Source organism: Bufo gargarizans, chromosome 3 (genome assembly GCF_014858855.1).
Source record: "Bufo gargarizans isolate SCDJY-AF-19 chromosome 3, ASM1485885v1, whole genome shotgun sequence".
Taxonomy (NCBI): Eukaryota; Metazoa; Chordata; class Amphibia; order Anura; family Bufonidae; genus Bufo; species Bufo gargarizans.
In genome coordinates, this window is record NC_058082.1 from 285,690,032 (window position 1) to 285,762,120 (window position 72,089).

At 42.3% G+C, this 72,089-nt stretch overlaps 1 protein-coding gene across 1 annotated transcript; it reads right to left on the minus strand.

Annotated features, from left to right (window-relative positions):
• Positions 1-1,560: 1,560 nt before the first annotated feature.
• Positions 1,561-33,831, minus strand: UNC45B (unc-45 myosin chaperone B). Its single transcript, XM_044287094.1, has 20 exons — positions 33,717-33,831; positions 31,539-31,700; positions 30,967-31,003; positions 29,828-30,003; positions 27,109-27,198; positions 25,957-26,124; positions 23,809-23,974; positions 20,877-21,047; positions 19,186-19,357; positions 18,732-19,032; positions 17,958-18,052; positions 17,046-17,187; positions 16,820-16,960; positions 8,743-8,870; positions 7,536-7,602; positions 7,311-7,424; positions 5,720-5,835; positions 3,518-3,635; positions 2,917-3,075; positions 1,561-2,767 (listed from the first exon to the last, which is right to left on the minus strand). The coding sequence occupies exons 1-20, from the start codon at positions 33,726-33,728 to the stop codon at positions 2,507-2,509; spliced, it is 2,796 nt and encodes a 931-aa protein (XP_044143029.1). The 5' UTR covers positions 33,729-33,831; the 3' UTR covers positions 1,561-2,506.
• Between the last annotated feature and the right edge of the window lie 38,258 nt (positions 33,832-72,089).

Genomic DNA, 72,089 nt, shown 5'->3' on the forward strand with positions numbered 1-72,089 from the left:
GTGTGTGAAACAGGGCAAGGGGTTGTCGCTGAGAGTGACATATACTGTAGTGTCACTGAGCATGGATTCAATGAGGGTCCTATAGAGACCACTGTCCAACACGACAACCCCACCCCCTTTGTCAGATTGTTTTATTACAATATCCACCCTCAATTTCACATCTTGGAGTGCCTTTTTTTCTTTTTTAGTAACATTGTTACAACCCCCAGGATTCTGATTGATCTGATCATGCAGCAAAACCAAATCACGTTCCACCAATTCTTGGTATCAATCCAGTGCTTGGGATCTGGATTGAATCGGATAAAAATCATGATTCTTTGTATGAAAGTACACTGACCTATTATTCAATTCCAGATCACCCAGGACTGTATTTGACTCCTGAAGTTCACATGCATGCATCATTTCATGAAAACTCATATGTCTTATGTTTTGGGGACTTACACCATCACAAATAGAGGGATCACTTGTGGACGCAACAGGGTGATCAGCGTCCCCCGTCTTCACAGCACGGACATCATCACCACCCACCTGAAAATGACGGCGGAGAGTGAGGGCGCGGGCCAGCCTGTTGACATCCAGAAGCGTCCTATACAAATCAAATTGGCTGGGCTGGAATTGTCTCTGGTAGCCCGAAACGCGTAGACAAGACTGCTATTTTTGTAACTGATGGAGGAGATTTTACCGCAAGAAAAAAAAAATGATATTCCTTTATCAAAGTGGAGCTGGATTTCTTCAAACCCCTTTTTGCATACAGCTGCCCGTCACCTGACTCGGGTTATCCGTGCTCACAGCTGAAGGAGGGGCAGGTGAAAGCTGCTGAACTTTCCTTTTCTTTATATAAAGTGACAAATAGTATGTAAGTAATTTGATACAAATACAAACTTTACAAAATCTGTTTTTATTAAAGATTATGCTACAAAGTAGTTTTGTTTGCCAAAATTAATACATCTTAAAAGGTAAACTATCAACACCAATTCATCAAAACCAATGGTAATACCGAAGCAGAACAACCAAACATACAACAGAATAAAAGTTCCCCAATCAATGATAGATTAACTATAGTCCACAGAAAAGACGTATACATAGTTTATGAGCCATCTTGTAAGTGTCTACCACAATTTACTATTATTTTCAGTACATCTGTACCTCTATCTTTACCTGTTATTGTAAGATATATTTTTTTATATTGCAGACACCTAAACAGTTGGATTGCAGTTAGCCTAAAGGCTATATTACACAACAGATTATCTGTCAGATGGCCATTTACACACACAGACCTTTTGTTATACACACACCAATTATTAGTCTGATTGGACAGATATTGGTCAGATAATCTGTTGGTGTAATACAGCCCTTAGTGTCAGGGGCGTAACTATAGGGGAAGCAGGGCAAGCGGCTTCTTTGGGGCCCTGACCCAGAAGGGGGCCCATACAGGAAGCGGAGCACTAAAAGATTTTGTCAGGGCCCCCTCAACAGTATTATACAATGAAATTATATACAGTGGCAGTACAGACAGTGTAGAAAACGGATGGAACAGCTGCTGGGCCTGGTCTGAGAGAGTGATCTTTAGTAGCCAGAGGAATGGGGGCGGCATGAAAGGAAGGGGTTGCGAAAAAATTACTGGGGGAGGGGGCCCCATTCAAAAATTTGCTGTGGGGCCCAGTCATTTCTAGCTACGCCACTGCTTAGTGTTACACTTCCAACCATACTCATAGAAGGTGTTGGAAAGTTGAGGTTCATGGTACTGTTTGGCGGTTTGGTCACACTGGAGAGCTACAGTATGTTAGCTGTACCTGGGTTTGCTGAAGCTAGTCATAGGAGTTGTTTTTCTCGAACAAAACAGTTGTTCAAATCCATTTGGCTCCTTAACCCTGCAGAGAGCCGATTTTGTTAGATAAAGAAGTTTATTTTGTGCATATGTTAGTAATGTAAGCACAATGTCAGCCTGCATGAGAACCCAAAGGCACCCCAAATCTTGCTATCTAGGACCTCTCAAGTAGCACTTCAGGAAAATGGAAGATTAGTGTTAGCTGCAGTCACACCAACTTCAGGTTGTAGTTGCATTTAGGCTGTAACTGTTTCATATCTTCTTATGTTCTTACTTTGTACAGTATTTATTGCATTGTGGTAAATTTGAAGGAATTGTATAAAATGGAGCATGATATAGATTTTAAATAACGCAACATTCCCTCAAATCCATGCAGATGTGTATGGTATATTGTCCTGTACTTTGTTATAGATTGGTGCAGAGCACAAATAATATGCAGTAAATAAACCAGGTTGACTTACAGGAAACTGCTCTTTTTTTTTCTAAAACCTACTTTAAAAAGCCAAATTTGTTTACGGAAATAAAAAATATGTATCTACATTATAAAAGGAGAAGTGCCCAATTTTATTATATAAGCACACATTTACTTTGCATCATTTTAGTACTCGTCGTTACTCCCCAACATACAAAGGGAATGCACCTTTGACACATGGGATTTTTTTCCTAAAACATCTATATTCATGACATGGGCTTGATTAGCTCATAATCTAAACATTTAACCAGGGCTTCTCTAGCCACATCTATGATATGTTGTTTGCTGGGATTGCTCTCCTGTTTTCCAATTACTGTTAAGATCTCCAACGTCTCGGACTCCACCAGTTTCTTTGCCAGCTCTTTATCTGCAGTGATGAGGTTGTAGGCAATTACAACTCCTCGATGCTGAACCTGCAAGTCTTCATTTAGACAAAGTCTCTGCAGGATCTCCATCCACTGTGTTGTCTAGGGACAAATAAGTACACTTGTCTGAATATCAGCCAGAATGTTAACCTCTCCATCAAAAATACAAAGTATGAAATACCCACTCAAAAAGTCATACAAAAAAAAACCTAATATTCTGTGGCTGGCAATAGAAATATCATAGTACTTACTACTTCCGTCATTTTCTGGCACAGCTTCTTCTGGGCACCAGTCAGAACAGCGAGAGCTCCAGCTGCTGCTCTTTGGAGTTTCACCTCATCTTCCTCTCCACAAAGCAAAATCACCAATTTCAAACGATCGTTTCCATCAACCATAAACCTCTCCTGAACCTAATAGAATATAGCAGATTCATCCGAATGTATTCTAGATAATGTATCATTATACAGTCATAGAAAGAATGTGTAGCTAATATATTTAAAGATTTCACAATGGGAAATATATCATACATTAGTGGTGTAGAACTTCAACTCAAACTGTAAGCTCTATGATGTAAAAGAGTAACTGCTGGGGGGGGTTTTGTATTAGAAATTAATCTTGCTAAGAGGCAGCAGAAATAGAATGATCACATTCAGGGCTGTCATTCTAAAATATCCGGACCCCATAAATCATAAGGCCAGGGTCCCCTGAACTCAGCCCCACATCTTGTATACCATAATATGCATTTGGTGGGTGGCAGTCAACAGGGCAGTTTGGGAAGCATTTTTAGACAGGGTAGTCTTGGCCTATGACTATAGTACCCTCTGAATGGTCCTCATGATCACATTCACTTACCTCTTTATTCACCACTAGGTTGCACATACATTCTGTGGCAGCTTGTCGGAGCTGTTCATGGTTCTCGAACATGTAATTCTCAATATCAGCGAGAGCTTTCTCCTTAATAATTTTTTGTCTGTGTAATAAAAATGCCAATGATATACTGTATGTTTGATATGAATATGGTAGCAATGAGATTTCTGGGCAGACAGTATAGCTTACTTCATAATCTCTGCTATATACTGTAACAATTATCGAATAAGTTGTGTGTGTACCTGGTCCTAGACTGGCACAAGGCCACGTTCTAACATTTAGAAATGCTCATCGAAAAAAGTGATTTAAAGGGGTTGTTCAGAATTTTTTTATATTGATGACCTATGATCAATTTCAAATAGTCAGGGGTCTGATATCCGACTGTTCAGCTGTTCCAGAATATCTCCAATGTAATTGGAATTAGGCAATGGAATTACAAAAGGTCCATCTACTATCTGGTTGCCAGTCCTGGTTACTGCACCACTGTTCTCATTCACCTCATACTCCTGCTGATCTGATATTGATGGTCTATCTATCCTGGAGATATCTCATCAATATAAGGGTCCATTCACACGTCCGCAAAATGGGTCCGCATCCATTCCACAATTTTGCGTAACGGGTGCGGACCCATTAATTTTCAATGGAGCTGCAAAAGATGTGGACAGCACACCGTGTGCTGTCCGCATCCGCACTTCCATTTCGCGGCCCCACAAAAAAATAGAACATGTCCTATTCTTGTCCGCAGCCATGAACAAGAAAAGGCATTTCTATTATAGTGCTGGCCATGTGCGGTCCGAACAAAGCGGAACGCACATGGCCGGTGTCCATGTTTTGCGGATCCGCAATTTCTGGACCACAAAACAGTTGCGGATTTGGGAATGTACCATAAAAACCATGGAGAACCCCTTTAAGCAATATTTTCTTATACAAATAGGAAGTCATCTATGTCTAGTTTTCACATTCCTATAATCCTTTTTTTTAACTATAAAATGCAATAGATTAGACACTATATGGTGCCTGGAAGACCATCAACCAAAGGTTTCTACCGGAGGAACCAGTGGGCAGGTTGTATTTTTCACCTGCCGCTGACCTCAGAACAGTAATTTTTATGTTGATACTCGCCCCCTGTAACCTCACAGTTTGCCAGCAATCCAGCCATGAAATGCATTGAGAGGACTCTTGAGTGTACACATAATGGAGAGGACTTAAAGAAGTTGTCTCATCTGGGACATTGGTGGTTTATAGCTACGATATGCTATCAATGTCAAATTGGCATGGGTCCCAACTATAGGACCTGCACCTATCTCCCGAACAGGCCCCTGAAAATGAAAGAGAGTGCACCGGGCATGTGCAGCATGGTCTCCATTCAGTTCTGTGGGAGTTCTGAAAATAGCCAAGTTTAGCTATTTTTGGCAGTCCCAGAGAAATGAATAGAGGGTGGCTGCAGATGCATGACTACTCTCCACTCACTTCGGGGGTCCAATTCTGGAGATAGGTGCAGGAACCAAATGTTGCACCCACACCTATCTGACATTGGTGGCCAGGGCCGGTGCAAGGATTTTTGCCAACACAAGCGAAGCTACATTTTGGCGCCCCCCTCCCCATGCTTATCCTCTGTGTGGTCCTGGTATCTTCTCTCTGCTTCAGACAATGGCTGGTTTAAGGACCATATTTTTCGCCCTCTAGGACACACCTAGGTTTTAGAGGAGGATAGTAAGGATAAAATATTTTCCATTACACCTCAGGTCAGACCAGCAATCAGACCCCCAATGTTAATCAGACCTCAGATCAGAACCCCATGTCAGACATCATCCCCCAGCCATCAGCCCCCAATGTCAGCCATCAGACCCCCATGTCACATTTCTCCCCCTCCATGTCACATTTTTCCGCCCTCCCCAGGGTGCGCCCTAAGGCGGCCGCTTGGTCTGCCTTATGGTAGCACCGGCCCTGTTGGTGGCATATCCTATCTACATAGCAGCAATCCTCTCAGTGCATTCCAGGGCTGGTTTATGGATGCACCGTGGTGGGTTGGGGGTGAGTATCAATTTAGAAATCACTGATTCGGGGGCAGCAGCAACTGATCTATTCATGTATTATTGTAGAAAGTGACAGATTCCCTTTCACCATGGCTCCCCCCTTTGACATGCTGCCCCAGATTCCAAGGTTATGTATATTGAGAATACAAACCTTAATTTGTCGCTTTTTCCAGAGAGGTTGGTCAGGCCAAGAAGTGCTTCAAAGTTCTGCATTCCATCTTTTTCTGTGTTCAGGAGACTGACCAGAGGACGGACTACTTCATATACCTGAAATAATATCACCACAAGTTTACATCAATCAAGATTCTTAATCAAGATCCCTGCTAGTGAACAGAAACATTCTCACCTCTACCAAACCTAACACTAAGGCTACTTTAACACTAGCGTTTTTCTTTTCCGGCATAGAGTTCCGTCCTAGGTCCTAGAACTGATCAGTTTTATCCCCATGCATTCTGAATGGCGAGTAATCCGTTCAGGATGCATCAGGATGTCTTCAGTTCAGTCTTTTTGACTGATCAGGCAAAAGATAAAACCGCAGCATGCTAATGTTTTCTCTCCGGCCCAAAAAACTGAAGACTTGCCTGAATGCCGGATCCATCCTTACTTTCTGCGCATGCGCAGACCAATAAAAAGGTGAAAAAAATAAATGCCGGATCTGTTTTGCCGGATGACACGGCATTTCAATGCATTTTTCTGACTGATCAGGCATTTTTAAAACTGATTAGGATCCTGATCAGTCTAACAAATGCCATCAGTTGGCATACATTTTGCCGGATCCGGCAGGCAGTTCCGGCGATGGAACTGCTTGCCGAATCTCTCTGCCGCAAGTGTGAAAGTAGCCTTATTGTTGGTTGTTCCAATATTTCAGTTCAGACAGACACATAGAAGCATTAATCTCTCCCTGTCCTAATAGTTTGCTACAATGTATTAATGATGAGCATTAGATCTTGAAAGTACGTAAGTGGTTGCAAGGCATGCAGACTATTTTCTTTGGTGTCAACTACTCCACTTATTAATGATTCAAAAATGTAAATTCTGTTTTACTGCAAACTTGTATAACCCTATTAAATAATTCTGGAGCATCTTTCTTATAACTCTCCAGTGTGCCGTTTGTTCCTTTAGTATTCCTAAGAATTTATGTACAAATTGACAACTGGGTTAACATTCTCCTTGTGAGAAGGGGTATGTCCCTCTACAGTTTGCCACTATCAGTATTGGTTGGACAATGTCAGACTAGATAGGGAGGGGTCCGCAACTGGTAACACCTAGTTGTCCATTTATTCATACATTTCTAGGAGGAATTAGGGTAAATCCACATGGATAAATGTTGCTGCTGCAAAATCCACCATGCGTATCTTGCAGATTTTGCTGCGGATTTGCCATGGATGTTAACCTATACATTTCCAAGAGGGAACTCTGCAGTGCAACTCCACAGAAATAATTGATATCCTGTGACTTTAAAATCTGCTCCACAAGTCAATCGCTGTGGGGATTTATTTTCTGCAGCATAAAGATGAGATTTGTTAAAATCTTATCAAATTTGCTGCTTTGGTAATATGCTGCAGATTTCCTGCCTGTAAATCCATTACAAAAATCCCCAGCATACCCGCTACATTAGAACAGGAGAATGGAATAATCCAGATGCTTTAGAATTATTTGATGTGGAATGCAAGTGTCTATTTTCGATATGTCAGGAGAGCCAAGCGGTCCTTAAACTAGACAGAGGTTTCTGTTTTACATACCCGCTCTCCAGGGAATGCAATGTCAGGGTTTGATACAGCTGCTATCTTAGCCAGGCCATGGGCTGCCTTCGTTTTACCTAGTTCTGTACCTTCCAGGGCTAGAGGAATCATGGCCTAGCCAAACAAAATGCAAACATTATACAGTAGATCAAAGAGCAACATGGAAATTCTACTATACAACAGAGTGCACTGTAAATGGCAATAGGAATGCATTACTGTATTTACCTTGCCTCCTCCTTGTGCAACAATGATTCCTCTGTCTTTGGGATCTTCACACAAAGCTAAGAAAACCCTAAAACACCAACATTCAAATGATCATGAATAATTTTTAATAAGAACTTTGCAGCTGTTCTTATGGTTTGTCAACAGCCTGAGCATTTGGATACGATGTGAAACACGCCGACATGTATTTATTTATTTTATGCACTTATATAGCAGTACTATGTTCCGCAGTGCTTTACAGACATTAGCATCCAACTGTCCCCAATGGGGCTCACAATCTAAGGTCCCTATCAGTATGTCTGAGTACCCGGAGGAAACCCGCGCAAACATAGGGGGAACATACAAACTCCATGCAGATGTCCTTGGTCGGATTCAAACCTAGGACCCCAGCGCTGCTAGGCACCAGTGCCAACCACTGAGCCACCGTGCTGGCCGTATAAAATGTTCTTATTGATACATAGATGACAGCCTGCAGCCACTATATTTCAGTCAAGGTTATAAACAAGGTCTTCACAGTAAAGAGCTCACAGAAGAGCATGCCAGATCTAAGATTACTGGACTCCTGTGAAAAATCCAATGACAATAATACCTGAAATTTCAAGTTGGATTAGAGCTATGCTTTATCAGAGGTTCTGCTGATTTTGTAACTAATACCGCTAATAATTGCAATCCTTAACTCAGTTGCATTGAGTTGGCTGAGTACACTTTTCACCTGTTACAATCCCTCCAAAGATATGGCCATTTATATACACTGCTAAACTGTGTTATGACCAAGTACATTTCATAAGGAATCACAGAACACAAAATGAAATGTTCATTTGCCATAATGTGTGTAAAGGTGGCCGTACACTTTAAAAAGCTGTTGGCCAAACAGTCATTGGCTAACAGCTATTTGTAATGAGCTCCTCATATACATGCTTGGTTCAGCAGAGCATACATGTGTTCCGAATGGGGCGAGGGGAGTAAGCTGCTGCCAGACACCTCTGGCGGTGGTTTATCTCCCTTGAGAACAAAAGGACTGGGTATTGAACTTCAACATGCCCAATCCTTTTTTAGCCCAAAAATCATCCGTCGAAGGAACGTCAGGAACCCCTCTACACATTATTAGATGGTCTGGTTGAAATGGTTGGTTTCGGCCAACATTAAAGTGTATGGCCACCTATACACTTGGATACACCTGACCAAAGTTTTGCACTGCATTGGATATTACCTAGTTAGTTGTTCCTTGGTTTGGTCTGTAAGTATGGCATTGTCTGCTTTCAGCATGCAGGATAAGGCGGAGATGACATCAGCCTTAAGAAGTCTCTTCACTCGTTTTGTCACAAAGTCTTTCTTATCCTAGAGCAAAAAAAGGACAAGTAATTAAATACTGTGGCAGAAGACACCACCTTGTTCATCTAGGGAATGTTCACACGTGGCAGATACACTGTGGATTTGATGCTGAGGACTTGCGTGTGGAAATTCTAGTGTATTACATCAACAGCAAAGTGGATAAGATATTACAAAATTTCATCTACACACTGCAGAAAAAAAACCTTTTAGTAAAAACTGACCTGTGGTGTGGATTTTAAATCTACAGCATGTGGGGGCGTGGCTAGGCTGCCAAAGGAGATGGCCGCTTGAGTGAAGAGCTCCTGCACCTCAGCGACTGTAACCTTGCACGCCCGTCTTAATCCAGCATACAGCAGCATCTACCGACTCCCTCAGATGCACTACTCCCCTGCCGACACTATGGGGAAGACTAGAAAGCACTTGCAGAAAATGCAGGACGGAAACTTAGAGAGCTACTTTGACTGGGGAAGATTCAAAGATGGCGCCAATGGAACAGATAAGTCAGCACTGGGATCCCCTATCAGCGCGATGTCACTGGCGCTTACAGCCCGCTCTCCCTCGCCACCGGACGTATCTGGCAGCGCTAACCTGCTGCATGTGTCGCCTCCGTCGCTCCCGCCGACTCCAGAAGAGGCCAGAGCTCCAGGGCAATCACAGCATGGGATCCAAGATGGCGCCCGTCCTATGGCGCAGCGGGAACAGCCGCTCGGTCTCCAGCATACTCAGCCGCATATCGGACGTACCGGAGGCCATCCACAGCTGAGTGAGTACACCTCTCACAATGTTTCATCCCTGGATCCTTTCCAAATGCTTCCCACCTCAGATAAGCCTGTTACTGAGGACTCTCTTAAAACCATGTTATTAGCCCTGAAATCCTCCCTGCAGACAGACATAGCCGGACTGATTAACCCTCTCTCGGCCAGGCTGCAGACCACAGAGGACAAGGTGCAGCATGTGGAAGTGAAAATGGCTGAATTTGTAGCATCACAAAATGCTATAATTGATGCCCATAATGCTATGGCTGATGAGCTGGAAGCTGTCAAGTTAAAAATGGCGGACCTGGAAGACGGATCCCGACGGAATAATGTAAAATTCAGGGGTATTCCTGAAGATGTTGCCCCCAGGAACTGCAAACTTACCTGAAAGGGCTAATAAGGGCATTATTGCCACAGATCCCAATCCCTGATATGATCATTGACAGGGCCCATAGACTTCTTAAACCCCCACACCTTGGTCCTGACATTCCACGTGATACTTTGGCGCGTATCCATTTCTTTCATACTAAAGAAGCACTCATGATGGCAGCACGGAATAAGCCTTCGTTACCTGCTCCGTATCAGAAGATCAAACTCTACACGGACCTTTCTATGGTCACCCTTCGCCGTGCAGAGCACTACAGCCTATCACTAGTGCCCTCAGGGATAATGACTTCCCCTACAAATGGGGTTACCCCCTAAAAATCCTCATCCATAGGAACGGACAGACGCATGCCATCAAGACCCTGGAAGAAGGGAAGCAACTACTCCATCTCTGGCAGATCCCATTGTCCTCCAGTAATATGGACGCTGACATTGCTAACGTAGTTCCTGCTACCCCACATACGTCAGAGGGCTGATGCCCTGAGTGTCTCCCCTATACCAGACATCCAGGAATCGGGAATTACCGGTGTGGCGATACACTGTTCTGTCTATTATGCTGAGACTCTCTCCGTATTACCCTACCTGGGCGTTGGAACAGTACTTTCCATGTTTGGGTGCAGGTCCTCTGTCACCGTTAATTATTTTGATTTATTTCAATTCTAGCATTGAACTTTCGCCCTTTCTCTGCCTAGACGGTTATTTCCGTCCTGTTCAATACCTACTAAGTCTCAGGCGGTTACCTCCGTCTCATTTGTTTGATTGTTGTTCTTCCCTCCCTCCCACTCTCCTCCCCCCTCTTCCCTCTATATAACCTTTAGTGCCTGAAACTCTGCCTTATTGATTTTGAACGCAAAACATTGTACAGACGTGGACAAAATTGTTGGTACCCTTTGGTCAATGAAAGAAAAAGTCACAATGGTCACAGAAATAACTTTAATCTGACAAAAGTAATAATAAATTAAAATTCTATAAATGTTAACCAATGAAAGTCAGACATTGTTTTTCAACCATGCTTCAACAGAATTATGTAAAAAAATAAACTCATGAAACAGGCATGGACAAAAATGATGGTACCCCTAGAAAACACAGAACATAATGTGACCAAAGGGACATGTTAATTCAAGGTGTGTCCACTAATTAGCATCACAGGTGTCTACAACCTTGTAATCAGCCATTGGGCCTATATATATGGCTCCAGGTAATCACTGTGTTGTTTGGTGATATGGTGTGTACCACACTCGACATGGACCAGAGGAAGCAAAGGAAAGAGCTGTCTCAAGAGATCAGAAAGAAAATTATAGACAAGCATGTTAAAGGTAAAGGCTATAAGACCATCTCCAAGCAACTAGATGTTCCTGTGAGTACAGTTGCACATATTATTCATAAGTTTAAGATCCATGGGACTGTAGCCAACCTCCCTGGACGTGGCCGCAGGAGGAAAATTGATGACAAATCTAAGAGACGGATAATCCGAATGGTAACAAAAGAGCCTAGAAAGACTTCTAAAGAGATTCAAGGTGAACTTCATGCTCAAGGAACATCAGTGTCAGATCGCACCATCCGTCGTTGTTTGAGCCAAAGTGGACTACATGGGAGACGACCAAGGAGGACACCATTGTTGAAAACGAATCATAAAAAAGCAAGACTGGAATATGCCAAACTACATGTTGACAAGCCACAAAGCTTCTGGGAGAATGTCCTGTGGACAGATGAGACAAAAATCGAAGTTTTTGCCAAGGCACATCAGCTGTATGTTCACAGACGAAAAAATGAAGCATATCAAGAAAAGAACACTGTCCCTACTGTGAAACATGGAGGAGGCTCTGTTATGTTCTGGGGCTGCTTTGCTGCGTCTGGCACAGGGTGTCTTGAATCTGTGCAGGGTACAATGAAATCTCAAGACTATCAAGGAATTCTAGAGAGAAATGTACTAGCCAGTGTCAGAAAGCTTAGTCTCAGTCGCAGGTCATGGGTCTTGCAACAGGACAATGACCCAAAACACACCGCTAAAAACACCCAAGAATGGCTAAGAGGAAAAAATTGGACTATTCTAAAGTGGCCTTCTATGAGCCCTGACCTCAATCCTATTGAGCATCTTTGGAAGGAGCTGAAACATGCAGTCTGGAAAAGGCACCCTTCAAACCGGACACAACTGGAGCAGTTTGCTCATGAGGAGTGGGCCAAAATACCTGCTGAGAGGTGCAGATGTCTCATTGACAGTTACAGGAAGCGTTTGATTGCAGTGATTGCCTCAAAAGGTTGCGCAACAAAATATTAAGTTAGGGGTACCATCATTTTTGTCCATGCCTGTTTCATGAGTTTATTTTTTTACATAATTCTGTTGAAGCATGGTTGAAAAACAATGTCTGACTTTCATTGGTTAACATTTATAGAATTTTAATTTATTATTACTTTTGTCAGATTAAAGTTATTTCTGTGACCATTGTGACTTTTTCTTTCATTGACCAAAGGGTACCAACAATTTTGTCCACGTCTGTATTCCCCCACTCAACCTAGAGGTTGAATTAGCAGTTCCCTTTGACATCATGGGTCTCAAGATCATGTCCCTTAATGTTAAAGGCCTTAACTGTCCTCAGAAAAGGTCTTATATGTGGAAAGAAGCTTTGACAGCTAACATTGATGTTTTGTGTATACAGGAAACTCATTTACTGCAAGCAGACGCTGATAGAATACACCACCGCCTGTTTCCTACGGTCCTGCATTCGCATTGTGACAAGAAAAAGAGAGGTACCCTGATCGCAGTCAAAAACACTGTTGCCTATACTCTGATTAAGTCTAGAACTGACCCACAAGGTCGTTATGTTATTCTAGTTTGCTCCATCAACAGCATTACATACACAATAGTTAATCTATATGCCCCTAATTCTCATCAGTTGGCTTTTTTACATAAACTTATGCGCAATGTGAATAAGCTCAAACAGGGGAAGGTAATCCTTTGCAGAGATTTTAACACCGTCTTACACCCCACTATTGACTCCACTTCTCCTACCAGACGACCAGATGCAGGGGTTGCCTCCTTCTTACACTCTGAGGGCCTTACGGACGTGTGGAGAGCACAGCATAGCCTCGAAAAAGATTTTACCTTTTTCTCCCCAATACATATGTCCTACTCGCGAATAGACATGTTTGTGGTAGATCACACTGCTCTACTTCAAACAATTTCCACTTACATAGGCCTTATTAAGTGGTCAGATCACGCCCCGATTACCATCACCCTTGAGGAGCAGTTTCAATCGACTAGACCCCCTATTTGGAGAAATAACACATTTCTCTTCAACAACCCAAAATATGTATTAGAGCTTTCTACACAATTGAATGAGTATTTTCAGTTTAACAATGGCTCAGTTTCGAACAAGTTTATCTTGTGGCAGGCCCACAAAGCGTACATGCGAGGCTCTTTGATTAAACTGAATTCTACTGTGAGAAAGCTCAGAGAACGAGACATTACCCAAACCCTAGAACACATTGCTAAATTAGAGGCCATAAATAAGCCCGCTCCTACCTCTCAATGTTCCACTGAGCTTCGGGACGCACGTAATAAGCTTAGTAGCCTACTCTTCCAAAATTACCATAAATCTCTCCTACGGCTCCGCTCCAAATACTACTCTCAGAGCAATAAAGCGGGTAGACTTTTGGCGCAACAACTAAAAACCCAACAGGCGAAGTCCAAAATATCACACTTGCTCCACCCCATAAATAAAGCAAAACTGACAGATCCCCGCGAGATTGCCAACCAATTTAAATTATATTACCAATCTCTTTCTAACCTTAAAGATAGCACTCCTCTTCCCGACAATAACTCTACCTTGGTGGAGAATTTTCTCACACAGGCAACTCTCCCTACTCTCACTCAAACACAATTGCAGTCCCTCAATGCACCATTCTCACTTGCAGAAATTAATAAGGTTGTTATGTCTCTCCAGCTGGGTAAATCCCCGGGTCCCGATGGACTCTCTAATGAGTACTATCGCCACTTTCAGCATATTCTTGCTCCCTACATGCACAAGATGTTTAAATTGGTGCAAGATGGACACTCTTTCCCCTCGGACATGTTAGAAGCCCTAATAGTCACTATCCCAAAACCTGGCAAAGTGCCTGATGTACCCCAGAATTTCCGCCCTATTTCACTGCTTAACTCCGACATAAAAATCTTTGCCAAGATGATCGCCAATAGATTAGCTCCTCTTCTCCCACTCCCTGATCCACCCTCACCAAACTGGGTTTGTGTCTGGTCGACAAGCATCTGACAACACTAGACGGATTGTAGACTTATTCAATTACGCTGAGATGCATAACCTCCCAATGCTGGCGATCACATTAGATGCGGAAAAAGCATTTGACCGCTTGCACTGGGATTACACATTCTCTACACTCCGTCAAATGGTATTCTCAGGGCAAATATTACAGACTATTCACAGCTTATATTCTTCTCCATCCGCGAAGGTCTGGGTTAATGGAGTGGTGTCAGATTCATTTAGAATTACTAACGGATCCAGACAGGGCTGCCCCCTATCACCTCTATTGTTTGTGTTGGCACTGGAACCCTTGGCGCAATCTGTTAGGAATTCACCTTTAATAGCTGGAATGAAAATAGGTAACAGGTCCCACAAAATCACGCTTTATGCGGATGATATTCTCACGTTAACTGACCCCAGTAACTCATTAGACGCTGCCCTTTCAATGATTGCACATTATGGGTCCCTTTCATATTATAAAATCAACAATGCCAAATCTCAAGCTCTCCCTATTAATATGCCACTAGCGGAGGTAGCCTCTTTAAAATCCTCCCATGACTTAGACTGGCAAACATCGGAGCTCCCGTATTTGGGGGTTAAGATTACCTCTCCTTGCTCTCTACGGTACAATAGGAACTACCTTCCCCTCCTAGATACCATGTTGAGCGATCTTAACAGCTTCTCTATGAAAGCATTATCCTGGGTGGGTAGAGTGACATCATTTCAAATGATGACCCTTCCTAAGTTTATATATATATTTAGAGCCTTCCCAATCCCGATCCCTATGACATTTTTCAAAAAAGCGCAGATGACCTTGGGTAAATACATATGGGGCCCAACCAAACCCAGAGTAGCGAGGGCATTACTTTCTAAGAAAAAGCACGCTGGCGGACTAGGCCTTCCTGATATTAGGGACTACTTTCGAGCAGTAGCACTTTCCTTTGCCCGGGAATGATGGACCCCCGATGACACGAAAGCCTGGATTCAGATTGAATCATCTACTATAAAACACGCTTCTTTGAAGGATTACTTGATTCATCAACTGTGGGACCCATCCCAGCCGCGCAGGGACCTGCTCACGATACAGCATGTTTGTAACCTGTGGTCCACGATTCATACTGTTCAGAAGGACACGACATCTACCCTCCTAACACACGCCACTATGAGAACACTGGAATTAACCATTCCTGACATTAATTTGACAAATTGGCGGGAAAAAGGGATTACTTCTATATCTCAAATTTAGTCAGACGGCTGTCTTCTCCCCTTTGATTCTCTTCACCGTTTGTTCGCATTGCCGCATACAGAATTCTATAACTTTCTTAGGATCAGACACTTTATTGCACAGATTACGCAGAATCCACCCTCAATAAATTCCGACATACTGAGATTATTCCAGTTCCCGCTCCTCTTTAAAAAACATACTACGCGATATGTGTACGATGTTTTAGGAGACAAAGCCACTTTTACCAAAACCTTACCTATCCAAAAATGGGAAACAGAATTGGGGAAGTCATTTCCAGACGAAGATTGGGCACAAGCTATCAGATTTCTGGTTTCTAATTTCAAATGCGTTACCCACTACGAAGCGGGGTTGAAGACCCTCCTACACTGGTACTTCACCCCACAGAGACTGAATACAATCTACCCTGCATCCTCCCCCAATTGCTGGAGAGAATGCGGAGCTAGAGGTTCTTTACTCCATATCCTATGGGCATGCCCCGTAATCACCCCTTACTGGCACAGTGTTTTTGACCTGATCTCTGGGATACTAGCCCGGGCTGTGGATCCTTGCCCTGAACTGGCTCTCTTGTTCTTGGGTATACACAGCATCCCCCCCAAGATTGTAGGAACTTAGTAGGTCATGTCCTACTTAGCGCTAAACTGATTATTACACGTTATTGGAAGCAATCCATTTCACCGACTATAGCAGAGGTTATACAGGAGATTAACAAGTCATGTAGATATGAGAGTTTAATGCCTCCCACTGTTATCCCCCTTAAATCCAGGCTACTCACTTGGGATCCATGGCTCCATAACTCCAACTATTCCCCCTGAATTACTGAGACGTTCCTGCACTGAGAGTGAAGTTGGTAGGGAACGCCTAGTGGAAACAGGTCTCTCAAATTTGGGTGTACTGCGATAGGGATCATCCCAAACCCCTTCTTTCCTCCCTGTGTTTTCCTCCCCCCCCCCCTTACCCCTCAATGTTATGGTCTATTTGTTACAGACCTTACCAAATATGCAATTTATACTTGTATACTATTGTCTTATAAGCAAGCCTATTGCGTAGGCACGTATTGTTATACTTTGAAATATTGCGAATTATGGCTTAACTTGCCAACTCACAGAAAATGCCAATAAATAACGATTTCTTCTAAATCTACAGCATGCAATTTTATGCTGTGGATTTCTACTAGGGACTTCACTCTTTGCAATGCATTTTTGTGCAGAATAATGTCAGATATTCTGCTGCAGAAAATATCCCCTTATTGTCCTAGGATCATGAACTATTCAAATGCTCTTGTCACCTACCATATGACATTAGCCCACTACTTGCCTTTGGGTGTTGTTCTGGAACATGCTGCTTGGAGAACTTAGCCAGCTGGACAAGTTCTGGAACGACTTCCTTCACATCATAGCTGTTTGTGCAGTTGACCAGAGTTGTGGCCACAGAGTAGAGAATGGTTTTATCACTTGTCTGTACATAATTGAAATTACACTGTTAGTACTTCCAGATATAAATGTAGGCTAGCACAAATAAATGTTTATCTGGCCTTACACACCTTACACAGCTCAAACATGGCTTGCAGAGCTTGCTCATCTTCAACAAAGTCATCTTTTACATCAGCATCTAATGTCAGATATGCCAGGCCTTCCACTGCCCACTTCCTAGTCTGTAGGTCAATGGCTGGGTTACACAACCACCTATGATGAACAACCAACAGAATCTCAGATATAAAAAAAAGGCCACCCAAACAGAATAAAAGACAATGGGATGTCCAAAGTTAGAATAGCTAATATTATGATGCATGTACAGGAAAAAATATACAGGAATAAAAAGTATTTGAAGCATGTTTTATTTCTAAGGGCTATCTCATATTCAGGGGTGTAACTAGAAAAGGCTGCCCCATGCCCACCAACTTCCCCGCAACCCACCTCCAGTGACTAATCAAGACGCAAAGCTTCCCATACAACCCCTTTACCTGTTCGGTCAAGGAGAATATATGAAAATAAAATGCTTACTAGTGCCGGATAGGAGGAGACAAGAGTTTACTTTACAGTATGCCGACTGGGCCTTGTATGCCTCCCTTAGTGCCTTACACAGTAATGTCCTGTATGCCCCCTTAGTGTCCCTGCACAGTAGAATGCTCCATTAGCACCCCAGCAGAGTAGTTACGCCACCTTAGTGCCTAAACACAGTAGCCATGTCTCCCTTACATTAGTGAGCCCTTGTGGTGTAATAATCACATAGGACATAATACTTGGCCCTTGTGCTCTCATACTCATCCCCATGTGCCATGTCACTGCATCTCACCTGCTGGGGAGAGCACACGCTGGTAAATGAGGCCCAGTCGTAATGGATGACAGACATCCATTATGGCCCAGGCCCCACTGTGGGCCCTGTAGCAGCCCCTGCTCATATTCAATTATACAGTTCACTGGCGAATTATCATTTATATTACATACATACTTACTTCCTGCATTGCTTGGCAAGTTTATCAGTAGATCCTTCTGCAAACTGTCTTAAACCATAATCTGTACCTCCAGCTGATCCCAGTTTGCAGAGACCCTGAAATTTAGTAATTAGCCCGGTTAGTCATAACTCCTCAGTAATGCAATAAAATGTTTATGGGTATTATATTAACATGATCTATACACTGAAATATGTTCAAAAATTATAATCTGAAGTTCAACAAGTAACTCACAAAACATGTTCACCTTTGAAAAATAAACTAGATCTCATTCAAAGGTGCAGAATGATTGAACTATAAAAGAGACCTCTCAGCTCTGGCTGAGAAGAATCCAGTCTCTTATTTTATACATAGGGTGCCCCAACTTGATTTCCCAAAAGCAAGATGGATAAAGTATTATAGGTGTCCTAAAAGTAACATGTTTGTCAGAATTTTATTTCTTTACAGCTCTTATAATATTCTTTTTGTTCTCACTAACCAGCTAATTTTCCCTAGAAATGATGGAGCAGAGCTATAATGGGTTACAAATATTTCCTTCCCTACCTTTCCCCTTGGTTCCCTATATCCCAAAAAGAATGTTGTGAGAAGACCAGCTTTCAATTCATAAACTTTTTCATTTCTCTCTATAGAGTAAATTTTATTTTCAAAGTGGTTATCTCATGCCGCTGATCTTAATATATCTTAAGCCAAGATCAGGTAAGGAATGACACATCTGTGTATTCCATAGTCACCGTCTACGGTGTGTATTACAACTATGGACGTATAGTTCATACTCACCACCAAGGCACGGATCTTTATCTTCTCATTCTTCGTTTTCTTGTAGATGTCTTTCAACAAGGACACTCCATTTGTTATAATGAAGGTGGCACGGCTGAGTTTCGTACAGGCATGAATAAGAGCTTCCACTGCAACCAACTGGTCTATTTCATTTTCTGAGCCAGTCAGTGCTACCATCATTTCCATGACCCCCTGCAATCCCAGGAGTTTGTTTCCCAAATCAAAGGGCCCTTGCAAGATCCCTGACACAGTCTGTATGGCATGCAGATTTTTCTCCATATCTTTCGGGTCAAACTGTCCACTGTGATAAAACACAAATGTTCACTAAGACTACTGACTTTGAGTATAGTCAGTGAATTTAATTTTAACTGATAGACTGTGAAAAAAAGTTATAACTTTACTTTTGCTTTTATCATGGAAAAATGTTTAGCTATTTCACTGTATGGTGACTTACGTTATATACTCCTCACAGATCTGTCTGAAGTTATCTCTCTCTGGATCGCAACGTAGATCATCATAGAGTTTATTTAGTAGGATTGAAGCATTTACCCTGGTGTTGAATGTCAAAGGAAGGCAGTTTGGCAATTCAGGAATCTGACTTAAGACCTTAAGAATCTTCTTTAGGCCTAATGGAAACAAAATTGAAGAGATTTTTATAACATTAAGTGTACTCTGGAGGGCTTTAGGGTACTTTTACACTAGCGTTTTTATTTTCCGTCCCAGGGGCTCTATACCGGAAAAGAACTGATCAGTTTTATCCCCATGCATTCTGAATAGAGAGCAATCCGTTCAGTTTACATCAGGATGTCTTCAGTTCAGTCGTTTTGACTTTTCAGGACAGAGATAATACCGCAGCATGCTGCGGTTTTATCTCCGGCCCAAAAAACTGAACACTTGCCTGAATGCCGGATCCAGTATTTTTTTCCATAGGAAATGTATTAGTGCCGCATTGACGGATCCAGTATTCAGGTCTGCCCATGCGCAGACCTTTAAAAATGTAAAAAAAAAATACTGAATCAATTTTGCTGGATGAGGCTACTTTTACACTTGCGGCAGTCTGATCCGGAAAGCAGTTCCATCGTCGGTACTGCATGCCGGATCCGCCGATCTGGATGTAACTGAAAGCATTTGTGAGACGCATCCGGATGCGGATCCGTCTCACAAATGCATTGCGAGAACGGATCCGTCTCACCGCTTGTCATGCAGACAGACGGATCCGTCTTGTATCTTTTTTCAAATTTTTACCGGTCTGCGCATACATTCCTGCGGGGAAAAATGCCGGATGCGGCATTCAGGCATGTCTTCAGTTTATTTTCGCCGGAGATAAAACTATAGCATGCTATGGTTTTCTCTTTTGCCTGATCAGTCAAAATGACTGAACTGAAGACATCCTGATGCATCCTGAACAGATTACTCTCCATTCAAAATGCATGGGGATATGCCTGATCAGTTCTTTTCCGGTATAGAGCCCCTGTGACGGAACTCCGTGCCGGAAAAGAATAACGCTGGTGTGAAAGTACCCTGACACTGGAAAAACGGATCCGGTATTGCAATGCATTTTTCTGACTGATCAGGCATTTTTAAGACTGATCAGGATCCTAATAAGTCTGAAAAATGCCTGATCAGTCAGAAATAATGTTTGCATACAGTTCAGGCAACGGAACTGCCTGCCGGAATCAAACAACACAAGTGTGAAAGTACCCTTACAATATCCATATATTTATAACAAATGTAGCAATATTTTATGGAAGCTTTATCCTCAGCTCAGAATTAAGGATAATATATTTTCTCATGATCTTCCACATATATACTTATCAATAGTAAGGTAGTGTAACATCACAGTAACTGAATAAGTAACACTAAGAAATCTGGAGAAAATTCTGGCAAAGTTAATTCCTCTGGATCAACTTGCAGGAAACAGCCCGAACTGGATAGACAGATGTCTTTTTTCAGCCTTATAAACTATGTTACTATGTAAAATCATATAACTACTTACAATGGAAAATACATTTTTGTGTAAAAGCAATCCTAACATTCGGAACTTGAAAAATGTTGGCCTTCTCCAGATAATCTATCTCTCCCAAAGGGGTTTTTAACATCTGCAAAGTTTCCACTCTGCACAACCACAGAAGAAGACAACATTACCTGTGTCAACCACAAAGAGAGTCCGGGAATGATCCTTTTCCTTCAGGTCACTTCGGGGGATATTTTTATTAAGTAGGATTAAAGCTTGATCTCTGCCATGTCCAGATACCATCTTATTAACAAGCATGTCCAACAAATGCACGGTTATCATCCGGAGGTCTTTCTTAGTATCTACAAAAAAATAAAATAACCTATTACCAAGAATGTTTGCTAATGCTAAACCGCAGGCATTTCATACCATATCTAGTGTAATTATATTATGTTTAACTTTTTATTTTCTTTGCATCAGCAGAGCTGCATTAACCTAGTAGGGCCACTAAACGGGCTACCCTTACTTTTCTATTCAGAGAACTAGTTCCCGTGTCAGAGGCTGCAGGGAACAACTGGTTGGGTGGGTCAAACATTCACCAATCAGATATTAATGACCTATCCTGAGCATAAGTCATCAATACCGGAAGCCTGGAAAACCCCTATAAGTCCTGTAAAGTAATCAACACCAAAATGTGTAATATAAAATTGTGGACAAATATAAAGATAAAGAAACCTTCAGGGAAGTCACAGCACTCTCAATCTTGAATCAAATCCTTGTGTTTATTCACACCGAAAAAAACGGCAATGTTTTGACACACCGGTCTTTTTCAAGATATGTAGCTTGAGAAAGATCTGTGTGTCGAAACGTTGCCGTGTTTTTCGGTGTGAATAAACACAAGGATTTGATTCAAGACTGAGAGTGCTGAAGGTTTCTTTACATTTAAAAGGTCTCTGAGGCCGGGACCTATCGTCATGAGCACCGCCGTCATAACACGGACTAGTTGTTCCAGTAAGTGGTGCTGTCCTACTTCATTCTTTTTTTTTTTTTTTTTAAATATAAAGATATACATTTTGGCCAATGAAATACATTCTAAACTTATGTATTAAATAGTATACCATAGTCACAATGTCAGATTCATTAAACGTAGCTGTTATATTCCATTCAAGAGGGGAACATAACGTCCAATTAAGTAGTGTATATTTTCAACAGTTTCTATGCTGTAAAAAATTATACTCCTGACAAATTTTCCCGCTGGTAAATCTGCCACTGAAAGGGACTTTAATGGGAACTTTAGCGACCTTTACGAAATAAAGTAATGGGCTACATCAGCAAAGTTGCATATGCAAAAGACAAGAACATAGGTGGTCATTTATTAAGACCGGTGTTTAAGATGCCGGTCTTAATAGCCCCTAGCTTGCGGTGAATCCGCTGGAGTTATGTAGAGGCACCGCCCTTTCATAACTTTGAAGAATCTCCTACCGCTTCTAAACGTAAGACAGCTTCCTAGCTGTCTTACATTTAGACCATTTTGTACACCTAAATCGGGCGTAGAAAATAGTTAATGAGACGTGCCTGCCCATGCCACACCCACTTTTTTAGACCTGGCGTGAGCGGGGAAAAGTTGCAGATTATGCCACAAAGGACCTTTGCACCCCAATCTGTGCCAGAAATACGCCTGCTATAAGTGTATTTCTGGTTAGTAATTGATCCCCATAGTTTTGCTTGTATACAAATTACTACTCAGACCATACATGCACCAGGTGAGGTGATTGCCTCAGGCAACACCAAGTAGGGTTAAGAAGGGGGGCAGCGGAAGGGCCATGGGCAATGAGCGCTTTCATTATGGCAAAGGGGTTGGGTTAAGAAATTGGGGGGGGGGGGGCGTCATTTCAGTTTTCGCCTCAGGCCAGCAGAAAGGCTAGGTGCACCCCTGCATACATGGGTTTCTGTGTACATTTTTTGGGGGATTATTCCGTTTGGAAAAAAGACTGCTTATAGGAGTGCCCAAATTACAATGCACAAATATTTGAACACACAGTACAAAGATTTTTCTAAAGATCTTTTTATACCTAATCCTGTATCCATTACAAGGGGGCATCCTCAACATCTAGAGGAAATCCTCATCATAGATGGAGATTCTTTACTGTTAGAGCGTTGAGACTATGGAACACTTTCCTACATGATCCTGTGATGGATGATTAATTGACCAAATCTCGGGGGTTGATATTTTTTTTTAAAGTAAAAAATATTACAATATATGGGCACTAATGTTTGTTCCAGAGAGTTATCCAAATATTTTATTCTGATTGCCATACTTGGAGGAGTAATTCCCCCTAATGTGAGGCAAGTATGTATATGTATTTGCCTTGCAGGGTTTTTTTGTTGCCTTCTTCTGGATCAACATAGATTATAGGTTGGACTTCAAAGGCTTTTGTCTTTTTCAACCTTATCACCTATGTAAGGGTACTTTCACACTTGCGTTTTTGTTTTCCGGCATAGAGTTCCGTCCTAGAGGCTCAATACCGGAAAATAACTGATCAGTTTTATCCTCATGCATTCTGAATGGAGAGCATTCCGTTCAGGATGCATCAGGATGTCTTCAGTTCAGTCCTTTTGACTGTTCAGGAAGGAGATAATACCGCAGCATGCTACGGTTTTATCTCCTGAATTTTTTCCATAGGAATGTATTAGTCAAAATACCGGAATTCCGGATCCGTCCATGCGCAGACCGAAAAAAAGGTGAAAAAAATAAATGCCGCATGACACCGGAAAGACGGATTTCAATGGATTTTTCTGCCTGATCAGGCTTTTTTTTGGACTGATCAGGAACCTGATCAGTCTTACAAATGCCATCAGTTGGCATACATTTTGCCGGATCCGGCAGACAGTTCCAGCGACGGAGCTGCTTGCCGGATCACTCTGCTGCAAGTGTGAAAGTAGCCTAACTGTTTATATAATGATTTATCATTCTTAAGTTCATCATATTCTACATCTTTATGCCTTCTACACCATTAAGACTAACCAGTATTTAAAAATCCATTTATGTTATTTTCATTATTTCCGGCAACTTAGATTATAATGTTTCCATATACACTCAGTTATCAGTTAATGAACTCTTACCTAACACAAGAGCCTCTTCCTTGCCATGTTCTTTCCGATCCTCTTTAGTAAGTGAGTCAACGATGTTCTGCACAAGACTGCATGTTGCTAGAGCAATTTCTTCATTGTCCATAGCCATAATGCGGCAGATTCGCTCTAAATTCACAAGGTGCAGGATAGCAGTAGCCTGTGTAGAATAAAAGGTTATACAGTCAGGTCCATAAATATTGGGACATCGACACAATTGTAACATTTTTGGCACTTTACACCACCACAATGGATTTGAAATGAACCGAATAAGATGTGCTTGAACTGCAGACTGTCAGCTTTAATTTGAGGGTATTTACATACAAATCAGGTGAACGGTGTAGGAATTACAACACTTTGCATATGTGCCTCCCACTTGTTAAGGAACCAAAAGTAATGGGACAATTGGCTTCTCGGCTGTTCCATGGCCAGGTGTGTGTTATTTCCTCATTATCCCAATTATAATGAGCAGATAATAGTTCCAGAGTTCATTTCAAGTGTGCCATTTGCATTTGGAATCTGTTGCTGTCAACTCTCAAGATGAGATCCAAAGAGCGGTCACTAAAATACAAAACAAACCCATCAGGGAGATAGCAAAAACATTAGGCGTGGCCAAAACAACTGTTTGGAACATTCTTAAAAAGAAGGAACACACTGGTGAGCTCAGCAACACCAAAAGACCCGGAAGACCATGGAAAACAGCTGTGGTGGATGACCGAAGAATTATTTCCCTGGTAAAGAAAACACCCTTCACAACAGTTGGCCAGATCAAGAACACTCTCCAGGAGGTAGGTGTATGTGTGTCAAAGTCAACAATCAAGAGAAGACTTCACCAAAGTGAATACAGAGGGTTCACCACAAGATGTAAACCATTAGTGAGCCTCAAAAACAGGAAGGGCAGATTAGAGTTTACCAAACGACATCTAAAAAAGCCTTCACAGTTCTGGAACAACATCCTATGGACAGATAAGACCAAGATCAACTTGTACCAGAGTAATTGGAAGAGAAGAGTATGGAGAAGGAAAGGAACTGCTCATGATCCTAAGCATACCACCTCATCAGTGAAGCATGGTGGTGGTAGTGTCATGGGTTGGGCATGTATGGCTGCCAATAGAACTGGTTATCTTGAATTTATTGATGATGTGACTGCTGACAAAAGCAGCAGGATGAATTCTGAAGTGTTTCAGGCAATATATCTGCTCATATTCAGCCAAATGCTTCAGAACTCATTGGGCGGCGCTTCACAGTGCAGATGGACAATGACCCAAAGTATACTGCAAAAGCAACCAAAGAGATTTTTAAGGGAAATAAGTGGAATGTTATGCAATGGCCAAGTCAATCACCTGACCTAAATCCGATTGAGCATGTATTTCACTTGCTGAAGACAAAACTGAAGGGAAAATGCCCCAAGAACAAGCAGGAACTGAAGACAGTTGCAGTAGAGGCCTGGCAGAGCATCACCAGGGATGAAACTCAGCGTCTGGTGATGTCTATGCGTTCCAGACTTCAGGCTGTAATTGACTGCCAAAAATTTGCAACCAAGTATTAAAAAGTGAAAGTTTGATTTATGATTATTATTGTGTCCCATTACTTTTGGTTCCTTAACAAGTGGGAGGCACATATATAAACTGTTGTAATTCCTACACCGTTCACCTGATTTGGGTGTAAATACCCTCAAATTAAAGCTGACAGTCTGCAGTTAAAGCACATCTTGTTCATTTAATTTCAAATCCATTGTGGTGGTGTATAGAGCAAAAAATGTTAGAATTGTGTTGATGTCCCAATATTTATGGACCTGACCGTATGTATTATATATTGGTAGAGTGAAAACAAATGGCCTCTTTAAAATTGAGTTCGGTATCCTACATTTAAAGGTACCCACAGACCTTCAATAGCTATCTGAAAACTGTTTGTTAAGCCAGTGCTTGGCTGAGCATTTGTTTACAGTAGGGAGAGTGGAATATGCCACTGCCAAACTTCTTTGGCAGAGGCTTATCTCCCATAAGAACTAAGGATCGGGCATGTTGAAATCCAACATGCCTGATCCTATTTTTCTCTAACATCTGGGAGAGTTGGCTGGTTTGGCTCTGTATGATTTCATATGTATGGACACCTATCTAAAATTAAAGAGAGGAGACTTACTCGTGCTCTATGCCCAGTACACATTCCAGACAGTGTTCTCACTGCAGAGAGAATCAGCTCTGGATCTTTCGTTGCCACCAACTGCATGAGAAGATTTACACCATTGTTTTGGAATATCCGTTCCGCACCGGCTTCTTCTCTCCCTAGAACTATAAGATTGTTGACAGCCTGAAGAAAAAAAAAGATGGATATGTATTAAAAATGTTAAGCATTGGTTGTATAATTGAATGTAAACACAAAACACGACATCCGCCCGAGGGCATGCCACCATTTATTTTTGGTTTCTGCAGAAATGTCCTATCCTTAATAATAGGACATGTTCTATTTTTTGGCGGAATGGACATGGGGACATACGGACATGGAAAGCACACTAAGTCATTTCAATGTTTTTTTTGCAGCCCCCTTGAAATGAATGGTTCTGCATATGGGCGGCGGAAAAAAAAGGGAACAGATACAGAAAATAATACATCTGTGTGCATGAGCCCTAGGGTTATGTTTGAAGATAAAGCTATTCAAAGTTCAGGGCTATGATGATTTGGGCAGACAATGCATTCTGCCTTCCATCTAATGTTAGGTTCTCATTTTTGGTAGATGATCTGCTATGACTGAGCCTCTGTGAAAGATTTGAGCAAAATAGCATAGCAAGCTGTTTATTGCCCAGCAGAATGACGCTGCACCTGCTAGAGGAACGCTGTTTCCTCTCAATGCCTGGTGATTTACAATTGCCCATAGTACGTCCTATGCTCAGAGAAATGGTAAAGCAGTTGTCATGTACTAACTGCTGCAAAAACGAAAGCAGCATCAGTTCCGATTTTGGGTGGAATAACAATATAGTCTCTTCTGTCTACAGGAGGCTGTGTGATGGCATCCTGTACCATGCTCATTTGCTTGCTGTATGTACTAAACTATTTTACTCCAAAAGCATTGTTGCAAAGGAAAATATGTTTGTACATACAGGACGCAATCTAATGAAGAGTGCCACAATTTTTGTGTCTGACTTTTAAAGTATCTGATAAAAAAAACCTCTGTATACCACTGTTTGCAGTCAGAGGTACAGTAAGGCCTCATGCTCCAGTGCTCCATGCATGAGGCCTACACCTGTATGAAGTTAAAAAGCCAAATTTCAGAAATAAAATGTGTTTGGTGTCTCACCTTTTCCCTCTTCTCTTTTTCAGTATTTGGGTCCAGCAGGATTTCAAACATCGTTTGAACCCGGGAGTCGGTGGAAAATTGAACATGAAGCTGTAACAAAAAATGTGTTCATAAGACATAAGAATGTACATCGTCTTTGTAGGGAATGTTCAAGATTAAGGCTACTTTCAAGCTTGTGTTTTTGCTAGATCTGTCATGGATGAGCAAAAACGCTTCCGTCATGATAATACAACCGCCTGCATCCGTTATTAACAGATCCGGTTGTATTACCTTTATCATAGCAATGATGGATCCGTCTCTAAAACCATTGTAAGTCAATGGGGGACGGATCTATTTTCTTTTGTGTCAGAGAAAATGGATCTGGCTCCATTGACTTGCGTTGTGTGTCATGACTGATTCGTCTTGCTCCGCATCCCAGGACGCAGTCAAAAACGCTGCTTGCAGTGCTTTTGTGTGCGTCATGGGAACGCAGTGAAACGGAACGGAATGCATTCTGGCCCACTCTGTTCCCTTCAGTTCAGTTTTGTCCCCATTGACAATGAATAGGATTAAAACTGAAGTGTTTTGTCCCGCTATTAAGATCCTATCTCAGAAGCGGAAAGGGCAGATGTGAAAGTAGGCTAACCCAAAATAGCATGGTTCTAAGGTCATGCGAAGGAGGCTGCACGTGTTTCTGTACTCTGTGTACTGCCGTACCATGATCAGTTGGGTGCTACATGCAGGGTAGGTCCACACATGTCTGATCCACAGTGGATTTTCTGCAGTGGAAAATCTGCATTGGATCAGGAGGAAAGCCAGCACCGCAAAAAAATTCCGGAAATGGGCTTGTTTTAGCTAGTGGATGCACAGCGGGTCCTCCACTGCTTTTAATCTCTGCACTGCATAAAATTGACATGCTGGGGATTAAAAACCCACAGTGCAAGTCAGTTTAAACTGGAGATTTCTCTGTAGCGTGTGGGTGAGATTTTTATACTGTAAAATGCTGCGCACAAAACCATTGCGCCAGATCCACACCATCTCTTGGATTCACGAGAGAAGAACAAAAACTTCTACTTATGGTTTATTTTGCACATTTTTGTTAACATTTTGCTTTATTTTTTTATTTTACTGTATAATCACTAGGGGAGAACATATTCGTTGCGGGCAAATGCATAATCCTGCTGGACAATGGATATATCTGTTTATGGAATCTTATGGAGGTACAGCCCAGTGTACCCAAGGGATTACAGCAGGAGTATGGCCATCTTCTTCCCCGGACTGCAGCTATCATGTATTATTCTGACTACAGTAGTCCTGTACTCTACAGCTAATCACTGGTCTCTGCAGTCTTGCGCCGTACACCGCAGGGGTCAGTGATTGGCTGCATAGGTATATGGGACAAAACTGGAGCCAAAAAAAAGTATCATGGCTGCAGCCCAGAGAAGAGGATGGAGCAGCAGTGCTAGATCAGAGGGGGCTGGGAAGGTAAAATAAATATTTCAGCAGATTAGATATATAATACAACACTTAGGCTACTTTCACATCTGCGTTTTGGTTTCAGGTTTTGAGATCCAGCACAGGATCTCAAAATCTGACCAAAACGATTGTATTTAGTCCTAAAGCATTCTGAATGGAAAGAGATCTGTTCAGGATGCATCAGTATGCATTCCGTTCCATCACCATTTCACTTTGTGACCGGACAGAAAACCGCTGCAAGCTGCGGTTTTGTGTCCGGTCATCTAACTGGAACGAAACAGATCCATCACTAAAAACAATGTAAGTCAATGGTGACTGATCCATTCTTTTAGGATCCGTCACGGAACGGATGCTTACTAATATGTAAATTGAAACGGATCGGTTTCGGTCAGGTTTTGAAATCCTCTGCTGGATCCCAAAACCTGAAACCAAAACGTAGATGTGAAAGTAGCCTTTGACAACCTATTTAAGTTTTATTGCAGCCTAGGGGAGAGTTACAGTCTAACAATGGTGTCTGTGGACCAAAAAGGCTGTGCACGCCTGTTTTAGGGCATTCAATCATTTAAAGAGATACTAAAAGTTCACAACCTAAGGCCTCTTGCACACGACCGTATGTATTTTGCGGTCCGCAAAAAACGGATCCGCAAAAAATACGGATGACGTCCGTGTGCATTCTGTATTTTGCAGAACAGAACAGCTGGCCCCTAACAGAACAGTACTATCCTTGTCCGTAATGCAGACAATAATAGGACAGGTTTAATTTTTTGGTGGAACGGAAATACGGACATACGGAAGCGGAATGCACACTGAGTACCTTCCGTTTTTTTGGCGGACCCATTGAAATAAATGGTTCCGTATACGGTCCGCAAAAAAAAACGGAATGGACACGGAAAGAAAATACATTCGTGTGCGAGAGGCCTAACTGTGGTAAAGTGTATGGAAAAGTCTTAAAGTTGGACTTTAATCCTGCAAACGAATCTGTCACCGCCGCCCTGTTTTGAGAGAGCAGCCCTTACATAACATTACATTATAAAAGGTTTCAGGGCTTGCCTCACAAGGCATTTGACACCCTAAGCCAGGTATCCTCAAACTGCGGCCCTCCATCTGTTGCAAAACTACAACTCCCAGCATGCCCGAACAGCTTACAGGTATCAGCCTACAGCAGGGCATTGTGGAAGTTGTCGTTTTACAACAGCTGGAGTGCCGCAGGTTGAGCATGGCTGGCCTAAGCTGTAGTTTCTCAGTAGTCATCAGATACACTTACCTTTTGATGGATATCAGCACCTATTCTGTGCAGACTCTCTTGGAATGTTTGATTCTTTGGCTCAAGTGTTGCACATCTTTGAACATCCTTAAATGCTTGGTCCAATTTCCCCAGTTTTTCCAGGGCTTGACAGCGCCTGAATAGAGCTTTTATGTCTTTTGCATCCACATCAATGGCTGAAATTAGAACAAAACACTTGTACTGTATGTTAATTGACCTGATAAAACTGTGCCAAATCTTTGACTTAAGGGAACGTATGACCTATATTTGTTTTGATTTTGTATTTTATGCTAATCTGTTTATTTTCTGATGGTAGACATTTACACTAATTTCTGTACATGATTATAAGGGTAGCTTAACAGCATTTGGAGATATGCTTTACAGCTGTCACATGGACCACAGGAACATGTAGTCTGAGGAAGACTAATTAAACATGCACACCCAAAAATATTATAATAAATAATCACACAATTTATTAAATCATTATTTATGGAGAACCAAAAAACACAATTCATATCCAGGGGGCCAACAAATAAAAAAAAGTTGAACGACCTCTCATCAGATTATTATAAAAGAAAAAAATCCCTACATTATATAAAATGGCCCAAATTAGATTCACAATGCAAAGAATATATAAATTGCATGAAAAACTAACATGTGCTAACAAAGCACAAAGTGCATACAAAATTATTAAAAAGTATCACATCACTTTTGAGCATCTTGTTCACCAGGCATCTTCCCCATCCAGTCCTTGGCCTTTTGGTATTTTAGGATAACTGTTGTGGCGTAAATAAAGTCAGAAATTATTGCGCGGACGCCATTATTTGGCAATAATTTGTGACTTTTTGGGGATTCTCAACACTTTTCTAAATTGACAGCTGGGACAGGTCTCACTGGCACATGCAGAAGATTCTTCTTACTTGCCCTGACTAAACCAAACTCACTAGTTCCTCACTCAGATGGTGAGGACCAGCCTCTTCTTGCTAAATAAGGCACACTCACTAAACAATGTTTTCATATTAGTGCTAGGCTTACAAACATTACATAGAAAAAGTGTATTAACATCAGAAATTGATATTAACCTATTTAGTAGCAAATTAACCCGTTTGCATTAGTCATCTGGGGTCCTGCACACATACCTTTAGATGCATCTGAGGCGGCTTGAACATAGTTCTCCTATGAAAATACAAATAGGTTGATAATTAGTAGATGATAAGGCAGTTAGGGTCTTGCCATGTTGGGTAGTACATGGAGGGCTTGTGCTCCCCTATATAATTTTTCATATTATTTGCATTGCATTGTGGTGCTCTTTCTATAAAGTACACATTAACGTGGCTGTCCATCTTGGACAATATCTTTCTGTTAGAAAGGTCCCTTAATGAAAAACTGATCAGCTTTCCTCTGCTGGAAACCCCAGATATAGTCTGTGAGGGGGAACCCTGCAGCAGGTGTTCAATTTCTCCATATTACCACAACAAGGGGAATTAAGTATTGTACAGTTCTAAAAAGTAATGGGCTATCCATGCAAGGCACGTCCTCGTTCCTCCAAAGGAGGAAACTCTCTTTGTAGCCAGTACTCTGGGGAAAAAAATTAGAACTCTCCTCTGCCACAACTTACACTTAGCTTATTTCAAACCACATATACATTTATTCTACTGATTACGACCAGTAACTAAAAGCATTCGTTGCTATTTTTCTTTTAGACATTTACCTTTTTAAGGTGGCAAGCTGCTCGATTACGGTAAAGAACTGCCGACGTTTTCTTATCTTTTAAAAGCTTTATTGCTTTGCTGTAACAGTTAATAGCCTGGTCATAATCATTTTCTTTGAAATATTTGTTTCCCTCCTCTTTAAGCTGTATTGGGTCTTCCATCTGTAGAAAGAAAACATATCTCTTTTTATTACAAGTATCCTACAGAAATAATGTGATTCAATGGTGACCCCCCAGCAATCATTTGTAATTGATGGGTGAACCTGTCAGCAAGTGTTTAATTCTCACCACAGAAAAAATGGAGAGTGAGTTATCACCCACTGAAACCAGTGGCCTGTCCGTGTATAACTGGGTCTGACTGGATGTTACTGAGAAAGAGGTGCTGTCTTGTAGCCAGGTCTGGCTTATTGATATAGGTGCCAAATGGGTGACTCCCTTCAATTATGTCCTCATAGGGTATCTGGTTTTGTAAACCAGACAATCTATTTTAATGATGTGCTATTTTTTATTTTTTTTGTAAATACATGTAATAATATGGTATTTATGTTTGTAAATACATTTAATATTCTGGTATTTATGTTTGTAAATATGAGTCCTTATACAACCAATGGAATACCAGATGTATAACTTGGCAGATTTGCCATTCCGGAGTCTGGTGAAACTACAGTATGTGGCAAGCCCTAAATTAGTGTCATGCCCCCCGAATGAATTGTTATTCTAAAACAAAAATAAAAAGGATCAAGGCCCTTTTCACACACGTGGACTAGTGGTAATTTATTTTTGCATGGTGCATTTCTGTTGCTAGTACTGATCCAATAATTGCCTATGGTAGCAGTTTTGGCATCAGATACATCTTTCTGTGCCAGACAGAAACACACTGCATGTAGTGTTGTCTGCTTGATTATGGACACTAGACAGGGCACAATAGTGTAATCAGCTGTTTCCAGCTCAAGCGTGTGCAAACTGTCCAGACTGAACTGTTATATGTGAATCCAGCTGAATATGCTGCATTTTTACATTATAGTTGATTTTCTTTGTATTTAGCAGAACATGTTTGTAAATAATATCTGGATGTCTGAATTATTATCTGTGCTACCAAATATAATTGCATCACTTTCATTAATATCTGTTCCCTTAACTAAACAATACATGACCTATCACAGTGATATAAATGGATCCAATAAAAAAAGATTTTACATATCAGGGCTACATTATACAGCCTTGTAAAAGGAAGCTCTTTATTCACTATGCCTACTTAGGCTGACACTGTTCTGTGTTCTTTCATGATTTAATGTGTCAATATGTAACCAAAGATAGGTTATCCTTCATAAATACCAAAAACCTGTATAGATAAACCGTGTCCCCCAGAAATGTAACAATCGCATAAACTATGATCCTGAACAAAGAATGAATGGGACAAGCAAGTATGCTGGGGGGCTGGCAAATGTACTTCACACCAAACATGAGTGTCTATGCAGCTGACTTAGTGCTGGCCATATAAGGGAGTTGTCACAGTGGAACATGTGTCATGGCCACCTGTCTTGTTACAGCCTGTGCACACATGTCTTTATCTGTTAAAGCTGCTTGCTGTTTAAATACTTGATTTAGCAATGACTTAAAGATCATATACACTGTAAATTCATCCCAGGATATGTGTGTATATATATATATATAATTTTAATCCCCCCCCCATATATTCTGGATTATTGGACATAAGTAAAGGTAGAGAACCTTCTAGAAATTACACCCAAATAAAATATTAGCAGGTCTCTGCTCAGCTTTCTGATTGCATTCCTGTGCTGAAAACACCAGTTCCACATAAAATAATTTTCTCTATATTTTCATGTAAGAATAGATCACAACTTTATTTCATAATAAACAGATGTAAATCACAAAAAAGTACACTATCCAATTGGTATGATATTGCTCTACCAAATATTGCTTAGTATTTCCCAGTAATCCTGTTGAAGACATCAAGATTAGCAGATGGGCAACGAGGCATAGCAATGGATAATCAAGACAATCGTGGGAATAAGTCCAAAAGTTTTCATTGCATTATATACTGTACATCTTAAGAGAGAAGATATGATGGAGACAGATAGGCTGATGGAGATAACTAGGAAGATGATAGATAGATATCCTACAATAATAACCTTTGCATGGAGTGTATAAACATACCTTTGCCGGCATATCTAGGACTTCTCAGAACTTCTCCTTTCTTTAGTATTCTTCAACCAGCTTATGTCCTCTGTGTTATATATAGATGTGAATGAAGTGGTCCAGCTTTTTGGAATGTGGGCACGTCTGACTGGGACAGGGACGGTTGCCAGGTATAGAGTTATTACTAAGTGTTAAAAATAAGATACAAAGATCTAAAATATTAGACTATAGATAAACAAATACAGAATAAATCCTTATTGTATTTGTTTCAAAGAGAAAGCATATTGGTAGGTTGTATGCTTGTTTAAATAGTACACGTCCCCCCTGTTATAGTGAGCAGTCCCACCTGCCCTGCCATTTTAGGAGATGACTGAAAGCTGACCCCCAGGACCGCAGGAGGCATGAAGCTGATATAGTAGGAGATGATCCAGAGCAGCTGAAAATGCTGGAAGTGGCTAGCAGCTTCTAGAAAGTGAAGTGCGCCCATCTCACTAGATCACCCTGACCCACTCCTAGTTTTCTTTTCCCTCTGTGGTGACACAGCATTTCTAATTCATTGAATCTGAAGATGATGACATACCTGACCGGTTACTATGTCCCATATTTTTAAGATTTGGAAATGTCCCCTTTTTAATTGATTTAAATCAGCAAATATTTCGTAAACTTGTGGGGGATCAGTTCTTCTAAGGCTATGTTCACATCACATTTTTGTCCCACATTTAACACATATACATGACTAGACGTTAAACGGATGTCTCAGGCAGATCCCATACAGTGGCATCCATCAACATAGGGTCCTATTGCAAAAAATGTTTATATGTTTAAAGTATACATTTTTTCCTGGACTCTGTAGGATGGAGAAGCATAGTGTATTACGTTTTTGCATCTTTTTTGCCAACATATATACTCATTGACAAAAAAAATGAATGCACTAAGATAGAAATGTCTGATTCCAGCAAAACTCGGCATGCAGTAATGTCTCAGGCCTCTTTCACACTACCGTTTTTTTTTTCCGTTTTGTGGGCTGTTTTTTGCGTTCTGTATACGGTCCGTATACGAAACCATTCATTTAAATGGTTCCGCAAAAAAAAACGGAATGTATGCATTCCGTTTCCGTATTTCCATTTTTCCGTTCTGTTGAAAGATAGAACATGTCCTTTTATTGCCCGCAAATCACGCTCCGTGGCTCCATTCAAGTCAATGGGTCAGCAAAAAAAGCGGAACACATACGGAAATGCATCCGTATGTCTTCCGTATCCGTTCCGTTTTTGCGGAACCATCTATTGAAAATGTTATGCCCAGCCCAATTTTTTCTATGTAATTACTGTATATGCCATACGGAAAAACGGAACGGAAAAACGGAACGGAAACAGAAACACAAGGGAAACAAAAAACGGAACAACGGATCCGTGAAAAACGAAATAGCTATACAGTAGTGTGAAAGAGGCCTCAGGCAGATATATAAAAGATTATAGTAGTGGTCTGATTTGACACTAGGTCTCGCCACAAGAGGGTAGCTCCCACAGTTTACCCGTGTGTGTTTTGCGGATCCGCAAAACACAGACATCGGCGATGTGCGTTCCGCATTTTGCAGGCCGCACATCGCTGGCACTTAATAGATAATGCCTAATCTTGTCCGCAATTGCAGACAAGACTAGGACATCCGCAATTCCGGATCCGGGCAGCACATCGTGCGGCCCCATAGAAATGAAATGTTAGCTGTTCCCTCCTGATGTCTCCTCCTCCCAGATGATATCTATCAACCTGGGGTTAGTTTGGGATATATCTGGAGGTGCTCCCATTTCATATGTATGTTTGTCATGAGGAAGGACCCACATATCTAAGAGGTCTGAAACGCGTAGACTTACACTTGTATACGGATTTTATAACGCTGGAATAAAGTTACAATACTTCACCTGAACTGAGCTGGATATTTCTTCACTATTTTCTGGACTTTACCGCATCCAGGTGCGGCAACCATGCACAGCAGGTGATTCAACCACTACAGGTAAGAGCTGCCTTACAATTTTACTAAACACTATAAAGAGGTCCATAATAGTGACCCAACCAATCTCGTCTTCATGGCACTGGAAAAGGTAGATCAGCACTGGAGAGGAGGGAACTTTATTAAACAGATGTCTAGGATAGAGTCCCGACGAATGTATGAATTTGGGACTTTGCTACCAGCAGGGTTGAATTCGGAGTTGGAGTTCTTTGGTTTTTTGTAGGTGGGTGCCCCCGGCCTGATGGGGGGGTCGCATGTCTGGCCGTTTATCGGCACTGCGACCCTCCCTCGGCCTGGGGCCCCCGCCTCCATTTTCACTGTCGAGGTCCATCCCTGAATTCACTCTCAAGTGCAGGGAATGTTATCATTATTTGAACGATTGGATGTATTTGTATATCAAGATATGACATAGTATTGTCTCATGTTGATGTTGAAACTAATTGTCCACATATTTTAATGATGGTATAACAACATTTTTTTTTTAACAAAGATGTTTATTTGCATTGTGTCATGAGCTTGCAAAGTTTACATTACAGTATCATCCAGTACATAATAACTGCACAATAGGTGACACATCTCCATCCAAATCCATCAGCATAACACAATACAATACATTTTATATATTTCCCCCCCACCCCCCTCCCCCAATGTAATCGAACAAATGATCCCAACACACCGAGCACAACTGGCAAGGATTAACCCACCTCTCTGAGCACTGCCTTATTTGCCACTAACACTAGACTCTTTTCGTAACTCTCCTTTATCACCTCTCGCTTGTCTCTTCTCAAGACCCTAACGATCACAGACCTTCAACCTACCCAGCTTTCCTTTGATATCCTCCTGCAAATACCAGGCTGTCAGGGTGAACGGTCTCATGATCCATAATGATTCCGCCTCCTCCATGAAGTGTAACATGAATTTTTTCCAGGTCTTGTACAACTTCCTTCCAAATGTTTCTTTCCTACCTATTGCTTCTAACCACTCCAGATGGAGCATATGCCTCAAACGCCTTAAAAACTCAGACTTTGATGGTACCTTTGGCTCCAACCATACAGATAGCAAGCATCTCTTAGCCTCAAGAACTATCCTATGACCCATTGCTGTAAGGCCCCTATTCTGCTCACTTCCACCTTCAGTCGACTCCACCTGCTTACCCGCATGTAGCATTGCCACCTGAATGTCCATAACAACATTTTAACTCTGTGTTTCAAATAAAAAATGAAGAAAAATCGCAAAAAAAAAACAAATGAAAAAAAAAACGCAAGGGAAATTTATGAAATAATTACCATATTAAAGACAGACACTGTAGAAACTGAATTTCAAATGGGATTTGACCTAGTAAACTACAGTGTCTGATCCAGAAAGTATATAAAAGAAGAAAAATTGTAAGAAATAAATCGCAAATAAATCGCAATGAATGTTTCCCTTTTCTTTTTAAAAAAATCGCAAACATCGAATCCTAGATTTTGGACCCAGTTTCCATGTATTGACTCCACCTCTACTTAGTATATAAGATGGATGCACGAAAGAGAAGTCCTCTAAGCGTGATCCTGTGAGAGTTTGCTAATACAGAACTCGAAGAACACCTAATCGAGTAGTACGACGCAAGACGCCGGAGTTTCCCGCACTGCCCGCCCCTCTGTAACACCAGCGGAGACGCAGAATAAAGGAAGGAGGTAAGCGGCTGAATAGCCGAGATTACCATCTGCTATAACTTGACTAAATACGGTCAATATTGATACCACAAACTTTCGGACTGTGTCAGAGTATATTCGAAAGTAACAACACCACGTGTATTAATTGTGACTGTTTCTTCTCGATATAAGACCAACCTCCTTAGCCTCATAAGGAAACAAAGAGCAGGAACAACACTTACAGCAATTGCGATTATTTTGTTGGTCATTTTGTCGATTATATTGTCGATATAACACTAACCCTTCAAGCTCCATAAGGAACAAAAAACATTATACACTAACCCTTCAAGCTCCATAAGGAACAAAAAACATTATATGCACTTATATGGTAAAAGAGATCTCCATTTGTACCACGGACTCTCACAGTGGCACCCAGCATTCGTCCCATTGTGGATATTGTGACTTCATTTTTATATTGATTTTATGTGTCTGATATTTTATTGAATAAATGTGTGTTTTATGTTAGGCTACTTTCACACTAGCGTTCGGGGCTCCGCTTGTGAGTTCTGTTTGAAGGCTCTCACAAGCGGCCCCGAACGCATCCGTACTGCCCTAATGCATTCTGAGTGGATGCGGATCCACTCAGAATGCCTCAGTCTGGCACCGTTTGTCCTCCGCTCCGCTCAGCAGGCGGACACCCGAACGCTGCTTGCAGCGTTTAGGTGTCCGTCTGGCCGTGCGGAGGCAAACGGATCCGTCCAGACTTACAATGTAAGTCAATGGGAACGGATCCGTTTGAAGTTGACACAATATGGCTAAATTTTCAAACTGATCCGTCCCCCATTGACTTTCAATGTAAAGTCTGGACGGATCCGTCTGAGCAACTTTCACACTTAGAATTTTTTTCTAAACTATAATGCAGACGGATCCGTTCTGAACGGATCCCATCATCTGCATTATAGGAGCTGATCCGTCTGTGCAGACACCAGACGGATCCGCTCTGAACGCAAGTGTGAAAGTAGCCTAAGAGTGCTCGCCCAATACATTTTCTACTCCAATTTTCTTCCTTTGAGAGGTAGGGTGTCCTCTCCACTGGGTTGGTAGCACCATACCATAGGTAATAGGGAGTGAGCCACCACTACAACTGACCTTCATTATAAGTAATACAAGTCTATAGGTCAATAAACGGATCAGAGCTCATTACATGCATTTACTATGAACTGTAAAATAATAATTGCCACCAAAATGATCTACTCAAGAACCACCAGCCTCAAAAAAATCGTGGGTACATCTACTTTTTTCACGGACACAGGAAAAAAGTCACCTGTTTGGGCTGTCCAGAAATTTCTGGATTGTTGGCAAACCTAAGCGGCGGGGATTCCATTCGCAGGTCTGGCCATGTTGGAGGGATCTGCACACAAGGTCTTGGGGCTAAACAATCCTTTTCAAGTAGTAGGCGAAAACTGTTTAATATTCTTTAACTATTGTGACTGTTCAATGAAGGGGAATGAAGTAATACCCCGAAACGCGTTGAGCCTGTGATATCAATAAAGGATTACACCAGAAGTGCCAGATGTGGAACTGCCGTTATTCCTAAGACACTACGAGCGATCCAGGCGAGGGAGGTTCGTTTTTGTGGGTGTCTTGAGCTTATCCCACAAAACACCTCCCTGGTGAACTGAGTCCTTGGTTCACAATTTTTATTATAGTGATTGTAATACTTTTAACATTTCATTGGATTTCACGTGGTAACACATCTCTTTTTATATACAACCGTTGAGATATATATATCCTTGTTTATATAACCATTGCTGGTCTACACCTGTCCTCACGTATTGTAAACACTGTACACATTAGTGGGTTGGCACCTACATCATAGTTTCTCCTTTTTTCCTCTCTGATATTGCATATGAAAGTAGCCTGAGAGGGGTATGCTGATTAAAGGTAGTGTTTCACCCAGGGTGGATTTCCTGTCTGCATCCTTGCTGATACATCCTGTGAGTGTTGACTGGAGACAAAAGGACCTGCAAAATATCATCACGCTGTCTTGCGCATCCAGCATTCATATGGGGGGCTTTGTCCAGACAGGAACTCCACCTCCTGGCAGGAAACGGGACCAGCCCACTTCTACCAAGAACAGGGTGGTTAGCTCTGTTCTTGCCAACCATTGCCATCCACATACTTACAACTCGTAAATACAGCTAAATAACATATAAAATACAACAATGCATAATAATACAATACAAAACTATATAAAAAGCAATTGCAGATACCCCCAGGTCTGGGGTACTGCACACCCCCTTGGTTAAAGTCAGGCCTCAGGCTGTGCTTGTGGCCCCCTTGGTAGTCCAACATCAAATACAAAAAGCCACTGATCACGCTGACCCCCCCTCCCATTGTTGTAGGGAAACCAGGTTAAGGGTATAAGTGCATACATTTCAAACACAGTGCCTACGTTAAATTGCTAGCTACCATGGGGACATATTAGCTAGTGTCCAAAGGTCAGTCCAAGATGCTGCTACGGATGGGTGGCTCTATCTAAACTGACTAATTAATCAATGTCCTGGTGACGGGTGAAGATACTTAAACATGGCAAGAAACTTGTGGCTCTTATAAAGAGAGTCCTGGAAAACTGAGTGAGGGGCACAAGTTCTGGTTCTGGTACGTTTGAGTATTTCCTTAGGTCTTCTTCTTCAAATGTTACACACACCTCCATCTCAGGCAAGATGAAACACAGACCTGAGAACAGGTGGAATAAGCACAACAGGTGCAACTTGGACAGATGAAACTTGGTCCCTTACAGCATAAGACAGGAGGGTGGCAAAATAGGGCCCATACAAACAAATACAAAACAGGGGCTAGTCCCAAAATCTCATCCTCTTCCGTCAGGTCGGAACCCCAGCCACTGGCTTGTCAACTTCTGGATCCTTGATGCAAGTCCTGAAGGCTGGGTTATCCTTGAAGGTCCTCTGGCGACCTCCTGTGGTGGCATCTGGAACTGCAAGATCAAAAGTTTCTGGAAGATCCTCTGCAGACCTTTGGCGCTTTCTCATAGGTGACAGATTTTCCAGACAGCAGTAGGAGATAGCTCCTAGACTTCACCTGCTCATGAGGAGCTTGGTGGTGGCTCTGGAGTGCATGAAGCAGTATCTGTTGACTTATCACTGGTATATTAGCCACTTTCGGTGGTTGGAAGGTCCGGTAGTGCAATATCAGGTGTGTTGGATTCAGTAGGTGGCTGGGAAGAGTTCTTGGCAGCAGTCAAATGGCACTGGATATGACGCCAGACTTGTGCGGACTCAAGCTTTTGCCAGAAATTTGTTTCAAATTGTAGTAGATTCCTTTTTTTCTGTACATTTTTAAGTCAGCACACCTTGGCTTCAGTATGTGGGGAAGGTAGTCTAGCTGTGATGCAGCAGGTTCAGTTCGCTCAGCTCTGTGGGCTCCTACTGGGCAGTCCTTCTTTTTACCACACTCATGAGGGTGGTACCTCAGGTTGCACTGGGGTAGTAGTAGGCCCTGGAGCTTCAATAGCCATACGTCAGTTCTTCTCGGATTCTATTGCTGAAGTAGTCAGGGGCACTTGTTATACAAGGTTACCACATGGCACAGGTTTAGTCACAATCGTCTCAGTCAAAGTAGTCGGTTTTAGTGAAGCATGTGGCCCGATGCCTGATTGGTGCAGGCCCTGATATATGGCTCCCTGCGGGCATTCACTCTCCAATCCCTCACAGTATGCACATATGTACACTTCTTCATCAGCATCCACAACAGGCTGACAAAACAACACGCTACACAGATTTCCACCTATGCTTTTCCATTGGTACAAACCAAGATCTGTGATGGTAAATTTGGATTGTAGGCTGCCATAGACAGCGGTGAATCAGCAACACAGCAAATGTGGTTGAGGGGCACCTAGGTAGAAGAAACAGCTCCCTGACAGTCTCTCAGGCAGTCCAGTCGAAGCAGTACTCACACTTAGAGCTTGGGTGAGCTTGATGGCAGAGTTGAGCTGTGCAGCAGCAAGGTGCAATGACTTTTAAGATGGCGACAGCCTCTACATGGAAACGTTGATCTCTCAGTCTGTCCCTCTTCTTTTTTTGGGATGGCAGACTTTTGGTGATAGGCCTTGGACTTCTGTCCCAGGGTCAGACGGTAGCTAATGGCTAGCAGGACGGTGCTGGTGACACCATGCGCCCGGACTGTCTTCTCCAGCTCCCGTTCTTCAGGAGTCAGACAAGGAGTCTCTACACCAGGCTTATGTTTCTTTGCAAAATAATAAAATGGATAAATATGGAAAAGGGTGGCACAACGGACCCAGAAATAATGGTTGGTGCTCTGATCGATATGACATCTCCAATCACGTGCAGAAAATTCAAATAGAAAAAAATCGATCGGCACTCAATACCTGTTTCACGCTGATAGCATTTTTAATAGAATAAAATAATCGTACAATATATTCGCACTAAAAACATACCACTGATGAAGGAGCAGATATACAGTACAGACCAAATGTTTGGACACACCTTCTCATTCAAACAGTTTTCTTTATTTTCATGACTATGAAAATTGTAGATTTACACTGAAGGCATCAAAACTATGAATTAACACATGTGGAATTATATACATAACAAAAAAGTGTGAAACAACTGAAAATATGTCATATTCTAGGTTCTTCAAAGTAGCCACCCTTTGCTTTGATTACTGCTTTGCACACTCTTGGCATTCTCTTGATGAGCTTCAAGAGGTAGTCACCTGAAATGGTCTTCCAACAGTCTTGAAAGAGTTCCCACAGATGCTTAGCACTTGTTGGCCCTTTTGCCTTCACTCTGCGGTCCAGCTCACCCCAAACCATCTCGATTGGGTTCAGGTCCGGTGACTGTGGAGGTCAGGTCATCTGGCGCAGCACCCCATCACTCTCCTTCATGGTCAAATAGCCCTTACACAGCCTGGAGGTGTGTTTGGGGTCATTGTCCTGTTGAAAAATAAATGATGGTGCAACTAAACGCAAACCGGATGGAATAGCATGCCGCTGCAAGATGCTGTGGTAGCCATGCTGGTTCAGTATGCCTTCAATTTTGAATAAATCCCCAACAGTGTCACCAGCAAAGCACCCCCACACCATCTCCTCCATGCTTCACGGTGGGAACCAGGCATGTAGAGTCCATCCGTTCACCTTTTCTGCGTCGCTCAAAGACACGGTGTTTGGAACCAAAGATCTCAAATTTGGACTCTTCAGACCAAAGCACAGATTTCCACTGGTCTAATGTCCATTCCTTGTGTTCTTTAGCCCAAACAAGTCTCTTCTGCTTGTTGCCTGTCCTTAGCAGTGGTTTCCTAGCAGATATTCTACCATGAAAGCCTGATTCACACAGTCTCCTCTTAACAGTTGTTCTAGAGATGTGTCTGCTGCTAGAACTCTGTGTGGCATTGACCTGGTCTCTAATCTGAGATGCTGTTAACCTGCGATTTCTGAGGCTGGTGACTCGAATGAACTTATCCTCCGCAGCAGAGGTGACTCTTGGTCTTCCTTTCCTGGGGTGGTCCGCATGTGTGCCAGTTTCTTTGTAGCGCTTGATGGTTTTTGTGACTGCACTTGGGGACACTTTCAAAGTTTTCCCAATTTTTCGGACTGACTGACTTTAATTTCTTAAAGTAATGATGGCCACTCGTTTTTATTTACTTAGCTGCTTTTTTCTTGCCATAATACAAATTCTAACAGTCTATTCAGTAGGACTATCAGCTGTATATCCACCTGACTTCTCCACAACGCAACTGATGGTCCCAACCCCATTTATAAGGTAAGAAATCCCACTTATTAAACCTGACAGGGCACACCTGTGAAGGTCAAACCATTTCAGGTGACTACCTCTTGAAGCTCATCAAGAGAATGCCAAGAGTGTGCAAAGCAGTAATCAAAGCAAACGGTGGCTACTTTGAAGAACCTAGAATGTGACATATCTTCAGTTGTTTCACACTTTTTTGTTATGTATATAATTCCACATGTGTTAATTCATAGTTTTGATGCCTTCAGTGTGAATCTACAATTTTCATAGTCATGAAAATAAAGAAAACTCTTTGAATGAGAAGGTGTGTCCAAACTTTTGGTCTGTACTGTAATATAGCTCCGAAACGCGTCTGGTTGCCATAGAAAATACCTCATCATTCAAAAGAAGATCGTTCATATCATGCCGGCATAGATAATCCTATTAAGAAGTGATTTCAACAAAGAAGAAAACCGTTAAGGATATTTCACTGTGCATCCAATAGTGGAAAAACACAGAGAACTCCACATGATGACGTTATGAAGTCTTAAATTGAGCTACACACTTACAGTAATCTCACGAGACATTATTGGGATCACGGAGGTAAGCGTACACTGGCTGTTTTACACGTGGGACTAACATCTGGAGAAACCCATCTATCAGTGAGTACCATATATATTCGTGAAGGCTCAAAGTAACAAAAACAAATCAAATTTTGCATAGATCCTGAGAACGAATGTGTTGGGATAATTTATGAAAAATGGCACGAATAAACAAAAAAATCGTACTATCACCAGTCGAATTTTATAACAAAACCAAATGCGATTGTTATCTATGATCCTTATGTGGAACTTTTGTTCAACGATTTCTATATAAGTTCAACACACGCATGTTGTACTTATATATTGGGACAATTCACAAAAATCGCAATAAAATAATCTGATGAACATTGCAACCAATTTGAAGCGATTATTATAGATCATCCATACTGGCATTGAAAAAGTTCCATGTGTGACTTTGTTGAGTTTATCTTGCAGCGGTTATTTGCACAGACGGACTAAATACATCAGGGCAACTTATGCGTACAAGTGCAATTATCTACATTTTATTTCATTCCAGTATTGTGTTATTCATTGTTTTTAGTGCGAATATATTTTACGATTATTTTATTCTATTAAAAATGCTATCAGGGTGAAACAGGTATTGAGTGCCAATCGATTTTTTTCTATTTAAAATAATAAAATGGTGCCAGGCTAAAGTTGCCGAAGAATGAAGGTTCTTTCTGATTTCTCACTCTGGTGGTTCTTTTAGTTTCACGTGGCGCAAATCCAAGATTTTCAAAGTCAATTAACCCTTTCTGTGCTGGAAGCTACATGAATGAAGCATTTTTGGGTCTTAGTAGCAAGTGATGCTAAATATGAAATACCCACACGGAGTCTTGTTAACACTATGTGACTGTAGCTTCCACTGAATTTCCTTCAGCAAGGCAATAAAGTCTCTTTTAGGGTCCACATGCTGATTAGGCCAACAATAGTACGCCACGGAGGAACAATCCTGTTTGTGACACCAATTTCATGCAGCAAGCACCTGAGCTGCTGGTACAGAGGATGGGAGTGGTAGTGGCCATGATGAAGCATTGTGTCATGGTGGGCTCCCTCAGGCTGTTGTTCCATGGGAATTGGTGGAGTGGAAATGCAGTTTTGAAGAATGAGGCCAGAAGTAAATGTACAACAGTCTCTTTTACTAAGTGCAAAGTATAACTTCAGGTACATTCAATAGTAGCAGATTCCAGTGCAATTTTCTGGCACAATTAAGGAAGGAATATTGAGGCAGGTTGGATTGCTGCAAGTTAGCACTAGTGTTGTACTGGCCTAGAAGTATTCTGGATGATGCGTGTCTTAACTATAGTCTCTGACCTTCCAGAAGTGTCTTTGATGCAGGTATCAGCTGGTCACTATGCTGTCTGGCTTCTCAAGGATTCACTTGGGGCTGAATGAAGATGATCTCTCTGGAGAATCCTTCACAAGAGCAGGAGCTCTGCAATGTGCTTCTTCTCCTCTCTGTCTCAGGAACTCCCCCTTCTGTTACCAAAAGGGAAGGAACAGGGTGGTTAGCCCTGTTCCTTGCCAATTATTGCCACCCACTTACTTAACTTGTAAATGCAGCCAAAAAAACATATAAAACACAACAATACATAACAATGCAATACAAAACTATATACACAGAAATGGAAGATACCCCAGGGTCTGGGATACTGCACATGGTAGACTGGTTGCAGCAGACTGCAGAACAGCCCATGCTTCCAAGATGAAGATCAGCAGAAGTTAGAACACCCCACCCATTTATATCTGTATATAATGCAGTCTGTATCTCATTGCAGGCCTCTGCTACAGTTATGGGCTTCAGCAGCCTACAGAAAGAAATTAAGGAATGGCATACTCCACAACCAGATAGCATTATTTATTAGTTTTAACATACATGGTTATGGAAGAATTTGTCAGGGCATCACCGTTTTGTTTTCAGTTTTTTTGATCCGTCAGAAGAACAGAAAAAACAAAAACGGATCCTTTATTTTGAGCATCTGTTGTGCTCATTATTTGCGAGGAGGAACTGACACAAATGGATGCAAAATGATAGGATCCCGAAATTATATAGAGGGATCCGCATGGGATTATAATCATCCCATTAGCTTTTACTTAGTTTTGTGGCGGGAAAATCTCCCGCCTAAAGTGTGTATAGGTGAGCTAAAAATAGATGGTTGCTGGGGGACTGGGGCAGAGGTCAATCATTGGGTCAGTAAGTGGCCTATGGGATAGTGTTGCTGGGCAGGGATAGTTTCAAGGCTCCCCCTGGCTTAGGGCTATATAGTAGCGGTAGTGGGCAGTGTTAGGCTGTCATCCCAACAGCATCTGGAGGAGGTGCTGCCCCCGCCCGCCCTTCCCTGTTGAAAGTTTGGGTTGTTTGTCACGGCTGCTTTATTAGAAGGAGGGTGTAAAGTCGCTCACTGAAATGGTGAGCGGACGAGTTAAGTCTGAAGTTTAGGCCGAGCTTATGGCTGGTCTAATTATTGTTTATGAAGTTATTGGTATATATTAATACAGTTTAATTTTGGATTAAGTTAATCTTTAATAAAGCCGTCCGTGGCCTAATTTATTCCACCAAAATACTTGTGTCCACGTGTTTTATTATTTATTTATAGAGTTGGATATGTGTAAGTAATCTTATGGTGCCTTCATATGATTTATAATCCCATGAGCACAACGGATGCTCAAAATAAAGGATCCGTTTTTGTTTTATTTTTTTTTCTGTTCTTCTGACAGATCAGAAGAATGGAAAACAAAATGGTGATGTGATCCTGGCCTCAACTCTTTACATCCCTACACCATACACTTTCACATAGTGCCACCAATTACGTTAAATTACAACCCCCCCTCACCAAAGTGCAGTTGTCCACCTGGCCTATGCCACCATCCTGCCCTAAGTGTCCTACTTATTGAAAACCAAAATATGGTCACTCTAGAAATAACAGTACCATACAGATAGTCCCCCACATAGTAATAGTGCTCCTAGACTGCCCTCATTACTAATAGTGCTAATACAGCAATAGTTATAATGCCCCCCAGAGTGCCCCAGTAGTAGCAATACCCTCCATATTGTGCCCAATAATAATAATGCCCCCACAGTATCCCAGAAGTAATAATTCCCCAATAGCGCCCCAGTATTTATAATGCCCCCTACAGTGCCTCCTGTATCTCTAATGCCCTCCTGCAGTTATAACTCCCCTGTAGAACCCCATGTATTGTAATGCAATTGTAGTGCCAGTATGCATAAATGCCCCCCTGTAGTGTCAGTATATATAATGCACACACCGTAGTGCCAGTATATATAGAGCTCCCCTGCCCCCTGTAGTACCAGTAAATAATGCTCCTCCACCCCCCTGTAGTGCCAATATATAATACTTCTCCATCTATCCTGTAGTGAAAGTATGTAATGTTCCCCATGCAGTGCCAGTATATAATGCTCCTCTATGGTCCCCCCGTAGTGCTTTAATGTCCCCCTGTGTGTGTGTGTATATATATATCACCCTGTAGTGCCAGTATATAATGCTCCTCCATACCCCTGTAGTGCCAGTATACGTAATGTCCCCCTGTACTATATATATATATATATATATATATTGTATGTGTGTGTGTGTATTTATATATATATATATATATATATATATATATATAAAAAGGTATATATATACAGTACAGACCAAAAGTTTGGACACACCTTCTCATTCAAAGAGTTTTTTTTATTTTCATGACTATGAAAATTGTAGATTCACACTGAAGGCATCAAAACTATGAATTAACACATGTGGAATTATATACATAACAAAAAAGTGTGAAACAACTGAAAATATGTCATATTCTAGGATCTTCGAAGTAGCCACCTTTTGCTTTGATTACTGCTTTGCACACTCTTGGCATTCTCTTGATGAGCTTCAAGAGTAAAGAAACAGAGAGGCCGGATTTGGCGACCAGACCTATTTACTCCCAAAATTAGTGTAGCAAATGTACTGATCCCCTGGGTGACAGAGGGGTAAAACTTAGCATTTAATAAAGGTAATTTCTAAAATAAGTGGACACTAGAGGATGGACCTCTGTAACAAACAACATGAAAAACAGCCCATGGGGCATAGACTGTACATATAAACACAGTATGGCAAAAATGGTATAAAGAAACAAGAACGTTCTCACCCAGGTGTAGATCGAGGGTTCTCTCAGAGGTTGTAGAGGATGGAGACGGACCTGTAGTAGTTAGTAGCCATACTGGAAAGAGATAGGCGTATGTGCCCCTTGACGTTGGTAGGTGACAAGGGTGGGTTAACCCTAGACAGCCCTAAGGAGGGGGAAGGGGCTAGTACGCCCTACCTATCTACACGAGGAACTTGCCCCCCAAGGGGCGTCCCCGTCCGGATGCCTGACCCTGTGGGGGCAGAGTCCCTAGTAAACCCTAAAAGGGTGCTCCCTACGTGTCACGTTTCAATTCGTGAAAGAAAATCATCAGGGGAGAAAAAAAATGGTAGTCACAGGACTATGGATGGGGCCTGTGCGACCAAAAAAGGGGTGGTAAAGTAGGGGATGTGTGGGTCAATGTCAGAAAATCGAACAAAATGTGTGTGTAGCCAGTCACACTAAATCACACAACATGACCGCATCAACAATCTCCTATTAAGGGTATAGATGCACCAGTGGGTGACTTCTATAGAGGACAGAGAGTAGCCACAGGATAATCGAATCCTAAGGAGGGGGGCTGTCAGAGTGTGCTCACCGTCTGTGTCTTTTGAAGGTACTGCAAAACCGCGCCAGTTGCCCTGTATCTTCCCAATTCCGGACATGTGACTCTGGTAGAAGGAAGTCACATGTCAGGTGGAACGCAGGGAAGTGAGCGTGCGTTCCAGGGAGACGCGGTCCGTGGTGCGCGGCGCCGGGAGATGACGTCACACAGCATGTTGTCACGGAGCGCGTCAGACCTAGAAAACGACGCCCACCGCCCAGGTGCCGGAGTGGGAGCGGTCAGTAGTGTAAACAGGGGGCGGGATTAGGTACCGGGCAAAGATGTGGACGCAAAATAAATGCAAACCCGCATAGTTGCAGAGGGGGCCCATAGTTAGAGGGATCCCATGGTAACAATTAATTATATTAGTAAACCAAACTATTAGAGGCAGGCTCTCAAAGAACACCGGCCGTAGGAGGGGTATAGCCGGCACGATGAGGGTATAGAGATAGACAGTGTAGGAAAGGAAAAAGTAATTTAAATAAAACAGCTGAAATTAAGCTGCTCATTTAAGCCCAAAGGGGCCATTGTTTTCAGATAATAAATCCAGCGCAATTCCCGCTGCAATATGGCACGGTCCCAATTTCCCCCACGCTTTGGGGGTAAGATGCGGTCAATGCCCATCACAGAGATGCGGGCTTTCCCGTTGTGCTGACTGTGGACATGATTGGCGACAGGGGTATCTTTAGCTATATCGCTAAGGTGTTCCCCAATGCGTCTGCGGAGCTCGCGGATGGTTTTTCCTAAATACCCCCTGCCACACTCGCATGACAAGAAGTAAATGACACCGCGAGTCCTGCAATTAATGAAGTGGTGTATGCGATATTCCCTGCCTGTGACCGCACTGCTAAAGATTTTCCCAGATTTTAGATAGGGACAAGCGATGCAGGAGGTTACCTTTCCTCGACGTCCTCATCTCCCAAACATCAACTGGTGACTTGGAGACGTTGATTTATCGCAAACCGACGTCCACCAATACCCTGCTTAGGTGGGAGAGTAGCCATCCTCTGCCACTGAAGCAGGGTATTCCCAAAGGACAATATCTCAGACTAAGGAGAAATTGTTCCTCTAAACGGGAATTCATCAGACAAGCAGCTGATCTACGTACGAGGTTCCGCCAGCGCGGTTATCCCGACAGGGTCCTGAGGAGAGCTTTTGAATTTGCTCTGCATTCAGACAGAACATCTCTCCTCATCCCTAAATCCTGTACGGTGCCACCCGTAAGCATCATCCGCCCCATCATAACCTTTGACAGGGCCTCTGGTGACATTAGACACATCCTCCAGAAGAATTGGGGCATCCTTCAACTAGACCCAGACTTGAGAGAGGTGGTGGGGGACTACCCACATGTCACCTACCGTCGAGGACGTAGCCTCCGTGACACACTGGAGTCTAGTGAATTCACCCCCCCCCCCCCCAATCTGTCAGGTTCAACATGGCTTAGATCTGACGTCAAGGGATGTTACAGATGTAGTGGATGCATCGCTTGTCCCTATCTAAAATCTGGGAAAATCTTTAGCAGTGCGGTCACAGGCAGGGAATATCGCATACACCACTTCATTAATTGCAGGACTCGCGGTGTCATTTACCTCCTGTCATGCGAGTGTGGCAGGGGGTATGTAGGAAAAACCATCCGCGAGCTCCGCAGACGCATTGGGGAACACCTTAGCGATATAGCTAAAGCTAAAGATACCCCTGTCACCAATCATGTCCACAGTCAGCACAACGGGAAAGCCCGCATCTCTGTGATGGGCATTGACCGCATCTTACCCCCAAAGCGTGGGGGGAAATTGGGACCGTGCCATATTGCAGCGGGAATTGCGCTGGATTTATTATCTGAAAACAATGGCCCCTTTGGGCTTAAATGAGCAGCTTAATTTCAGCTGTTTTATTTAAATTACTTTTTCCTTTCCTACACTGTCTATCTCTATACCCTCATCGTGCCGGCTATACCCCTCCTACGGCCGGTGTTCTTTGAGAGCCTGCCTCTAATAGTTTGGTTTACTAATATAATTAATTGTTACCATGGGATCCCTCTAACTATGGGCCCCCTCTGCAACTATGCGGGTTTGCATTTATTTTGCGTCCACATCTTTGCCCGGTACCTAATCCCGCCCCCTGTTTACACTACTGACCGCTCCCACTCCGGCAACTGGGAGGTGGGCGTCGTTTCCTAGGTCTGACGCGCTCCGTGACAACATGCTGTGTGACGTCATCTCCCGGCGCCGCGCACCACGGACCGCGTCTCCCTGGAACGCACGCTCACTTCCCTGCGTTCCACCGGACATGTGACTTCCTTCTACCAGAGTCACATGTCCGGAAGTGGGAAGATACAGGGCAACTGGCGCGGTTTTGCAGTACCTTCAAAAGACACAGACGGTGAGCACACTCTGCTGACAGCCCCCCCCCCCTAGGATTTGATTATCCTGTGGCTACTCTCTGTCCTCTATAGATGTCACCCACTGGTGCATCTATACCCTTAATAGGAGATTGTTAGTGTGATTTAGTGTGACTGGCTACACACACATTTTGTTCGATTTTCTGACATTGACCCACACATCCCCTACTTTACCACCCCTTTTTTGGTCGCACAGGCCCCATCCATAGTCCTGTGACTACCATTTTTTTTCTCCCCTGATGATTTTCTTTCACGAATTGAAACGTGACACGTAGGGAGCACCCTTTTAGGGTTTACTAGGGACTCTGTCCCCACAGGGTCAGGCATCCGGACGGGGACGCTTCTTGCGGGGCAAGTTCCTCGTGTAGATAGGTAGGGCGTACTAGCCCCTTCCCCCTCCTTAGGGCTGTCTAGGGTTAACCCACCCTTGTCACCCACCAACGTCAAGGGGCACATACGCCTATCTCTTTCCAGTATGGCTACTAACTACTACAGGTCCGTCTCCATCCTCTACAACCTCTGAGAGAACCCTCGATCTACACCTGGGTGAGAACGTTCTTGTTTCTTTATACAATTTTTGCCATACTGTGTTTATATGTACAGTCTATGCCCCATGGGCTGTTTTTCATGTTGTTTGTTACAGAGGTCCATCCTCTAGTGTCTACTTATTTTAGAAATTACCTTTATTAAATGCTAAGTTTTACCCCTCTGTCCCCCAGGGGATCAGTTGATGAGCTTCAAGAGGTAGTCACCTGAAATGGTTTTTACTTCACAGGTGTGCCCTGTCAGGTTTAATAAGTGAGATTTCTTGCCTTATAAATGGGGTTGGGACCATCAGTTGCGTTGTGGAGAAGTCAGGTGAATACACAGCTGATAGTCCTACTGAATAGACTGTTAGAATTTGTATTATGGCAAGAAAAAAGCAGCTAAGTAAAGAAAAACGCGTGGCCATCATTACTTTAAGAAATGAAGGTCAGTCAGTCTGAAAAATTGGGAAAACTTTGAAAGTGTCCTCAAGTGCAGTCACAAAAACCATCAAGCGCTACAAAGAAACTGGCTCACATGCGGACCGCCCCAGTAAAGGAAGACCAAGAGTCACCTCTGCAGCGGAGGATAAGTTCATCCGAGTCACCAGCCTCAGAAATCGCAGGTTAACAGCAGCTCAGATTAGAGACCAGGTCAATGCCACACAGAGTTCTAGCAGCAGACACATCTCTAGAACAACTGTTAAGAGGAGACTGTGTGAATCAGGCCTTCATGGTAGAATATCTGCTAGGAAACCACTGCTAAGGACAGGCAACAAGCAGAAGAGACTTGTTTGGGCTAAAGAACACAAGGAATGGACATTAGACCAGTGGAAATCTGTGCTTTGGTCTGATGAGTCCAAATTTGAGATCTTTGGTTCCAACCACCGTGTCTTTGAGCGACGCAGAAAAGGTGAACGGACGGACTCTACATGCCTGGATCCCACCCTGAAGCATGGAGGAGGAGGTGTGATGGTGTGGGGGTGCTTTGCTGGTGACACTGTTGGGGATTTATTCAAAATTGAAGGCATACTGAACCAGCGTGGCTACCACAGCAAGCTATTCGATCTGGTTTGCGTTTAGTTGGACCATCATTTATTTTTCAACAGGACAATGACCCCAAACACACCTCCAGGCTGTGTAAGGCCTATTTGACCATGAAGGAGAGTGATGGGGTGCTGCGCCAGATGACCTGGCCTCCACAGTCACCGGACCTGAACCCAATCGAGATGGTTTGGGGTGAGCTGGACCGCAGAGTGAAGGCAAAAGGGCCAACAAGTGCTAAGCATCTCTGGGAACTCCTTCAAGACTGTTGGAAGACCATTTCAGGTGACTACCTCTTGAAGCTCATCAAGAGAATGCCAAGAGTGTGCATTTTTTGGGGGGGAAAGCGAATCCTATTTATAAAGACATTACTCAAAAACGTAGCTACTGTAAGTATGGTCTCTTTAATCCGATTTATCCCATATGGTTTTAGAGTGCGCAATTCTAAATTCAAAAGATTTCCTTTTTCTTTAACAGCTCAAATCTATTTGGTGGTTTCGGTGAAATTCAATCTATAGGTGTAACTTGGATGGGTTCTGTACAATGGCACAGTATCTAGACTGTGTTTATTGTATTTATTCTGTAGATTATAGCGATCGGCATTCAATAAGTAGGTTCTCCCTACGTATTGTACCTGGCATACGTGTAAAACACCAGTCTATGATATCCCTTGCACTGCCGCAGGATTTGCCTAATATATGATGCGGTGCAAGCCTAGTCATAACTTAAGCGCATCCTCCAGCAGTCCAGCAGCTCCAAACTGACGGATTTCAGTCGTCTTTGGTGTAAAAGAAGCAGAATTTTCCTGATGGGAAAGTGGAGAGCTAACAATCAGATTGATCCTTTCATTTACCAGGGGAGCTCTGAAAAATGAAAGGTGGAAACTGGTTGGTTGTTAGGGGCAACTAAGCCAGTTTTCCTCCAGAAAACTGTCGCAGGGAGATGATAAATCCCCCCCTTTGAGTTATGTAATATGTTAATATTATATTAGTTGGTGTTTAATCCAGAACACCTCTTTTGTATTTGATTTAAAAGTTTTGCTCCCATGTGTATTAGTTCCACAATTTAGGCAGCGTACCTGTGCACATCTAAAGCTTTTTGGTTGTGTGCATGTTAGTAGAGGGGGGCAGCTCGGGGGGCCAGGAGGTTCTTGAGATTCGGTAACCTTGGGAACTTGGGATAAAACCAGTTTTAGGTATAGATCTTGGTGTAAAAAACCCAATGGTTTTTTAGTACATCCTTTATTATTTTATTGGAGGAGTTATATGTAATAATAAAATTGATATTCTGATTTTTACATTAATCAGTTTTGATAATCAGGGTCTATAATATGTCTGACCATCCTCCTCTCCAGCTTGATACAGCAGAGCTCTTCTGCCACTGTTTATTGGTCCCACAAAAGAGGGCATCTTTAAGATATCTCTGCTGATATCAGCTTACAGAAGTAGTAGACACTTATAAATAGGTGTTTGTTATGTGTTTTATTACATTCTGTGTGCATGCAGTATTAAACTTTTATTGTGCTTTACATGACCTTCCTAGTCCAATTTTTCATATAAGAGCAACGACACCAGAGGATCATCTTTTGTTTTCTACTTCTCCTGTCTTCACTGGGTGAGATGAAGGGTTGCAGCGCCACAACCTGGCTTCATTGTAATGAATTGTGTTCTTCAGTTTATTATTTTTCCTAATTAATTTTTTTTGTACAGTTTTTATTTTTCGGGAAATTGGGAATTTTGAATGTGAGCTTTGGTGTACGTGCAGTACATGGCTAGAGATCGCTGGACAGATGTAGAGACAGATTCCATCCACTGGATGCAAGGCAATGCCCGTGTTGCACCAAGGGGCTAATTGCATAACATTAAAAGCCTTATTTCTCAGATTGGAGACACTGATAAGGATGGGACAAAGAACAATACTATATGGTGACAAGTGCACATCTAAACTTGCAGCTGGCTTTAATTACAGGTATGTGGTGACAGATTCCCTTTCAACAGTTGAGGTTCTAAAGATGCCTCTATCACAACTGGTTGTTTTGACATTGTGTAGTAAAAGGACTCATCTATTACTTGAGATGAGTGTGGAAAATAAGACTGATGGCCTTAGGTACATGGGCAAAGGGCAGATGAAGCCAAGGACAGTACACTTTGCTTCACTGTGAATAGACCTTAAGCTCCCAAACTCCAACACTTATTTATAAATGACCACTTACTACATAATGTCAAAGCGATCATTTGTGATGGTTATCTTTAGTGGCCCAGGTCTTCTGACCAGTGGCGTAAAAAGAAATAGCTGGGCCCCAAAGCAAATTTTTGAATGGGGAAACGTTGCAACCCTCTCCTCCCATGAAACCACCACTCCTGTGGCTAGTCAAGATCGCTCTCTCAGACGAGACCCAGCAGCCGCTCCATCCATTTCCTACAATGTCTCTGTATATAATGTAATTTTAGAATTTTGTTGAGGGGGCCATGACAATAAAATATTTTAGTCCTCTTCCTGGGTGGGCCCCTTCTGAGTTTGTTCATCAAAGCAGCCGCTTCCCCTGCTTCCCTATAGCTATGCCCCTGCTTCTGAAAGATTACCTTTTAGGGTTCACGCCAAGGTTTTTGTGGCAGATTTTTGAGCCAAAGCCAGACATGGATCCAGTAGATAGAAATATTAGTCTTTCCTTTATATTTCTCATCCCCTTTTCCAAGTTTTCCGGGAGGTATAACAGATGAACAGATGTAAGAAACGCTTCTCCATCAATGTCATATTATGATTGATGCAAGTATTTACTTTGACATGTCAGGTCCACTATATATAACCTCAGCATTAGAGCCCATACAGATGGCGGTAGTGCTCTGCGGATCCGCAAAACACAGATACCGGCCGTGTGCATTCCGCAATTTGCGGACCGCACATGGCCACAACCATAATAGAAAATGGCTATTCTTGTCCACGGACAAGAGTAGGACATGCTCTATCTTTTTTGTGGGGCCGCGGAACGGAACCACGGGTGCAGACAGAACACGGTGTGCTGTCCGCATCTTTTGCGGCCCCATTGTAATGAATGGGTCCGCACCTGTTCCGCAAAACTGCGGAACGGATGCAGACTCATTCATATGGCCTTCTGAATGAGCCCTTATGTAAAGCAAGTAATAAAACCTCAGTTTCCAGTTTAGCATGTTTTGACAATTTGTATTACAGTTTTGTTTCAATCTTACAAGACAATATCAATTTCATTTTTTTTGTTTTGTATAAAGGTTTGAATGCATTGTTATTTCAACCTCTACCCAATAGCTTTATGGAATACTAAAATACAGAGAAGTATTATTCTCCACTACTCTCTCCAGCTGAGCTTGTAAAGATGAAGGCTTTTTACAGTGGACACCTCATCTTTTTCTTCTTCTTTTTTTGCTGTTTTTTAGATCTGGTCTGTAAGATAGAATATCAGAGGTAAACGAGTGCACAAGAATTCAGTGAGGTCCTGCAATAGATTTGGTGGTTGGTAAGCTTCAAACAAAGCCATTTACTACAATGAAAAGCTCTTTTCTGACACTCAAATCAGCATTTGTCACAAGTGACAATGTTCAGATGACACAGCAAGAAATCTAAGAGGCACTCAAATTGCCACCAAATTTCCACCTAATTTAAGTGTATTTCAGTATAATAAATGACCCCCAATGTCTGCCATCAGAGTTGGACAGTTGAATTTCAACCAAGGATCCTATCATTACCCTTCATATTGCCATGTTGCCCCCTTCTCACCAAGCAGTTGTATGGTGTGCCTGTAAGATAGGTACACTACTATTGAAAGAGCACATGTCAGTAGGATCAACTCAATTAAACTAGAAATACTGGTTGATCCTACTGATTGATTGTGGAATTTCTGAGAAAACAGACTTTTATTCTTTCATACTTCAGTTCACCGAGGGGCAGGGTCTAACCCCTCTTTCTATCTCAGTTCCTCAACCTCCCAGTGCTGGCTCTTTGCCTCGGTGCACTGAAGTCCTTAACTGCATAAAGAATAAGTAATTTTTTTCTCTGAAATGCCGCAATCAATCAACAGGATAAACCCTACCAAGCAATATGCTTATCCAATTCCCGAGGTATCGATTTTCCATTTATTGGTTTTCTTTTTTTAGCTCTCTACTCTCCAGGTGCCATAACGTTCCATTCGTATAGACATATAAGACAAGTTGTACTTTCTAATGGCACAATTTAATATTTGACAGAATGTAGTGGGAAGCTAAAAAAATTATTTTAAATGGGGTGGATTGGAAAAAAAATATTCTGCTATAGTCTTTAAGAAACATATTTATAGTTTTTCACGTGAGGTGATATGTTTTTCACATGAGATGATAATATATACCGTATTTTTCGCCCTATAAGACGCACCCCCCTTCCCAAAGTGTGAGAAAAATGTTAGCGCATCTTATGGGGTGAATACTAATGAGCGCTTAGCTCATTAGTACAGGCGGACCAGGTAGTGGTGAATACAGCGCTCCTTGTGCTGGCTCTGTACTCACCACTTTTTGGTCTTCCTTGGCCACATGCTGTGCAGAGACCTACGCATGGCGTGAGGACGTTGATGTCCTTTGTGACCTCATGCTGTGCAACCTCGGGTCACAGCACAGCGCAGCTGGAGAAAAAAAAAGTCAAACAACTAACTGGCTATGTGTAGCCCCATCCTAAGTAGGTTCATACCATGGACGGAGAGCTGGAAGTTCTGCATCTGTGGTTACAATCCTATCCTACTATGTTATATATGTACATATAGAGATCTATACACATCATGTTTATTATGTCCAGCCATATTTTCTGTTTCTACAAATAATGCTAAAATAAAATAATATTCTAATAGAAAGAAAGCAATTGATTTGCTGTTACTGTTAATAATTATACAGTTAATAAATTACATGGCTATAATAGAAAAAGTCTAGGATAAATATGTGAGCCAGGCAGTCCACAGTGGCTGACAGATAATGAATCTTAGAAGCAATCAGCTCAGGAGAAGTATGATTCGTGCAGCAGGCAGGCAGCTCACATGAGGCTTTGTGCCAATGAAGGGTACATCTTGGCAGAATGCTGGAGGTGAGTATATGGGCTTCCTGCATGACTAATGAAGAAAAGGTGGACAGCCTGCTGTGAATACTGATTGTAATTACTGTAGGACCATTCAGGAATGTTGCGATTACCAATAGGGGCACTTAATTGACTTCATTTTGGGGAACTGTTGTGACTACTAGAAGTAAGAGTGAGCAAACTGGGAGAGAAGGAAGACTCATTGGAGGGGCATTTCTGTAACATCTGCTTATGGCTACTGCTAAGGGCAACTGTCTCTATTGTGGGATGTGACAGCAAGTGACAGGCATGCTTAGGTTCACAAATCTGGTAAAAGTAATTTTATTATTAGTATTATTACTACTTTAAAGGTGTTATCCATCTTTATACGTAGTAGTGGGACGCACAGGGCCACTAGTCACCAACCAGGGTGCTCACAGTCAAAGTAGTATCACCCCATTACTTAATAAAGACAAAATATATGTAAGAAAGGCTGGGCACACCTGAGGAATTTGGTCACTACGTTTAATTATTGAGGTTATAGGCACATACTTAAAAGGGTTATTAACTGATAAAATACAATATAAATGAGCAATACATAATGCGCAGGAATAATTGACTGAGATAGCTAAAAATTCATATAAATATGATGATAAAAAGCAACAATAAATATAGCAGCAAATGGCAGATGGACAACAATACTGGGCAGCTGATGCTAGATGGCAGCTAGGTCCAATGAATAGAAAACAAGCAGCAACAGCACGGTACTGAGAGGTAACTTGAGTCCAATACCTCCAATACACTATTGGCAACACACTAGGTCCAAGCAGTTATCCAACTGAGAAAAATCACTGATCATTCCCTTATTGAGTCTTTTCAATATTTGAGAATATGCGCAAAGTTCAACACACTAAAATCCTTATATTGATGTGGTAGTGCGATACTTTAGATCATGCGCTCATTTCCCCGTCACTGTTAGTTCAATAGTGGAACATTAGACCTATGCGCTAGGTCGGTAGCAGCACACAGATGCATATGGGTAAATGAACAGACTCCGGTTGAATGCAGCGGCGTCCCGCTGTTGCTATACCTAGCGGCGTCCCGCTAGAAATAAATCGTCAGATCGATAGTCACTCTATAATCAGAACGATCTTACCGGTTCCTGAAGATTTCTGCCGTCCTGTGGATTCTGAATGGATACTTTCCTTTTGTCTTCCAGGAACTTTGCTTGCCACTTTGGTGAGCGTGCAAAAAGCTCACCAAAGCGGCAAGCAAAGTTCCTGGAAGACAAAAGGAAAGTATCCATTCAAAATCTACAGGACAGCAGAAATCTTCAGGAACCGGTAAGATCGTTCTGATTATAGAGTGACTATCGATCTGACAATTTATTTCTAGCGGGACGCCGCTAGGTATAGTAACAGCGGGACGCCGCTGCATTCAACCGGAGTCTGTTCATTTACCCATATGCATCTGTGTGCTGCTACTGACCTAGCGCATAGGTCGAATGTTCCACTATTGAACTAACAGTGACGGGGAAATGAGCGCATGATCTAAAGTATCGCACTACCACATCAATATAAGGATTTTAGTGTGTTGAACTTTGCGCATATTCTCAAATATTGAAAAGACTCAATAAGGGAATGATCGGTGATTTTTCTCAGTTGGATAACTGCTTGGACCTAGTGTGTTGCCAATAGTGTATTGGAGGTATTGGACTCAAGTTACCTCTCAGCACCGTGCTGTTGCTGCTTGTTTTCTATTCATTGGACCTAAGCTGTTATCCATCTTTGTTGTGCAGACCTGTGATTGTGAGCATACTTACCTGATCCCTGGCACTGGGTTCTGACTCCATCACTCATCCTCCTGCAGCAAGGGTCATGGGTCTTTTCGCGGCCCACAAGGGGAAGCAACGAAGCTGGAACCCATTGCCAGGCGTCAGGTAAGTATCCTCACCACCGCAGATCTGGCCATGCTGGGGAGCCTGAAAAAAACAACCCCTTTAAAAATAGCCTGTAGGGATTTGCTCTGGTAAGCAGGGTAAGCGGACGCAGTATAGAGGCAAGAATATGGTTGTAAAGTAAAAGTTTAGTGTTTATTCACACAAAAAGCAAAAACAACACTGTGCAGAGTCCTGGTGTTAATTTACACCACATAAAGTCCACAGCGCAAACGTGTCACCTGGCGGACTGTTTTGTCCATGGCAATCCAAAGCTGTCCATAGCAGGCTTTAGGGCGCCTGATTTTCAGCGTGCGGCTCTCCAGCACGCTACCAACTGGTTGGAACCCAAGACCACAGTGCTTCACAGATCCACTATGAAAATGCAGGGTAATCCACACACAGCTGAGCTGCTGGCTGGGTTTTTATTCCCAGCCCAAAACCTGGCCTGGAACGTGGGGAACAGCCACCCACCCTGCTCTTTGGCTGCTCCCAATAAGAACCGGCCCGGATCGGCTTTACAGCCACACTAAGTAAAAACACTGTGTCAGCCAGGCTAGCTGCTGCCGATACACTAAACTATCGGTTCCTATCTCACTGAAGCCAGGAACCTCGGTGACACGTACCTTCCATCAATGATGGACCCCTGCGCCTTCCTACAGGCCCAAAGTATTCTGTGCTTATTGGATGCTGAAATGTAGATCTTGTACTGACCACAAATTCTTGCTTACCGTGTCGAGCTGGTTTGATCGGATGAATGCTTCTTTTATGTATCTTAATAAAGAATGTTGGAATAAAAGGACAAATTCATAACCTTGAGGTTGTGATGTAAGCAACAAGAGAACGATTATTCTTTATCTTTACAATACTGACATGTATAACCGATCCTAGGGTAAAAATATGAAAGCCTCAATAGAAGACTATGCAATCAATAAATGGATTCCTTTTCAGACTGGCAGCTGTCTACTTAAAAAAAGTCATACAAAAAGGTAAAAACCTTATGCATGAGAACAAAAGCAAAATAAATGTAATGACGAATGATGCACCAGAATTAACAGGTGGTTTTTGGGAGTACTCTGAGTCAGAAAATGAAATGTATGTCAGTAATAAGCCGACGTGGCTTTCAGATGTAATGTACGGCATTTGTTTGGCCCACATATTGATAGATGTGTCAGGCTGTGGGGATCCCACCTGCAGCATTCCCCTTCCACTTTTTGTAAAAGCAGCTAGAGTGGCAGAGCAGAGTTAGGCCTCATGCACACGACAGTATTTTTTCACGGTCCGCAAAACGGGGTTCCGTTGATCCCTGACCGTTTTTCGTCCGTGGGTCTTCCTTGATTTTTGGAGGATCCACGGACATGAAAAAAAAGTCATTTTGGTGTCCGCCTGGCCGTGCGGAGCCAAACGGATCCGTCCTGAATTACAATGCAAGTCAATGGGGACGGATCCGTTTGACGTTGACACAATATGGTGCAATTGCAAACGGATCCGTCCCCATTGACTTTCAATGTAAAGTCAGGAGTCCCTTTTATACCATCGGATCGGAGTTTTCTCCAATCCGATGGTATATTTTAACTTGAAGCGTCCACATCACCATGGGAACGCCTCTATGTTAGAATATACCATCGGATTTGAGTTACATTGTGAAAACTCATATCCGACAGTATATTCTAACACAGAGGCGTTCCCATGACAGAGGCGTTCCCATGGTGATGGGGACGCTTCTAGTTAGAATATACTACAAACTGTGTACATGACTGCCCCCTGCTGCCTGGCAGCACCCGATCTCTTACAGGGGGGTATGATACGCACAATTAACCCCTCAGGTGCCGCACCTGAAGGGGTTAATTGTGCGTATCATATCCCCCTGTAAGAGATCAGGGGCTGCCAGGCAGCAGGGGGCAGACCCCCCTCTCTCCCCAGTTTGAATATCATTGGTGGCCAGTGCGGCCCCCCCCCCTCCCTCCCTCTATTGTATTATCATTAGTGGCACAGTGTGCGGCCCCCCCTCCCTCCCTCTATTGTATTTAACTCATTGGTGGCACAGTGTGCGGCCCCCCCCCCGACCCCTCTCTCTCCCTCTATTGTATTTAACTCATTGGTGGCACAGTGTGCGGCCCCCCTCTCTCCCTCTATTGTATTTAACTCATTGGTGGCACAGTGTGCGGCCTCCCCCCCCCATCATTGGTGGCAGCGGAGAGTTCCGATCGGAGTCCCAGTTTTATCGCTGGGGCTCCGATCGGTAACCATGGCAACCAGGACGCTACTGCAGTCCTGGTTGCCATGGTTACTTAGCAATATTAGAAGCATCATACTTACCTGCTGGCTGCTGCGATGTCTGTGACTGTCCGGGAGCTCCTCCTACTGGTAAGTGACAGGTCTGTGCGGCGCATTGCTTAATGATCTGTCACTTACCAGTAGGAGGAGCTCCCGGCCGGTCACAGACAGCGCAGCAGCCAGCAGGTAAGTATGATGCTTCTCCGCTGCCACCAATGATCGGGGGGAGGGGGGGGAGGCCGCACACTGTGCCACCAATGAGTTAAATACAATAGAGGGAGGGAGGGGGGGCCGAGGGATGCCGTACACTGTGCCACCAATGAGTTAAATACAGTAGAGGGAGGGAGGGGGGGCCGCACTGGCCACTAGTGATATAAATACAATAGAGGGAGGGAGGGGGGACCCCGCACTGGCCACCAATGAAATTGAAACTGGGGAGGGAGGGGGGTCTGCCCCCTGCTGCCTGGCAGCCCCGGATCTCTTACAGGGGGCTATGATACGCACAAGTAACCCCTTCAGGTGCAGCACCTGAGGGGTTAATTGTACGGATCACAGCCCCCTGTAAGAGATCGGGTTCTGCCAGGCAGCAGGGGGCAGTCATGTACACAGTTTGTAGTATATTCTAACTTGAAGCTTCCCCATCACTATGGGAACGCCTCTGTGTTAGAATAAACTGTCGGATCTGAGTTTTCACGAAGTGAAAACTCAGCTCTGAAAAAGCTTTTATGCAGACGGATCTTCGGATCCGTCTGTATGAAAGTAACCTACGGCCACGGATCACAGACACGGATGCCAATCTTGTGTGCATCCGTGTTCTTTCACGGACCCATTGACTTGAATGGGTCCGTGAACCGTTGTCCGTCAAAAAAATAGGACAGGTCCTATTTTTTTGACGGACAGGATACACGGATCACGGATGCGGCTGCAAAACGGTACATTTTCCGATTTTTTCCCGGACCCATTGAAAGTCAATGGGTCCGCGAAAAAAAACGGAAAACGGCACAACGGACCCACGGATGCACACAACGGTCGTGTGCATGAGGCCTTATAAGTCACAAATTTTGGCACAAAGCGCTATATTCTGCAGTGCTTTACAGACATTAGCATCACGCTGTCCCCAATGGGGATCACAATCTATATACCCTATCAGTATGACTTTGGAGTGTGGGAGGAAACCTGATTACCTTCCCGAGAATCAGCTGTTCCACTGGCCCGTGTAAACCCAACTTTAGTTCTAACAACCTTATCATAATTAACACTCACCTTACGTATGCTGCAGTTCTTCTGATAAGACAATAGTTTTGCATGTTCCATCTTCGTCTACAAAATAAACCTTTTGTCAAAAACAGTAGAACAGACAGTAGTAAAGACAGTAACACAGATCCTAGATGTATAATTCATTAACCTTAATTTGCTGTATTTCTTCTTTTATCTCAGAGAGATCATGTTCTTCTTTTCCCTCCAGAACAGAAAATACCTAAACAATACAACTGTTATACTTAAAAAAACAATAGTATACATAAGGGCTCAGGCACATGGCCGTAACCGTTTTTGCAGTCCGCAAATTGCTGTTCGGCCAAACACAGATATCGGCCACATGCGTTCTGCATCCTACACTCTATAAAAACTGTTGTATCTGTGTCTATAAAACAGATGTCACGGAACGTACATATGGATGTGGACAGCACGCGGTCTTCTGTCCGCATCTTTTGTGGCCCCACCGAAGTGAATGGGTCCGCATTTAATCCGCAAAACAATGCAGATTAGATGTGGACAAAAACCACGGATACCGGCTGTGTGCATTCCGCATTTTGGGGAACGGAATATCCTGCACTCTATAGAACAGTTCTATTCTTGTCCATAAAATGGACAAGAATAGGACATGTTCTATTTTTTTTGCGGGGCACCACAGAACAGACATACGGATGCGGACAGTACGCTGTGTGCTGTCCGCATCTTTAGCAGCCACATTGAAGTGAATGGGTCCACATCCGACCCGTAAGAAATGTGGATTGGATGTGGAAAAAATATACTGTTGTGTGCATGAGCCCTAAGTTGATGCCTGAAAGTATAACTCAATCCTATACTGAAGTTGCCCTGCTACACTGAAAAGAGGCAGCACATGCAAAATTAAAGTTCATATAATAAAGCTTACACATGCTCATGAATGTCCTTGTTATCTTGGTCTCTGTTCACCGTAGGATTTTGATATTTATTAAAGGGTATGTTCCACCAATATGTTTTTTATTCTGCCAGTTAAAACCAGATAGTGGAATCCTTATTTTCTGGTTGTAGATTTTTTTTTATTATTTACTGAACTTGACTATGGGGGCGACCATCTTGTCTGAACTGTTTTGAATTTAGAGATATGTTTTATAGCAGCCACCAGGACCATAGATACAATAGTCTGCTGGAGACTCATTGGCTTCTATGGTGGGGGTTTCTAGGCATGCTCTGTGACCTGTGCAGAGGTCAGGATGGACTATATAAGCTATGATATCACCTATTGTGAATGGTTCATCCTGTGTTAGGCTACATTCACAAGTTCCGGTAGTCTTTTCTGGAAGACCACCTGAGTTTATCGTAGCCGGTATAGTCGGATACAGTCATGCATCTCAGGAACTCCACTGACTATCTGGCAAAAACGCTGGCTTTTGGCAGGACTTTGTCTGGCTGAAACCCGGCCAGTGTTTGTAAAATTGATACCTTAACTTAGCCTTCTCTATGTACAGGTGATCCTGTCTGTAATAATGAGAAGACTTCTGAAAAGTAATCTGTACAGAAACAGCGCCTATTTTTAAGCTTAGTAGCCAGTGCGAAAACTGCAGGATTTTAGGATTTTTTTAACTACAGTTGCAAGAAAAAGTATGTGAACCCTTTGGAATGATATGGATTTCTGCACAAATTGGTCATAAAATGTGATCTGATCTTCATCTAAGTCACAACAATAGACAATCACAGTCTGCTTAAATTAATAACACACAAAGAATTAAATGCTACCATGTTTTTATTGAACACACCATGTAAACATTCACAGTACAGGTGGAAAAAGTATGTTAAACCCTAGACTAATGACATCTCCAAGAGCTAATTGGAGTGAGGTGTCAGCCAACTGGAGTCCAATCAATGAGATGAGATTGGAGGTGTTGGTTACAGCTGACCTACCCTATAAAAAACACACACCAGTTCTGGGGTTGCTTTTCACAAGAAGCATTGCCTGATGTGAATGATGCCTTGCACAAAAGAGCTCTCAGAAGACCTACGATTAAGAATTGTTGACTTGCATAAAGCTGGAAAGGGTTATAAAAGTATCTCCAAAAGCCTTGCTGTTCATCAGTCCACAGTAAGACAAATTGTCTATAAATTGAGAAAGTTCAGCACTGCTGCTACTCTCCCTACGAGTGGCCGTCCTGTAAAGATGACTGCAAGAGCACAGTGCAGACTGCTCAATGAGGTGAAGAAGAATCCTAGAGTGTCAGCTAAAGACTTACAAAAGTCTCTGTCATATGCTAACATCCCTGTTAGCGAATCTACGATACGTAAAACACTAAACAAGAATGTATTTCATGGGAGGATACCACAGAGGAAGCCACTGCTGTCCAAAAAAAACATTGCTGCACGTTTACAGTTTGCACAAGAGCACCTGGATGTTCCACAGCAGTACTGGCAAAATATTTTGTGGACAGATGTAACCAAAGTTGAGTTGTTTGGAAGAAACACACAACATTATGTGTGGAGAAAAAGAGGCACAGCACACCAACATCAAAACCTCATCCCAACTGTGAAGTATGGTGGTGGGGGCATTATGGTTTGAGTCAGGGCCTGGACGGATTGCTATCATAGAAAGAAAAATGAATTCCCAAGTTTATCAAGACATTTTGCAGGAGAACTTAAGGCCATCTGTCCACCAGCTGTAGCTCAACAGAAGATGGGTGTTGCAACAGGACAATGACCCAAAGCATAGAAGTAAATCAATAACAGAATGGCTTAAACAGAAGAAAATACGCCTTCTGGAGAGGCCCAGTCAGAGTCCTGACCTCAACCCGATTGAGATGCTGTGGCATGACCTCAAGAAAGCGATTCACACCAGACATCCCAAGAATATTGCTGAACTGAAACAGTTCTTTAAAGAGGAATGGTCAAGAATTACTCCTGACCGTTGTGCACGTCGGATCTGCAACTACAGGAAACGTTTGGTTGAAGTTATTGCTGCCAAAGGAAGTTCAACCAGTTACTAAATCCAAGGGTTCACATACTTTTTCCACCAGCACTGTGAATGTTTACATGGTGTGTTCAATAAAAACATGGTAACATTTAATTCTTTGTGTGTTATTAGTTGAAGCAGACTGTGATTGTCTATTGTTGTGACTTAGATGAAGATCAGATCACATTTTATGACCAATTTGTGCAGAAATCCATATCATTCCAAAGGGTTCACATACTTTTTCTTGCAACTGTATAGATAGTGACTTGGAAAATTAAAAGTCTCATAACCAAATATTCTTTAAAATATGTTTAACATAAAAATGTGATTTAAACAACAGGTCATTTTCTGATGACACATTCCCTTTAAATTAGTGATAGCAGTCGTTGTGTAAACCTCAGTACATCAGCTTCTGTCACTGAACAGTGAGGACGGCAACCAGGACAACATTTTTTCCATATGCCCTACTAGACATCATGGGGGCCAGACCTGAGAGGTGAATGGAAACCATGTATCAGTGCATTCACTCTGCAACAGGAAAAAAGAGTAGTGGCCCTTCATGTCCAGTTTGTTTCCCCTTTATCTACCACACTTTGACAGGGCTGTACACTGAATATCAATATGTTGAATACCTGTGTACATAAATGTTCTTTGTATTCCTGCAATGCAGCTGAGACTTTAGCAATCCGTTTATTCTGCAGTTAGAAAGCGAAAAGATTTATTAAATGACTGAAAGCTTCAAACAATTTAAAAGGAGCACTTGTGTATACTCATTTTTAAATATAAAATTTGTCATTTTTGTCATTTATCAATTTTGAAATATAAAATGGTATCTGACAAAAGTTACCTAAGCATTCAAACTTCTAGAATTCGTTTAAAGACTTCATTTGAAATGCTGTTTCCGTACAGCATAAAAATGTATTAGCTCCATGGAGGAAAACTTTTTTTCAAGACTTTGGTGAATGTTTTCCTCCACTGAGCTAATACATTTTAAGGCTCCATTCACACATCCGCAATTCCATTCCGCATTTTGCGGAACGGAATTGCGGACCCATCCATTTCGATGGGGCCGCACGATATGCGGCCCTGATCCAGAATTGCTGACCCACGCTTCCGGGTCCGCAATTCCAATCCTGAAAAAAATAGAACATGTCTAATTCTTGTCCGCAATAGCGGACAAGAATAGGAATATTCTCTTAGTGCCGGCAATGTGGAACGCACATTGCCGCTGTCCGTGTTTTGCGGATCCGTGAAAAACACACGGATGTGTGAATGGACCCTAATGCTGTACGGAAACAGCATCTCAAACAAAGCTTTTTAATGAATCGACTTAGGATCAATGATTCGAAGGTCGATTCGCTCAAGCCTACTGATGAATTATTCTCATTCTCTGGATAGGTCATCAGTATCTGATCATGTACGGCGCTGTGCTTGGTGAGCTTCGAGAAGGCAGTGGCCTTCACAAAACAGCTAATCGGAGGGGGTCCCGGGTGTCGGACCCCCACAATCACATACTGATGATCTATCCAGAGTATTGGTAATAAGTTGTAAAATCTCAGAAGACTCTTAACTGGGTAAGAGGAAACGATATCTTGTTTGTACGGTGTACTGTATATGGTGAAAATGACAATGAAAAAAATAAGAAAACAGTTGAGCTTGCTCACCTGGTTCTTTCTATATTTCCTATACGTTACAAACCGGATTCCCAAAAAGTTGGGACACTATACAAATCGTGAATAAAAACTGAATGCAATGATGTGGAGATGCCAACTTCTAATATTTTCTTCTGAATAGAACATAAATCACGGAACAAAAGTTTAAACTGAGAAAATGTACCATTTTAAGGGAAAAATATGTTGAATCAGAATTTCATGGTGTCAACAAATCCCCAGAAAGTTGGGACAAGGCCATTTTCACCACTGTGTGGCATCTCCTCTTCTTCTTACAACACTCAACAGACGTCTGGGGACCGAGGAGACCAGTTTCTCAAGTTTAGAAATAAGAATGCTCTCCCATTCTTGTCTAATACAGGCCTCTAACTGTTCAATCATCTTGGGCCTTCTTTGTTGCATCTTCCTCTTTATGATGCGCCAAATGTTCTCTATAGGTGAAAGATCTGGACTGCAGACTGGCCATTTCAGTACCCAGATCCTTCTCCTACGCAGCCATGATGTTGTGATTGATGCAGAATGTGGTCTGGCATTATCTTGTTGAAAAATGCAGGGTCTTCCCTGAAAGAGATGACGTCTGGATAGGAGCATATGTTGTTCTAGAACCTGAATATATTTTTCTGCATTGATGGTGCCTTTCCAGACATGCAAGCTGCCCATGCCACACGCACTCATGCAACCCCATACCATCAGAGATGCAGGCTTCTGAACTGAGCGTTGATAACAACTTGGGTTGTCCTTGTCCTCTTTGGTCCGGATGACATGGCGTCCCAGATTTCCAAAAAGAACTTTGAATCGTGACTCGTCTGACCACAGAACAGTCTTCCATTTTGCCACGCTCCATTTTAAATGATCCCTGGCCCAGTGAAAACACCTGAGCTTGTGGATCTTGCTTAGAAATGGCTTCTTCTTTGCACTGTAGAGTTTCAGCTGGCAACGGCGGATGGCACGGTGGATTGTGTTCACTGACAATGGTTTCTGGAAGTATTCCTGAGCCCATTCTGTGATTTCCTTTACAGTAGCATTCCTGTTTGTGGTGCAGTGTCGTTCAAGGGCCTGGAGATCACGGGCATCCAGTATGGTTTTACGGCTTTGACCCTTACGCACAGAGATTGTTCCAGATTCTCTGAATCTTCGGATGATGTTATGCACAGTTGATGATGATAGATAAAGTCTTTGCCATTTTTCGCTGGGTAACACCTTTCTGATATTGCTCCACTATCTTTCTGCGCAACATTGTGGGAATTGGTGATCCTCTACCCATCTTGGCTTCTGAGAGACACTGCCACTCTGAGAAGCTCTTTTTATACCCAATCATGTTGCCAATTGACCTAATTAGTGTTAATTGGTCTTCCAGCTCTTCGTTATGCTCAAATTTACTTTTTCCAGCCTCTTATTGCTACTTGTCCCAACTTTTTGGGGATTTGTTGACACCGTGAAAATTTGAATCAACGTATTTTTCCATTAAAATGATACATTTACTTGGATTAAACGTTTGATCTGTCATCTACGTTCTATTACAAATACAATATTGACATTTGCCATCTCCACATCATTGCATTCAGTTTTTATTCACAATTTGTTTAGTGTCCCAACTTTTTTGGAATCCGGTTTGTATAATGAATGTGCAGTCACATTTCTGCCGCAAACAGGGAACATGTGGATGTAATGTGTGTGCCTCAGGAACACTACTGCATTAGATTGTTGCCAAAAGTTGGTTCACAAAGATATCCCTCCTGATCCCCACATTAAAAAACATAGCTCAGCCCAAATATTAGGTAAGGTAAAATAAAAGTGGTTAGAATTTAGTAAACTCCTCCTTTAAACAGGTTTTTAGGTCATTCTATTCTCGGGACAGCTCATCAATATCTGATCGGTGGGGGTCTGATTCCTCGCACTCCTGATCGGCTGTTTTTTTTGGAAGTAGCTCCATCCATTGTGTAGTGGACGGAGCTTGTAACTGCAACTCTGTTATCATTCTCTTCTATTGGAGCATCATGACAAAAATTACACTGACAATTACACTCAGATGGAGCTGACTTACCAAAAACTCATTGTAGGAAAAAAGGGTTTGTTTGCTTTCATGTGGACTTATTCTTAGGCCTTGCAGGATTCTTAATATTTTAATGGCCAGCTCAAGTGGTGGGTTATAACCCTCTTCCCAAGTGCTGATATCATTCCAAATCTGATTTAACAGAGAGATGTAGGAAGCAGAAAATGGCCTAGAAAATTATATATAAGTAAATATTTATTGTATTTACAAAAGGAATATATACGTATTTATTTCATTTATAGTAATTTTTTTTTATTCAGAATGATTTTTAATTAGTATTTAGAGAATCCCTAAATATTAATCAATCACAGCAGTTGCAAGCAAAAACAACGGAATATATGGTGGAATAATACTGTATATCTTTCTTTAATGCAAGATCAAAAGATTGCATACAACTACTATATATAAGACCACCTGTTCTATAAAATATAATTTTTTAGCATTCTTCCATCAGTATGTTTTATGGAGTGGAAAGAAACTGTTGTGCTTTGTACAGTGTCTGATGGCCCTTAGTGACCACAAAAATGCCTTTTTACCTATGTAAACAAAGAGGGTTTAGATAGACAGCTGGCTCTAGTCAATAATTGTATGTACCCAAAATAGTGCATTAAAAACTATAACTTGTCCTGCAAAAAATAAGCCCTCATACAGGTACACTGAATAAAAAACAAAAAAGTTATAGCTCTTGGAAAGCGATGTTGAAGAAATCTGCGTGGTCACTAAGTGGTTAATGATGTATTCTCTGAATAAGTCATCAATATCAGATTGGTGGGGGTCCGACTTCCGGCACCCCATGATCAGCTGTTTCTAGAGGCTATGGCGCACGTGTGAGTGCTGTGTCCTCTCCAATATTTACCTACACACTGTCTACATTGTGCTCTGCCCGATTCACTTCAATGGGATGCACAGCTGTAATTACCCTGCACTGCTGCTACACGGGAAGCAGTATGCAGGTAGACATTGAAGAGGATGGAGCGCATGCACGAGCACCACAGCCCTGGTGGGAAAGTCGGACCTCCGCAATCTCATAATAATGACTTATCCTGAGCATAGGATTGATCAATATCTGTCGCCCGGAGAACCCCTTTAATGGTGTTTTGAAATTAGAAAGCAAGGAGTGGTCTTTCTGCATTCCAGGACTCTGGAATGACCTCTATCCAACCATCTATTTTTCTGAAATAACGTTATACACAAAAAATATATTTGTGTAAGTGCATTTATAGTTATATTTGTAGTTAAGACATATCTACTATCCAATGTGCTTAAAGGTGTTATCCCACAAAGAGTATTATTGCAAAGAATAAGGAATTTTAAATGATGTATTATTGCAATATACATGCAATAAAAATATTGTTTTTTATATGTATATTACATTTTTATCTCTCTGGAAGCACCTTCTGCTTTTTTTCCTGTGGCCAAAATTCTGCTCCACCTTCTCCTGCATTCAGTAGCTTCCCTGCTCCCTCTCCTGCTCACTGCTGGTGTAGTGATCTCATAGTGAAGCTGCCCACAGGGGTGTAACTACCATAGCGGCAGACCATGCGACTGCTGTGGGGCCCAGGGCAAGAGGGGGCCCAGTCCTAGTTGGGATTATCTCCTCTTCTACTGGAGGTAAAAACTTGGTCAGATCTCTACCCTCTAAAGGAACAACTTTTAGCAAATGAGACAGTTGAAAAATGTCCCAAGGGTCATTGAAAAGGGTTTAGGCAGAAACCCTTCTGTCCCGTGTGGGGGGCCTGGTATGATCCTTGCTATGGGGCCCTTACTTCTTTATGTACGCCGCTGGCTGCCCATACTCGTTTCATCCATTTGCTCCTAGTTTTAAATTCATAGAAATGTTATAGCAATATTTCTCTCTAGACGGTAGAGAAGAAAATTGAAATTGGGGGAATTGTATACTATGTTATTTATTAGTGGAATCGTTGGGGATGTGTATGAGGGACTACTTTCTATGTAAGTGAGGAAGACAGGAGAAAGGGTTAACAAGAACAGATTGCAATGCACTCCTGAGATATTTAGGTACTTGATGGTAATAGCTGCTGTCTGTCCACAAACAGTGAAGGGACCAGAGCTGCAGAGGCATAAGTAAAGACGGGTAAAATAACACTGGAGAGCAGTGTTTCTTGCATAGATATACTGTCATATAACTAATTTGTGGAAAAAGCCTTTAAAGGTTGTTTATAATATTAGAAAAACATGCCTGCCCCCTTCCTGGATGGTCCTGAAAGACTTTCACCTACCTAACCATTCCCCCCTTTTTGTGCTGTCAATATTTTATGTGGCTTCCTCCTGAAAAAAATAAGCTGTGTGCTGGGGGTGTCTGAAGTGGGATCCAGGAAGATTAGCGGATCACCTTGGCACCCATATTTCAAAAGATGTCTCTGATGGAAGAAAGCAGCCATGTTTTTCTAATCTCATATAACCCCTTGAAATCCATCCATCTATAGGGAATTTGGAACAAACCAACATCAAGTTCTAATCTATTTTTTACACCTACAAGGACAGGTGCT

Bases quoted from the DNA above. Each gene is read 5' to 3' on its own strand.
- UNC45B (XM_044287094.1), bottom strand. The intron at 31,004-31,538 runs GTAAATGTCTAA...GTATTTTCATAG, and splicing joins CAGCTTGCCACCTTAAAAAG to GAGAACTATGTTCAAGCCGC. The intron at 19,358-20,876 runs GTAATGTTGTCT...TGTTTCCATTAG, and splicing joins TCTCTTTGTGGTTGACACAG to GCCTAAAGAAGATTCTTAAG.